Below are 72,089 nucleotides of genomic sequence, written 5' to 3' on the forward strand. Positions count from 1 at the left end.
TAAACGTTTATTTTTCCCATTAAACTGTGTGCGGCATATTATGTGTTGTTCTCTCTCTGAACAATTCTCTATACTGTATAGGGCCTGTATACATAATATATACACATGTATACAAGTGTATTTGTTTTTGTTTTTTTTTTTCAGTTGTCAGCGCTGCAGCAGGCTGTCAAACAACTCCCCCTCCCCCGAAAAGACTGCAAGAAACTGATCAAAAGATGGCGCACTTCCAAAACGATTCAAGTCATCATTAGGAGTAGGAGGGAGACTAATTTTTCATTGTGATTATGATCCCGGTTATTAAATATTAAAGCGCCGAAGTTGTATTTAGAATTTTTAGATATCTGGGATTATTTGAAAGGAAAAAATGTAATTGTTAAAGAAACGTATAATGAAAATCAAATAATTTTTAATAATTTTTTTTATTTCAGGTAGGAATTTTCCCTTTAATGAAAAACTATTTAAAGCTAATGTTTTTCAAGTTAAACATGTCATTGACGCTGGTGGAAAAATTAGACCAGGGGCTTATTTTATTAGAAAGGGCCTAAATGCAGACGATTTAATCTCTCTTTATGAATTGTATGATAAATTTCCAGCAGAATGGAAGGTGGCGAGAAAAGGTAACGTGAGGGATCATATTTTGAGTGATAACCCTGCTGATGTTTTTGAAATTAGTCTTAATATAAACAAAAAAGTGTACCCCTTATTGTCAGTATCTTCAAAAATGATATACAATATTTTTATTGGTACCATTGAAGATTCTTTTCTTTCAAAACACCCAGAAGTATTAGCATTAAACATGGATAGATCGGCTACTGCAGTTTGTTTTTCTATTCCTAGAATTTCGACACTAGACTGGAAGCTGAGAGAATTCCAATATAAGCTTCTGCACAATGTTATTTTTTGTAATGATAAACTTCACCAGTTTGGAATAACACAATCAAATCTGTGCTCCTTTTGTAGGGAAGAGGTTGAAACATATTATCATATATTTTATGACTGTCCTTTAGTTTATCGAATATGGAACGAGGTAGGAAATAAACTAAAATTTCCTCAGTTTGTTAATATAAATTGGCTTGACGTTTTACTTGGATTCAGGGAAAATATCAAACTCGATGCTTTGTTGAATCATGTGTTAATTTTGATTAAGCATATGATTTTTGCTAACCGTAAAAGTGGAAGAGTTCCAACCTGTAAAGAAATATCTAAGGCAATTGCTACCTCAAAACAGTCTGAATATGAAAAAGCAACTTTAAAGGATAAATTGATATTACTAGTACATTACGCGAAATGGGAAAATTATACTTCATGAAATACCGGGTTTAATTATTGCATCCCGTTTAAGACATATCTTTTGTATTTATCTCAGTCAATCTATTTAAAATGAATGGAATATCCTGTGTTTTGCTTTGCCCGCTCCATATACTGGTTCCTTTTCTCTGATCGTCATTATTAAAGCTTAATTATCTGGTTATCAATCTCCACTTGCCTATGACCCAGAGAGATATTAGTTCTCATGATGTTTATAACTGGTGAATAGATTACATTTTAAAGATTTTGTAATTCCATCACATCTCATGTTTCTTGTACAGTGTATTTGTTTTAGATAAAATCTTTATTCAGACTGGTGACTGAATCATGTCAAGTGTGTACAATTTATTAATGTTCAATCTATATTTTGCACAAACCTTTTTGTTGTCCGTCAAACAGTGTAATATAGATATTTTGTGTCACTACAATGTAACAATGTTGATTGGTCTGAATAAAGGCTATAAAAAGCGTCAAAAAAAAAATCATTATCACGACCGTCAAATATTCAGTATGCAGATTGCATAGAGGAATAAAAAGACACTCGTGGAACGTTGTGCGATGGTAGTTGATAGATGGACAAGTGTGTGTGTGTGTGTGTGTGCGTGTGTCTGAGCGTGTGTGTGTGTGTGTGTGTGTGTTTCTTTTCCTTATTTACATACAAAACTCTTCCTTTTTCATTCGTTATATTGACAAATGTGGAATTTATGTTGCTATAATGAAATCTGTGATTTCTTGTCATGAATTAATTTGTATATTGTTTGTATGAAAAAGAAAGAAATATAAAAGATCGTCAAAAACAAAAAGAGTGTGGGTGTGTTTGTATGTGTGTGTGTGTTGAAAAATGGATTTGTTTGTGTTTTGTATTGTTGTTGTTTTTTCATGTTACACCCAGAATGGGATGATTCATTAATGATTTGATTGAAATTAATAAATATCAAGGGGGAAAAAAATGCGTGTGAGGGGAAGGAAAGAGGGGAAGGGAGAGAAATGAGGTGTAAACTGGTTTCAAGATTCTAGGCAAAATTCACTTGCCATATAATATTATGTCAAGTACTAATACCTTCTACTACTGTTATCCAGCTACAAAATTATGGGATCTCGCAGGATCACCTTTGCGTATTCATGAGTTGTCAGTGAGAAAGTTTACTGAAACCAAATACAAAACAAACATTTTGTATATAGGCAATAAGAAAGTCGAGACTTCAGATCACCCTGATACTATGGATATTCATAATGCGAACCCAAATGCATGCTGTGATCCAAAAGGAAAAGTCTGACGCCGGTCTGATGATAGATGAGAGAGAGAGGGGGGGGGGGGGATATTTCCTCTAAGGTTAAAGGGATCGTATAGTTTTGGTTGAGACTTAACTTCAGGTTTTTATCATTTTTTTTTTTTTTGGTGAAATAGTGAGAAACCTCTTATGAAATATGAAAGAGCATGTAATTCCATGAGGATTTCAACGTTTATTTGATGAAAATTGATTTTGAAATGGCTGACATATCCAAAACAGAGCAATCCTATACTAGTAAGTGTGGGACCCATATTTTATTACGATCATTTTGTTTTACTTTGTTTGTGGATGTTTCAGCTATTCCAAACCCGATTTTCATCAAATAAACTTTGAATTCCTCTTAAAATGGTATGCTCTGTACTATTTTATAAGTGTTTTCTCGGTATCTTGCAAAAAAGTCCAATTTTCATCTCCACCAATACTGTACCATCCCTTTAAATTATTGCTTGTCCTCAAACTCAAAGAACACAAGAAAGAATACTATATTCTCATAATTCTTTTAATCCATGTCCCCATTATTTGAACTGTGAAACATGCGAGTATCATGTAAATCGTTGTAGTATACTAACAATACCGTATGTATATTCCAACACAAATTGCTAGAAAGTGTTGTGGTCGAGCAAAACCTCGTTTATCGGGCTATATTTTATCATCAAAATCATTAAATCTTTCTATTGCCTTTACTGACTGAATAGTATGAACGAAACGTTACAGGTGTTAACCAGTGTTGTCTTATGCTTACAATTCTGCCCTGTATTGACAATAAGTGTATACAATATACCAGGTACTATGCAATTTACATTATAATCATAAGATTCAGGGTAGTTGGTTGGTATTTCTGATTGCATCATTATTTATCATTGATTTTCCCATCTCCAGTCTGCGAAGAAAACTATTATTTTCTGTTACTGTTCATCCTGGCAGCACAACAACATATCTCATTGTTTCAAATGTGTGCAGGATAACGTAGCCTCTATAGCCTGGAGAAAAAGAAGAAAAAATGACATTTGAATTTCGTATAAGCTAATCCTCTCATTCAGCATAAATGCCTTCGGAATCCCACGTCGAAAAGGTCATGATTGATCTAATAATAAAGAGCATTGTCCTTCGCCGTTGCGTTCCTTCAGTGCACTGTGTTCATTGGTGAAAGAGCGCCATCTTTTGGTAATGGTTTGATTTGTTTTGTCACTGGATGAGTGTTGCGCGGCGTCTACAGTATATCACTATACTTCTATCATTGGGCCGAATACATAAACCAAGCAATATGTGCTTGTAAGCAATTGCTAGGCAGAACAAGCAAAAGGCATTTTTTATGCATACGTTTTTAAGTAAATGCTTGGTCTCTATATTGCTTGCAGGCAGCAAGCAAATTCTTGTGATTGCTAGCAAAAGCTTCTCTTGCAAGCAAGTTCCTTACTAATTTCTATGCATACGGATTCAAGTAAAAGGCTAGCACAAGCAATTGCTAGCGTTTATGCATCCGGCCCATTAAATGCCCATGTCACACTTTGTCGAATAAGGCAAACGTATGAGACACGAATGTCGATTTTTGGCAACTGTTGATATCCGTTTAAATGGGTTTCATGTGCTTTTTATAATTTCAATGGACGTTCATCTTCCGGTGATTTCCGTCAAAGCGGCTGGAAAACTTTATGCATACACAAAGATGCTTTTTTTTTTTCTCGCCAAAAACGGATAACGCGATCTTTTCATCCACTAGGCCTCCTGTAAAGTTCGTTGCTGCACCAAGATATGGAACTGATGGAACGGCTATGTATCACATCAAACGCATACGCACGGTTCTCTGACGTTCGATGTACGTCTCAAGCGTCGCCCCTTTGTTCCTCGACGTGAGTTTCGTCCTCTGGGCATGCGGTTCATATTCGTTTCTCATGCGTTTGCGCACGTTCCACTGTCCCCTGTTACACCATCTCCCAAGGTGCGTTTTCTTCGGGCCCTAGATCATATACGCTCCTCTAAAACGGAATAATCTACACTTTTTCCACGGGATTGACAATTTGAAAAACGAATGAGCGAAATATCGCTTACGGTGGGACTATCCAGCAAAGTGTGACAGGGGCTTTACTGGTAGATCGAGGGATATGCCACTGTTTGCCAACTCCAAAATGTCCATCACAATGGATATGCCACTACGCTCCCACTGCTGCTGCTGCTGCATTTACTATTGACACTGTGTGTTTTGTTTTGTTATGTTTTTTGTTTTTCTGAAAGGAAACTCCTGTCTACTCCACATAAAGATATTCTTAAATGAAACTGTGGAATCAAAATTTATGACTCGATGAAGGATATAGGATAAATTGCGAGAAAGAGAAGTAACACAATTTTTACGTTTTACATAACCGAAAAAACCGTGATATCGGTACAATCTTATACAGCAAACTGAATGACGGTGATGACGTCAGCACCTCACGTAGACCGAAGACCCCTTCCTCGTGTAGAAACGAATAGTTGAGCTTCCCATCCTCACTTTGTATCATGAATATATAGTCTTCACACTGCATATAGAACCACCGGAAAATGTTCGCGTGCATTTTAATTTCGTGAATTTCACGAGAGCCAAGATTAGCAAAATTAGAATGCACGCTCCCAGCGAAAGTTGTCTACACTTTAAAGGAAACCAAAACCCAAAGAGAAATGTGGATTGAGTGAAACAACATTAGTAGAACACATGAGTGAAAGTTTGAGGCAAATCGGACAATCGATGCAAAAGTTATGAATTAATTTTAAAGTTTTGGTGTTGGAACCGCTAGATGAGGAGACTATATCACATAATGATTGTGTGGACAAATTTTTTAAAGAAAATATAAAGAAAATTCAACATGCTTTTACTTTTCTAGCAAAATGAAAAAGCACTTGACTAACCGCTTTCAGAAAGCAGGAGATATAATTACTACCCTTAACATAATGTCAGTATCAAATTGATGGAATAATTTTCATGAAAATGAATTTTGTGGAATTCCCTTTATATTTTCTTTATATTGTTGTCCACAATGACTAACCTGTATACGCCATATATTTCGCGAGTCTAAATTTTCGCGAATCGGGAATTCCCGACGATTTCGCGAGTGGTTAAATTCGCGATCATGGATTCCTGTACTGAGCGGAGAAGAGTACACGCGTACGTCACATTCACATCGGGATCAGAGTCAATATTTTCGCGTGTGCTTAATTTCGCGAATAGCACCTGACTCGCGAAATTCGCGAAAATAAAAACCTCGCGAAATATTCGGCGTATACAGACCCTCTTTAGTCTCCTCATCTAGCGGTTTCAACACCAAAACTTTAAAAATTCATAACTTTTGCATCGATTGTCCGATTTTCCTCAAACTTTCACTAATGTGTTTTACTAATGCTGCTGCTTTCACTCAATCCACATTTCTCTTTGGGTTTGGTTTCCTTTAAGCATTGCGAAAATTTCATGCAGCGAAAAAGGCCGCTGGCTCCAATTCTCAAAAATTTCACGCCGCGAAAATATCTTGTTTTATAATTTCAGCACGCACATTTCGAGGGCTTATTGTTTCCGCAGTTCATCTCCTCACTCTTTGCTTCTTTTATGTTGCTGGAAAGGTAGGCTAACGCCCATCCTGTCGAGAACATGATTGCTAGAACGTCGTGGTTCGTCCCTCCAACAATAAGTTCTCCGACCCATGCACTAAGGCCTAAATACATTTCAGTCACAAATTCACCCGAGCTCATCTGGGACGTGACCGAAAAATCACGTTGTATCGTCGGCCACCATGCAGGTATGTTCCACGGAGACTACAAAGACTACACATGTTTCATCATGGAATCAATCTCCTATTATGTTTTGGAGGAGAACAGAAAGTTAAAAAAAAAAAAATCCGAAACTCATCAATTTAATTTTCTGTCTATAGTCTGGGAGTTTATACTGAGAATACGTTCTCCGATTGGTTGGCATAATTCCTCTGAGGCAAGATTTATTTTCTTGACCTAATGGGGTGCATCCTCACCCTATAGCAGCAGACTAAAATTGTCCCAATCATGTTGTATTCGATTAATATCACATCATGAGTAGATTGTCTTGCTATCAGAGTGCGTGCATGCAATCGCAAATATTCTCTCTCTCTCCCCTCCCCCCTCTCTCTCTCTCTTTCTTTAGGAGGGTCTGTACTACCAGCAGTAATATCTTTACAATTTCACATTTTCAAGTAACAAAATCAAATTGTAAGATAGAGTGATATGAGATGTCGGGCCCCATTCCATAAAAGATGTTAGGATAGCAACTCTTGCTGGAATGGCAACTTCCAATAGCAACAGCCAATCAGGAAGCTGGATTCTTGTTGTTACCATGACAATTGACATTCCAGCAAGAGTTGTTATCATATCAACTTTTTATGAAATGGGACCCAGAAGTGGTCTTTGTAAACTTATAGAATTTTTGAGATTCGCTTTTGCAAAAATCTTCAATTAATCTGTTTGTTTTGATTTTGGAATCAAAACGAATAACATGTGTATACAAATTGTGGTCTTGTTGTACAATAAATGTTATTCCAAAGGGATAGAGGGGGAAGTTGCTCAATCATCGACCCAAAATAACTTATAACTTTCAAAACACTGTGTTTAATACCGTTGTGAAAACTGATTGCCATGTCATTCTGCTCGTCTGATTTTATTCATTAAAGTCGTCTTGAACATTGTATGGGATAAGTTGCATCGTGATTGAAGTATAGGATATGCATATGCAGTGAGTATAGCCACAGGCGAAACTTTAATCAGGTATGTATAATGTCCATGTAATGCACACTATATGAATATATATATAATATATACATATATATATATATATATATATATATATATATATATATATATATATATATATATATATATATATTTATATATATATAAAAAGAAAGAGTCTCAAGTACGCCATGGATCCAACGATTACACAAAAATTTTATTACAAAATTTTCGGTCTGCCTCAGACCTTCGTCAGTGCAAAGACAATGAAAACTCAATGAAAATTTTGTAATAAAATTTTTGTGTAATCGTTGGATCCATGGCGTACTTGAGACTCTTTCTTCTAATAATTACAACATTCGAAGTCCAACACGTATATATATATATATATATATATATATATATATATATATATATATATATATATATATACATATATACATATATAATATACATATAGAAATACAATAATACCGGTACATCGGATGAGTTGAAAACAAAACATATATTACATGTTTTCAAACTATTAATTTATGTTTTAGATATTATGTTTCCTCTGTTTTTCCGATGCTTCCATCTAAAACATCTCAAATTGATAAAAATTGATATTTGTTTTCAAACATTTAAACTCTTCACACACACACACACACACATAATAGGATAATCTTTATATACATGTATTCGTGTGTGTGTGTGCGTGTGCGATGTGTGTTAGTGTTAATAATTCGTACGGGGAGGGAGAGAGGGGCGGGAGCTTGCACTGTTGCAGATTCATTGACACATTGTAGTAAGTGGTCTTTTGTAGGGCCTACTTTTTATCTCTGCGTTTTCTCATTTTCCAACACTCCACGCAGTTTTAAAGAACGAAAGTAGGGCCTATACGTATATTTGAATATCTTAGTCAAAGGTCCAGTTTACATTTGGGAGCAGTGATATCAAAATTGTTTGTCAAAATATCACATTTGATGCATAAGTGTAGGTCTGTTATATCACAAAACATCCTACCATATAAAAATTTCTCAATAAAGTCTAAAATATAAGGAAATATCAGTGTTTTTCTCAATAAATTGTAACTGTAGACGGGTTAGTCTGGAAACATTTTTGTTCACATTATTTTTGTGTATGATGTAACAACACTTCACATCGATTATACAGATTCAAATTTTTTACAGTGGTTGTTTCTATCCCTAACTCAAATTTTAGAACTATTTCAAAGCACTAATGCTGGGTTTTTGTTTTATCTGCAAGTGGCAAATTATGCCTTTAATCAATGATCTTATTAATGTGCGTTTCTATATGGATATAGCGCAGCTGCTTATGCATACACTACAAGTATATAGGCTACTCTGCTGCCGCACTGCAAGAGAAAACTCCCGTCTGTAGTTGCCTTAACTATATTCTAAGTATATATACACCTTATTCTAAGCACATGGTGTTTGCAGTTTCCAAGTTCTCACGCCTCAGGGTTCGACTTCTCACGCTCCATCACACGCCTGACAAAACCGTTGCCCCCAAAACACGAACCATGACTTTCCAACCATTTAAAGAATCACATCTTTAACTTTAACACAATAATAATCTATTTTCATTTGAAGTTTAGAATGTTATATTTGGTATGTCACACACCAGATAGATTGCACAATAAATTTTACAAGCTTGAAAGACATCCCTCCCATCATGGACCTATACATGCAAGGGACATTATGCTCCCATGCACTCGGGACCGTCTCCCCGCGTGGCCGCCTCGCTCCCGCTCTCAGTCTTACCCTGGCATCTATTTGTCAATAAAAAAAAAAATAAGAAAAAAACAAACAAACAACTGTTCAGGGAATCAAGTGCAATTTAACACCATGTTCAAGTCGGCCTCTATGAAAATAGTTGAATCAAACAAGTACACAATCTGATATAGGCCTATCCAAAGGAAAGTTGCCATAAAAAGTGTTGGTTGACCCGAGACAATGTATGCACTGATAAAAAACGGAATTACACAGCCAGCCAGAGAAATACATTCGATTCTTCCCTCTTCCCTACCCCTAGTTTTCCTTTTCCACCCCCTTTCTACCCTCCTATGTAACCAGTTATCGATACAAAAGCACAGAGCACAAAAGCACAAAAAAAAAGAGATTCATTCTAAATGCCAAATCCGGTAAAGCGGATCAATCAATAACCGACGCAGTCTGCTGAAAAATCTGAAGGCGTATCATTTAGTTCAATGGCTTACACACTCCCTAACCGATCAAGGGATACCCATACCGTATTCGATACAACATAAGGCAGGGCCCGTGACGTCACGGCACCAGGAGCCTAGCCTGATGAGAACTGTTTCTGAGCATGCGTCTCTATTCTTCCAACATGGCGCCCATAGGGGAGAAATCGGCGATGGCAGCGTCAGCGGAAAGGGAAAATGATGACGACGAATCCCAGAATTTATGGTGAGTACTATTCCATAAGACCGATTCCAAGCTTCTATGGTGTGAAATTTGGATCTAATTGCTATCGTTTCTTCTTTCAGGTCCACCATATTGAGCGAAGTCTCCTCACATTCGAGCTCGAAGTTACCGTCGTGTAAATCCATATTGGTGTTGGGTGAGTTGCCCTCCCATTTGTCCCCGTTTTATCATTCATTCACTTTGACACTGACAGGGTTTAACTCTTTAAAATGCTAGTATGGGACTCCACAGTTTCAAAAAGCTACATTTTTGCAGTGATTCGTTGATAATTGTAGAGCAATCAAACTCCCTAGATGTTGTAAATAAATATGAACAGCATGCAGCAGTCCTTCAAATTAGAATCAAAATTCCTGACACTTTTTGAGTGACAGTGAGTGTGTGACTGTGAATGTGTGATAGTGTGATCGTGAAACATTATGAATTTGTAGGGCCTAATATGTGATTAGAATGGTCAGTACATTAGGTAGGGGGTTAAGATCTAAACATTTACTATTCACTAAACGGGTCTGACAACGCTTAACAGTAACAGTAACAGTACGGAACAGTGACAGTACCCGGTATGGTAGGGGTCCAACCCACCGACCGGGTCCATAACGACCGGCCGCGCATTATAATGGCATTGCGCGTACAGAAAGAAAATGTACGCATGGGACTACGTGCAACGGTGTTCGATTCTTCACTGGGCTACGCTACCGAGTAAAATGTGGCGAAAACAACTAAGTATTCCCTCTAAATTACCGAAATTTAGCAAAATCGAATAAGGTTTATCGTGTAACTACATATAACTAGGCCTACCTTTGCTGACTCGTTGTTAGATGTAGAGGCGTATCCTTCCGTAATAAATTTGACGATTTTGACCGCAAAATTGTCACCGCCGCTTGTACGATCGTGCACAGTACGTTCAACATACACATGACATAAACATTTTGTCGCCCGCTTGCGCTACGACCGTACGAGTTGATGCAGAAACGAGAAATGAATACCGTGAAAAAACAAACCGACTCATCTAATTTATTTCAATTACGATGAAAAGTTTCCTAATGAAAATCAAGTCAAATTCATCAAACAGTCCTTCAAAAGTAATATCGAAGGATTCAAAATATATTCAAATATTATTTAGGAAAAAATTACGACTAGAAAAAAACAGCAGCTTGTCGAAAAAACGCGTTTAAGTACGCTTTATACGTATTGTCAATAGAGGGCGGGGTGGTCGGTCGATATGAGCCGGGCAACTGAGTGCGGAAAAAATGACACCCCACGCGTTCGAAGCCGCCATCTAGAGCGCGTACCTCAGATCGCATTTTCAGTGCGCGCTTGTGAATCCGGAGTATTTTCTCCACACGTGAGTAAAATTTCAGGCAAATTGTGAGATTTTTCACGTTTCTATTGATAGAAAAACGTTAGGTGTCCGATATTATGGACACCCAACCATACTACACACAGCCCAGTCGCTATGACAGGGCTGTACCAGGATAATGCACAACAACAGAGCGAACACGGATCACGTTGAGTTTTGATAGTGCTAGTTTTGATAGTCTAGAAGTAATGACTTGACATCGTTTTTGTCACCTAAACTAATTAAAGACAATCTTCCTTAATTAGACTTTATTTCTATGATATTGACATAAGGTCTAACGTTACACAATTCACAACTTACAGGTACCGAAAATGAAGGTTTGTTTTCTACATACAGCGGGTGCGAACGGTACATCGTCTTTCACTGACGGCCATTTTGAATAATTGGGAGTTCACGTTATCGGAGCTGCACTTTGTGGTGCAAGTGCAGCTCTGATCGCGTGAACTCCCGATTATTGTGATGAGTGTAATTAAGTATTTAAGTGCATGGCCTTACCCTTGGACCATTACTTGAATGATAATGGAGAGATAGGCCAAAGTTCATGAGTCGCGTGCTATTCACAAATGTAAAAACACGCGAAAACATTAACATGTACACATGCATACATTTCTTTCTTCAGTACTGCAAGGAATTGAATTAAGGGCGTTCCAACAAATTAAGGTTGCATTACAAAGCTGCACTGGCAAACTAATTTTTGTGTCAGGGCATTTCAAAGAAAAAAAAAATACTGTATTGCCCCTTTGCTCAATTTGATAATCTGTAAAATTGGTGTACATTGAACCAGCACAAGGATGGAATGTAAAAAACAAACCATGAGACAATACACAGACATCTAATTTCTCTTGCTTGTTGGATAGCATTATGACCACAACTGTGATGTTTTAGAGTTGCAGCAATATGATGAATGACCAACTGGCACCCCAGTATGCACTGAACTTGTTTCTATTTGGAATCCTACGTTTGCCTGCACTTAAAAACGTGACTGAAGAAAACCATTTTTATCTTATACTGTGAAGGTGAGGATGAGACTGGGAAGACAACACTGCTGTCAAGGTTACAAGGTATTGAAGACCCAAAGAAAGGCTATGGACTGGAGTATCTTTATCTTGATGTCAGGGATGAAGACAGAGATGGTGAGATTTATTTTTGAGGTTATTTCTTGTGAAGTAAGCTGTGTTGGACTAAAAGCAGAGAACGAAGACAGCAAATCAATTGTAGTTTGAGTGAGAAAACTCAAATGTAATGTTGGTCATAACCTATAGTGTTGTGTTGTATGTTGTTCTGCACGTTTACTCTAAAGGTCCATGATTTGAGCCCTGCAATTTTAGCACTTGTTCCCTTGAGCCAAACATCTCATTTACAATACTCCTTCTATCAAGCAAGATATATGTTCACTTTGTTGCAAGCACACATTATCATGCATTAGGAGATCAGGCTTCTTCCAACCTTTAGTGATTTGCTGGCTAGCTTCCATCCTGAATCTCCTATTGTATGATCTCCCCAACTGATGAAAGTTTTGTGCAGTATTATCATGATTTGATTTGGCATGCATGTGCTGTAAACTGAAATATCCCTGTAATGTTCCACAGGAATTTGAGTGTGTGCAGTGTATATGCAACAAGCTTGATTGTGACCGTGAGTAAACAGTCACCAATAGAAATTGTGAAGACATGAATTATTGTATGTACCCAAAATCATTTAATGTGAAGTGAGATAAAAATGTAAAATTATTTCCGTTTGTACAAAGGGCAGTAAATAATGTGTGATATTGTGTTTTTGTACATCCCTTCAGATACAACTCGCTGCGGTGTATGGATTCTCTCGGGGGAGAATGAGCATGAAGACCTATTACGGTATGCCTTGCGGGCAGACAATCTAGAACACACACTGGTCATTATCGCAGTGGACATGTCCAGGCCGTGGCAGGTGATGGACTCGCTACAGAAGTGGACACAGGTCATCAGGAGGCATGTGGACTCCCTCAGAATCCCACCAGAGCAGTTGAGAGAACTGGAACAAAGATGTGAGTACCCCACAATCTTGTTTTGTCATTGTTGTGGGTTGTGTTGTGGTGATGATGGTGATTGTGTTGTACATGCTCTTTCATTTGTATGCTGGTCATTGATTGAGGTCTGAAGTGGAGCTGAAATCAAGCAGGGTATGACACTCCACATCAAGTATAGTGTATCCCAAAGAGAATGCGAAGTAACTGATTGTAAACAGAAAATTGGAGAAAAAAAAATAAAAGTCTTGAGGAGAGTTTGAATACTGGTGATTGTTTCAACAAAGTGTTTTATGGAAACCTGTAACTGGCTTTGACGTCACATGACATTGTTGCTTAATAATGTAGCATTCTTTGACTCTTTTAGGGGATTTAAGGGTTCATAAGTGTTTGTTTGTTTGTTTGTTCATTTCCATTCGAGAAGATGGCTGGATAGCCCATATTCAGCTACGTTAAGCTGGTCTTGCATGGAGTCCAGTTGGATGCGAGGTGGGACCACTTCAACGGGTTTAACACCCTGCTTTTTGCGATGAATGAATGAAGCGGGATTTTTTTACGTGCATGAGTTGTTACTCTCTCATACATGGGACCTCCATTCTATGTCCTATTACGAGGGACAGAGTGTTTTGCCCCTTGTTAGAGGGGACGGTATGATTACACAAAACATTGCTCAGTCCAGACTCTTAGGCCCTTAGGATCGTGAGGCAGACACGCTACTGACTGAGCCAACTCACCGCATTTGTAAACAGTTGTAAACAGTTGCAATGTAGCATTCTTTGACTCTTTTAGGGGATTTAAGGGTTCATAAGTGTTTGTTTGTTTGTTCATTTCCATTCGAGAAGATGGCTGGATAGCCCATATTCAGCTACGTTAAGCTGGTCTTGCATGGGGTCCAGTTGGATGCGAGGTGGGACCACTTCACCGTGTTTAACACCCTGCTTTTTGCGATGAATGAATGAAGCGGGATTTTTTACGTGCATGAGTTGTTACTCTCTCATACATGGGACCTCCATTCTATGTCCTATTCCGAGGGACAGAGTGTTTTGCCCCTTGTTAGAGGGGACGGTATGATTACACAAAACATTGCTCAGTCCAGACTCTTAGGCCCTTAGGATCGTGAGGCAGACACGCTACTGACTGAGCCAACTCACCGCATTTGTAAACAGTTGCAATCATATTCGCCAACAGTTTTCATCGTCGCAAACAGACTAGTCTTGTCTTGTAAATTGTTTGCAACATTGAACAAGAAAAACTGCGATAATGAAAACTGTGCGAATATGATTGCAACTGTTTGCGAATTTGATTGGAACTATTTACCAACCCTGAGGAAACCTAAAATTTGTTTCATTTTCAAACATTCGCTGCTCAGTGAGATACCCCCTTTTATAATGATGTTGACCTGTTGTTCACCCCATGTGATTAGCAATAGTTAACAAATTGGGTACCAAACCAGCACATTGTGACACAATACTTCAGCACACATAACACTTGACCATGTACTATTTTTTTTTCACTTGGAAGACTGAAACATACAGATCATCAATCAGTAGGCACATTCCCATGAGCAGAAGTTTTGTACATTTTATGAATCAATCGTTCAAACTTTATTTTGATATAATAGGTGACATTGCTAGGCATTCCTCTAATTCAGCATCAATCTATTCTTGAAAATGAACTATCCCAATATCAAAATCACCTTATTTGAGATTCTATTGAATGTTGTTGTGAAATATTACTACTCATTGGGTGCAGAATAAGGACCAGCTGATTAAAAGAAATTTGTAAGTGCTTACTGTATGGATTGATTTATTCATTTGACATGTCTACAGTGTACTTACTAGGATTCACGCTAATAAGACAGCACTGTAACTGTAATTTGCATTGTACATGATTAAAGATATCACAGTGATTTCTGTTATATACAATGCAAATGAATATCTTCATGTATTTATGTATAATTTGTATTTTGTAAACGGGAATTATAAGTCTTCGGACTTTTCACCCGTCTGTGTGTTTTTAGATGGCAATAGACCTGATCAATTTCAATTTCAAATTCAATATTCTGTATTGTTATCAGTTCATAGCTTGAAATGTTTAGTTATTCAATGTTGGAATTATAAAAATGAAATTCTGATTCGGTCAAGATAAAAAGCTTACTACCCTGACATGCCCCAAATTGCCATCACATGGCTGTATAGGCATCAAATTGTACGATGGAAAGGAAGATTTTAATCTCCCAAAATGTACCCAGTTTGCTACCAGTTGAAAGACAAACAAAATGACATGTCCACAGGAAAAGAACAAAATAAATGTGAAGGGGGGGGGGGGGGGGTCAAATTGTATGTTATGTTGATGTTTCATTTACAAGAACTGAGGATGTGTAACTTGGCCTATACGGTCATTTACAGTTTTACAAATTTATCTGAACCCTTTTAAAACTAGACTTGGACTAGTGAATCAATGGAATGGTATCCCTTATAAACAATTAAAATTCAAATAAGTAATTGATCAGAGTATAATGTGTTCATGTAAAGTATGTATAAAGAATATCATTCAGAAATGTGTGCTGGTGTCGAATACATTTTATTTACTTCTGAAATGAATTCACCCTAGTGGAATTTATTCAAAAAGAAAGTTTTTTTTTTTTTGTATCAAACTGGAGCAACAAATGAGAAGTAAGATTTGAAAGACAGTGAAATTTTGTGTAGAGGTCTGGTCAGTGGAAGAGTTTGTAGGTAATGACAATATTACCTCATATGTGCATATATGCCGTACTGTGTGTGATTTTGAGCAATATCAATTTCATTAAAACATTTGACACTATGATTTCTGTAATTTTTATGGTTTATGTTCCAAATACAATGATCATTTATCACTCGTTGTGTTTCATTCCCTCTATTTATAAAAGATTAAAATATGGAATGGATTACACTTCAGCTTGTTCTGTATAGTGGATGTATTTAATAAAATGGCAATGCCAGTGCATTTTGAGCAGCCATAAAGAAAAATGAACTGTGGGCAAATATATCTGTCAAACAAATAAATGGTTAATTTAGTCACATGTAATGTGACTAAATTAACCATTGTGTTTTCTGATTATGCAGAAATCAAACGAGGTGTTCATCAGGGATGCATCATGTCACCTAGTTTGTTTAATCTATACACAGAATGCATTTTTAAAAGCATTGAAGGCATGCCTGGCATTAACGTTAGTGGAGTAATGATAAATAATCTGAGATATGCGGATGATACTCTGTTGCTAGCTGACAATGAACAAGACCTGCAAACAGTTGTTGATGTCATATACCGCCAAAGTAAGGCATTTTGCTTGGACATGAATGTGAAAAAGACCAAAACAATGGTAATATCTCGAAAGGTGGAAATACCAAGGGTAAACATCTCTATCAGCAACACTCTCCTGGAACAAGTCAGTGAATTCACATATTTAGGTCAAAATGTTTATGAAGATGGGAAGAATGGTGGAGAAATTAGGAGAAGAATTGGAATGGCTAAAACTAAGTTTACCCAAATGAGTGAAGTGTTGACATCAAGGAAGATATCTACTGCAACCAAGCTCAGACTGGTCAAATGTTACGTGCATTCAACTCTCCTTTACTGTTGTGAAACATGGACATTGTACTTGGATGATATGAAAAGGCTGGCTGCATTCGAGATGTGGATATTCAGATGCCTGGGCCGTATATCATGGTCAGACAGGAAAACAAATCAGTATGTTCTAGATCATCTGAATGTCACAAAAACCTTGATGAAAGACATCAAATCAAGAAAACTCAAATATTTTGGCCATGTTAAAAGACATCAGAACATCCAAAAAAAGTGTACTGGAAGGGATTATAGAAGGCAAGAGATGCAGAGGACGCCAGCGCAGTGTGTGGTGTAACAACATAAAGGAGCGGACAGGAAAGAGTGTGGCTGCATGTAGTAAGGCGGCCATGAACAGAACAGAGTGGAGTTCCATAGTTGCCAACCTTCGGACTGAAGACGGCACTTAAACGAACGAATGTGTTTCAAACAATAGAGGAATGATTTCATACCCTGCAATTATCCTATCGTATTTAACCATTTTCATTTAGAAAAACCTTTTACCTGTTATTTTCCTGAATTTCCTGTAGATACTGCTGAGAGCAATTTTATGTCAGAGGCAGATTCCTTCTCTACATATTAGGTTATATTACTTGGAGGAAGCTCATGATTAAAGTATGATTACTGGATTACAGTGCTTGAGTTGGGATTGCTAAGAACTGTGCATTCAAGTAGCATCCCGTCATGTAGTGGTCCCCAATCCACACAGTGCGTAAACTGATACTGTGTGATTGTATTGAAAGGTTGTTGAATTTTACATGTACCTAGCAATCGAGCATGTAATGTAGGTCCGTATTATTCATAATAAAATTGGCACCTTTAGAGTCAGCACTTGTCTCTAATGGCTTGGATATCCTAGATATTTTTGAAACACACATGATTTCCTACATTCAGCATATCCCCCCCCCCCAAAAAAAAAAACAAACAAACAAAACAAAACAAAACAAAACAAAACAAAACAAAACAAAAAACAAAAACAACAACAACGAAACAAAACAAAACAAAACAAGAATTGCTATCTACCACAACAACAACAATGTACATGTGTTGAGATGCTCATGAAGCACACTTCATCTGTTTGCTTTGGAAAGGAGTACATAATTCTTGTGCACATTTTGATATTCACCGCATAGTCTGACATCAGGTAGAAATTGTACATGACATGTGAAAGGCTTGCCCACACACCGTGAGTCCATGTCAATAATGCACAAAGGATTGCTGCTACAAGAGACCTACAGTACATGTATGGGTAGGTCAGCAAATGTTCTAATTGTAATTCCTCACTTGATTTGTTCCAAACAATATTGTTCCTTACATGTCCAAAGTAATGCAATCATATTAAGGTCAAGTATAGTCACAGGGAATTTACCCCAAATACATGTGGATTCAATGAATGTAGGAATATTAGTTGTACAAATCATTGAAAATAATATTACTCCCTCTGCCTTCTGAAAGAGACAAGTCAAGTGTTTTTGTTATGCTAGAAAAATGAGTACATTGTACATATGATCATTGAATTCTCTGTTGCCCTATTGTAACAACATGAATGTTATAGCCTTCTTATCTAACAATGACAGCTCATGGAGTTAACAGAAACTCTGTAAAGATTTTATGACTTTGGAATGGAACTTCAATTCTTTGCAAACTTCACTGAATTGATAACTTGAGGTGAAATTCCCCTAGGATTCTAGGAATAAAGACGTACAATGTATAAAGACCGATATTTTGTATGTTTTATTATATTGCTTACACTTATGCCTTGTGGAACTTGCAAATCACACAGCACAGTGTACAGTTTCTTCCCACACTCTTGTTATATTAATTAATGCAGGCAATTATGTTGATTTCTTATGTGCTTATCTGGTTGGCCTTCATACATGTAGCTGTCAGGTTTTACAAACTGCATAATTACAAATCATCTTTAAGGATAAACATGTATTGATGAGGATATAATATCAGTTTAGTTAATAAAACACTTTCATAGCTGTTAGAAAAAAGGGTGATAGTTGATACATGCTTGTAGTTGGTGATGGTTGCTTTTCCAGAATTCAGAAGATACATACATTGTATTTTAGGAATTGCATTGTGCTTCTTTGTAATCATGGACACTGCTCAATGTCTGCTTGTACATGACATTTAATCTGTGTGCTGCACCGTAATATAAGATACATAGGAAAACAGAATACTTATGGCCTAAAGCTAACTGACAATTACAATGTATGTTGCATGCATGCTGGTAAATATGCAATAAGTAGCTGCATCAGAATCCTTTATTAAAAAGTCAGTGGAGCAGGCATAATTGCATTGTATGCAGACACACAGCAAACACACGCACACACTATGCACACAGTGCACTGTTTTGACGCACTGTGAAAGTGTGTTCATAATGCAGCACTCCCTGAAACCCCAAAGCTATGAGTCATCAATACAGAAATTGTGTTTCCATTCTGTGTGAGCACAAAAGAATGGTGACAGGAATGAAATGCAAAGCCGAAGGAAATGTAGAATGATCACAATTCATTCTCTTTTCTTTTGTCAAATTTGTGACAAGTGACATTTGATATAACTGCAGTTGATATCCTGTTGTAGTATTCTTGAAAAAAAAAAATACTGTATACGCCGAATATTTCGCGAGGTTTTTATTTTTCGCGAATTTCGCGAGTTAGGTGCTATTCGCAAAATTATTGACTCAGATCCCGATGTGAATGTAACGTATGCATGTTCACTTCTCCATTCCAATGCAGGACTCCATGATCGCGAATTTAACCACTTGCGAAATTGTCGGGAGTTCCCGATTCGCGAAATTTTAGACTCGCAAAATATATGGCGTATACAATAGTGGAATGAGGGTATTATGCAGGCAGTGCTCATTATATTCATTTGGGAGTTCAACCCATGGGAGATGCATGGTATGCACCCTCATAAACAACATGGCTGGCTTTAATACATTTAAAATCTTTGCAGGTGTTTGATAGCAAGAAAGGGTAATTTTGTGACCAAACAAACCGACTGTACTACGTATATCCTTAGCAGTTACTGTACACGACTGTACAAACCATGTATTGCATTACCATGTACTTTTATGTGTTGATTTTGACAGTTTATTTAAGATGGACTTTGATCCTGAAGAGTTGCATTGAAGTATGCACACTCCAACATCATCTTCAAAGAAATACCAGTAATTGAGAGTCCATGATTAATCTGAATGTTGATTATTTGCTATTCATAAACTTTGAAAATTTACATCAAATGTTGCAAACTATAAGTGGGCGGGGAACTTAATGTTTGTTTGAATATAACTGAGTTGAAATATAAGAAATATAACTCTTCAGGATCAAAGTCCATCTTATATAAACTGTCGAAGTGCTGAATTTGCTCTACAACCTTATGTAGCAACACTAATGACGACAAAGATGAGTTGCTGTTTTATAACATGTGGATGACAGCAACATCAGAGGTTGCCTACAATGTACGTGTTTATGTTCATTTCTGTACAGCTGTTATACTCTTGATGTGTGATTGTAAGGTGACCAATGTGCCAAGTATTGAGTCACTATACTGTAGATCCGAACAGCTTTTATTGTACAAATACGTGTGTGTGTGTGTGTGTATGAGAGGGAGAGCAAGCAAACTTTCGGAGAACACCTCTAGCCTGCAGGCACAATTCCTTGAATTTAATGTACAGGTTGTATGCACAGTATTCATGGCATGATTGCATGATGTCTGTGCTCATTGATACCTGTATAGGTCATTTCTAGACCTGAAACTCCTTTTTTATCAGCCATTATCCTGCTTGTAGATGTTTGATAGTCTGTTCAGTTAGTCCTGTAATGGTTTGCTCATCACCACTACACTCTAGTCAAACCTACTGTACCTGTAAAAAAAAAAAAAACCCAAAGAATATCATAAGGTAAAAAAGGAAGGGGTGATCTTTGAAGACAGGGTACCCATACTCACACACACACACACACACATGAGGTATGAATAGCTGGTTTGAAAGGTGTCACGTCAGTTGGTTTGTAAGGACAGGTGGTTATTCATCACCCCGCATGTATTTTGTGAAACAGGTATGAATGTGACTTTAGTCTCTAGTTCTTTGGATCATATACATGTGGGTAATTCCATGAAGTTGGGGCACGAAGTGTTACATTTTAGCATAACTCAATACTAATTATGCTATACATATATTGTTTATAGGCTTTACATTTGTATTGAGACCATACATTTTCCTGGAAATTTTGTGCCATTCAGACTCAATTTTGATGAAGTTATTTTTAAAAAAATGTAACGGTGTCCTGTAGCATCGTGACGTGTCAATGTAGCATCGTGATAGTTAAAATCTGGTCCTAAAAGACAAATTAATGTAATTAGCTTGACCAAAATTTGATATAATATGCATAATTACTTGATTAGTCAGATAGCTAAATATCTTTACTCTCCTTTCCACAGTCTTACTTTTACAAGAAAATTACAAAATGTGTCACTATGCTACGCGGTGTCCACCAAATGTAACAAAAAAGGACACCGCGTAGCATCGTGATACATTTTGTAGTTTTCTTTTAAAATTAAAACTGTGTGCAGGAAATTTGAGATATTTAGCTATCTGACTAATCTAGTAAATATGCACATTGCATCAAATTTTGGTCAAGCTAATTGCCATAATTTGTCTCTTAAGACCAAATTTTAAAATATCACGATGCTACATGGACACGTCACGATGCTACAGGACACCGTTACATATTGTTTCATAACTTCATCAAAGTTAAGTCTGAATGGCACAAAGTTTCCAAGAAAATGTGTGGCCTCAATGCAAATGTAAAGCCTACAAACAATAAATGTATAGCATAATTAATATTGAGTTATGCTGAAATGTATTTTTCAAATATCACGATGCTACATGGACACTGCCCCAACTTCATGGAATTACCCATGTACAGAACAATTTATATGTTCAGATAATTGGAATGATACAGAGAGTAACTGTGGATGCAGTTTGTGATTTAGTCAGGAAGTTTATAAGGACCCTAAACCTTCAAACATGATACAATGCTGTACATTTTCATGAGTAGTTTAGTTATGCCATGCAGGCTTGTGTAGAGTAGGTGGATAAGGATGGTGTTGATGGTGGAAATGAAGCTTTTTTTTCTCTCTCTTTTTCACCATGTACATGTAGGAGAAATAGATTTTAGTTTGTTGTACTGGAGAGTGTACTAGCAACCTTTTGTCTTTACCCAGCACAGTAGATAACTTTATTCACCATGGCATTGAGGAGTGGAAACATGCCATGGCCTGGTGCAGATGGGTGTGTGATTGTGTGTGTTCACATTGCCATGAATACTGAATGGGTTGAATTGCAGGGTGAAACCTGAACAGCTGGCATGTTTATCAAGGGCCCCTGTGCGCCTGACCCGCAGACCTTGGATTTGTCCAAATGCTCCCCTTGCCTCCCTGGTGTGTCTGCAGGTTGCATAGAAGCAGATGTGTGGAAGTGCACCACAGGCAGAAGAACAACCCATTTCAGGCACAAGTGCACCGTGAGATCAATAATGTGTGTACTGTACTTGACGTCAACATGGTATGATGTGACGGGTGAATTCTCAATCTATGGTTGAACCTGCTGAATTGCTTATTTGTGTCAACTTGATGAAAGCAAATGTATAGTTTGTATGAATGATGGGTGTTTCTCATTGAGATCATATAGCCTGAAGCTTTATGAGTCAGACATAAAGTTTATACAATGTATTGTAGACCATGTTTCTTAAAAAATTGACAGACATGTCGAAATTCTTTGAGATTTGTTCATTTGGCTAGACTGGTAATAGGGTTACCAACTACAGTGTACAGTGTTAATGATATTTAATTTTTTTTCTGATGGCAAAATATGTTACAAATTAGTGTATAAGATAGTATTTCAAAGTACCTTGGTGTGGCTTTTTTTTTTTTCCAGTTGAAGCAAAAGGTTATTTGTTGCCTTCAAAATATGTATTTTATTATGCATAATTTTTTATTTTGGTTGCGGTTTTCTTTCTTTCTTTCTTCTTGTTGTTGTTGTTCTAGCAGATGTTGGCAGCCCTGTGTCGAGATGAGCATGTGGGGAAAGTAGACATGATCGTCACCTTTTTTTTTCCTTTTTTTTTTTTTCACAGCAGCATAGACCTGTATGTTCATTGCTCATTTAAATGTCTCTGCCTCATACTGATGTCATACAGTAGGCATAGAGTGATTTGTATCTAGTCGGTGGCGTTTGTTTATTTTAGTCATAAAGACTGCGGAATGATCTGAAATACTCTAAATAAATTTGACATGCCATTAACTGTCAATTGATAATTGAAAAATTGTATGTACTGCTGCCAATGGCGGTTCTGCTGACTTGTAATGATATAAACTCCCTTCTGTTTATTTTTGTTAAATCATGACATTTGAAATATTTGAGAAAATCTTGTGCGTACTAATACTCTCCTCATGTTTGCATCTCATTGCTGGTCTCTATGCTTGCTTGATGTGGTAGCTGTGAAGTACACATAGATGAGGCAACCACTTGCGATTTGGCAAACTAGTCAAAATGAAAACTAAATTGGCTGGCTGGCTGGTTACCAAAACAGGGGCACCTCACTGATTATCTGCTGTATTCCCCCTTGTATCTAAATGGTACATTGTGTCGAAAGAAAAACACTGTGTGAGGAAGTATCAATGACAAGAATTCACAAAGGTAGGCTAAATATAGTCTGTGGATGATACAAATTTGACAGCATAAATCATAACATCACATACATACAGCAACCAATGTCAAATAATGAATGCCCACAGGTATTACAAATGTAAGTACAGTTGTATGCATGGGCAAGAAATGCCTATTTTACACATGTTTAAGTTCATGGACTGAATTTATTAAACCAAGGATTTGATTTAAAATATGAGTGTACTAGTAATGCGGGCCATTAATTTTAGGACTACTCGAGAATATTTTATGTACAGAAATTTTCATGTGTAAAAATCAAATGAGCATTATAACAAACCCTGCATATATTCTTATCAATGGCCACGTTTATTTCTTCTGGTAGTCATGTTGAAAAAACAACAACAACCAAAAACCTCTCAATAATATAGCTGTATTTACAACAATTCAAACTTTTGTAGTCAGGCAACTCATGCAGGTCAGTTTTACCAATTCAGGGCAAAAAAGGAGAGTCATATAATAGTTGTAACAGAGCTGTTCTGACTAGTTTGTTGAATACTCATTTAGGCAGCTCGTAAAGGTGGGAAGTACAAAATTAGAATATGTAAGATGTGAAACATGTGCATTGTAACATGTTGTGTAGGAACGCAAGTAAAATATGTTGAATATCAGTATGCAGTATGCAGAGACATAATTCACAAACTGTGCTGAAGATGTACACATACAGTAGATAGGAGGTGACAGGATGTATCGTCGTCTGTGCTTTGTAAGCTGCATGGTCACGTTACAGCACAATTGAAAAACCACACTCCCAGAAGCATGTAATGAAATCTGCCCTATATATGGTTCTGTATGAAGGCTGACCCACCTTGTAAATCCTTCCGACGTGTAATGCCGCTCTCCGACCGCAGAAAAGAGATGAGTCTGGCGTATTATGTGAAGGCAGACTCTAAATATAGACTTGATTTTTGATATGGGAAAAACTTGTGGGGTGTGTTAACTGCATGAGCTGCAGCGCTTAAATGGAAACTTTATTGCAATGTAGCCTATACCATATGAATTAAATACTTTGAATGGATATAGTGTAGAATCAAAGAAACAAAACAGTGAAGACTTCTTAAAATCAGGTGAACTAATGAGGTAGTTCTGAAATTCTGAAATCTTATTTGTCTTCACAAAGCAATTGTAACAGACAAAAAAAAATATGTTTTTGCATATCAGATGACATCATGATGTTGTTGGCTCACAAGTCCTCCTCTTGTGCACGTACAATGCATCATCACTGGTTGTTTGTCAGATGTTTGTTTTTAAAGAGAGAATGAACGCAAAGCAAAATTAAGATTGTTTGCATTATTTCATTCCAGTTCAAAATAGTAAAGTCATGAGTTTCTTTCTTTCTTTTTTTTTTTTTTTTTTTTTTTTGGTGATGGTGGGGGGGGGGGGCTTGGTAAAGGTGTCTGATCAATCAGGAAAAAAGCACTGATATATGTATTTAAAAAAAAATATTAAATCAAAGGCATGAGGTATTGACATTATAGCTTATTTGCATGCTTATATTTTGTAAATGTGACCAATTTCATGGAGTGGATGGAGGTAACCCTTTGAATACACAAATAGTGGAAAGCAGTAAGTTCAGTATCAAGAGTAGAATTTCCAGGATTACGTGCAATTCGTGCCAAAAGTTGACTACAAGCTCTAGTCAGCTTTGTCTCCCATGAAGCATGAAATTAATTAGTCTACCAGTTGCCGCCTGACTTTTCTTAAACTTAAAGAAGCTGCTGTGTTCGGGTAATTGGGCTGCAGATGTTTGTGGTGTGACTGTTGTACACACATGTGTGAGCGTGTTGGCATGCAAACACATGTGCATGAATGGGTGCACAGAATATTTCATGGTATTGTCTGTGCATCACAGGGTGTGGAGTCGCTCTGTAGCTGTAAGTGTAGTGTACAGTAACTCCAAACAATATTTTCACAGAGCAATTTACAATGGATCTGCCGTCATTTTCTGAACTTTAATAGGGTTTATCAGACCTGTGTAGCTTAATCACATTTCTTCCAGGGGTCTCAGCTGGTCATGCTCTTTATGAAACAAAATTAGGAAGAAGCAAGAGCACACAAATGAATCAAAACATGTTGTTGTTCACTGCAAGCAACATTGTATTAAGAAGTGAAGGTTATACCTCTTGGATTCATAGTCCCCCCCCCCCCCCCCACACACACACACACGCTTTTAAAATCACATACTGTAGTTAGGAAGCAATATTCTGAGAATAGAAACTGAAGGTTCAGGCACAATTTGAGACTGCGTATGCTCATTGTCAATTATTGCTTTTGTTTTTTAAAAACACAGATATAAAAACTTTTAGTAGTGCAGGGCAGCACTCTAACCCATTTTTTTGTACCCGTTCAACCTATCTCTGTGTGACCAGTGTACCCAGTTTTTAGCTCACCTGAGCCGAAGGCTCAAGTGAGCTATTGCGATCGCTCTTCGTCCGGCGTCCGTCGTGCGTCGTGCGTCGTCCGTCGTGCGTCGTCCGTCGTGCGTCGTCCGTCGTGCGTAAACTTTTTACATTTTCATCTTCTTCTTGAGAACCCCGTGACCGATTTTCACCAAACTTGGCAGGTAGCATCGCTAGGGGGATAGGATCTCAATTTCTTCAAATGGGCACCATGGCCCACCTGGGGGGCCCCAGGGGGGCCCAAACACACTAAAATTAAGGAATCTTTAAAAATCTTCTTCTCTAGAACCAGAAGTGATAGGGCTTAATTGATACTATGAGTAAGTACATTGATGACTGTAGTTTCAAGTTTGTTCATGGGGGAATCAGGGGTGCCCCCCTTGGGACTCAGGGGAGGGGGGTGGGAAGGGGTCCAAATGGGGCCTAAATTGTGCATTTTCATCTTTACCTTGAGATCGCCATGTCTGATTTTCACCAAACTTGGTAGTTAGCATCCCTAGGGGGATAGTATCTCAATTTGTTCAAATGGGCACCATGGCCCACCTGGGGGGTCCCCAAGGGGCCCAAACCCCTAAAATCAAGGAACCTTTAAAAATCTTCTCTAGAACCAGAAGTGATAGGGCTTAGATGATACTATGAGTTAGTACATTGATGACTGTAGTCTCAAGTTTGTTCATGGGGTTGGCAAAATCAGGGGTGCCCCCCCCTTGGGACCCAGGAGAGGGATGGGGAGAAGTCGTACAGTTGTAATGGAGCCTGAATTGTACATGTTCATCTTCTTCTTGAAAACCTCATGATGAATTTGACCAAACTTAGCAGGTAGCATGATGCATCCCTATGGTTATAGAATCTCAATTCCTTCAAATGGGCGCCATGTCCCTCTTGAGGGGCCCCTAGGGGTCCCACCCCCCCCCCCCCACATTAAGGAATATTCAAAATCTGCTCTAGAACCAGAAATGATAAAGCAATGTTAATACCATGAGTTTGTACATTGATGACTTTAGTTCCAAGTTTGTTCATTGCAAATCCAGGGCTGCCCACCCCCCCCCCCCCCCCCCCCCCCCCGGGAGTTGAGGGGGATCCATATGCAGACCTAAGTTTCCAATGTTCTCAGGTAAGAGTGTGCAAGAATGCATGGAAGGTGAAATTGCGAAACTCAGGTGAGCGCGTGACCCGCGGGTCTCTTGTTGCATTTTTTTACTGGTCCATTCCTGAAAAAGTTACTGGTCCGACAGTGATTTTTACTGGCCGAAACCATCGGAACTGTGCGAGTGTGTAGCGTTGAGTAATGTCAAAATGTCTGTGACACTTTTTGGTAGATTGATTCGTCTAGTATGACCCTCTAATCTTAGAAAACTAGAGGAGGGCAAGTGAATATTCCATAAGGTCAATCGTGTAAACAGTATTAGCTAGGCAAGAAATGAAAATGGTTGTGTCTTAAATGTCTGAATGTACATGACACAAGAACATGTAATCAATGTACACTGTATGTGTGTTACTGTGCTTGGGGGAGGGCATTTCATCAAGCATTTGCATTTTTTTCAATGAACTGTTTTAAGCTACTGAAATCCTTGCATCTGACTGGCTGAGAGCAAATTTTGTCGGAAAGAAATATTTGAAGAAAGGCTTGATGAAATGCCCCCCCCCCCCATGATGAGCAAATGTAAGATTACTGATGTGTTCATGTTGTTTTTGCTGCATCATGCCTTACAATGTAGATGTTGTTAATACCAAGTTTGATTTTTCTCATTTCTAACTTGATCTTTCTCCCTACTTTTCTGTCTTTTGTTCCTGCAGTGGTCCAACAATTCCAAGCATACACAGAGCCAGAGTCCGGCCAGGACCAGGCAGCCACGAGAAGAACGTCCACGGCGGCGCAGAGCGCGGCGACAGGGGACGAGGAGACAGTCGTCCTACCGCTGGGCGAAACCACCCTCACGCATAACCTTGGTGTACCTATCGTAGTGGTTGTGACCAAGGTATGTGGCTTTAGAACAACTCTGATGTAATCATTTTTGTTGTAGTATCTCCTAATTGCTGCAAAGTATAATGTGAAACTAGTGTGAAACTTGTTGCCATGGAGCCTTTGAAGATGTACATCGCAGTTGCCAAGGAGTGTACATGTACAAATAAAATGAAAAAGAGACTTTGATGCATAATTTTTCAACTTCAGCATTTTTTAAGAACCCTTTTATATGAACTGGTTCGAATCTTGATTTTCATATACCAGTACTTGTGACTAGCTTTGTCTGATTTTGAGGTTGTTTCTACCATGCACAGAAAGATGAGAAATCTTACTACATGTATGCATACCTGCAATATATGTCCATAATTCTGGAAAATTTGGTTCCAATGCTTATAACAAAGATTATATGATATATTCTCCCTTTTAACTTATTTGTTACTTTCATTCATTCATTCATTCTTTCATTTCCATGTCGATGCATAATAAAAGCATGAACATAATTCAAAATACATTTATCATACTGTGCCTTAAATTTGTGGGATCATAAAAAGCACAGAAGAGGCTTGTTGAGAATGATCCCTTTTAATACAATCATTTTACAGTGATTTTCTGAAAGACCTGATGATAATGATGAACCTTCGTAATTTAGTGGGGTTGTGTTTTGTTTGTTTCATCCCGAGATTCAGCCGACCAAATATCAATCAGACCCATGTGTCTACATATGAACCTCATGATTTTAAAAAGAGAGGAACAAAAAGTGATCAGTGTAATGAAGCAATGAAACATGCATGCTGTCACATACAGACTGTGACTCATTTTGAAGCGAAAATTAATTGCATGTGTAGTCATATGTTATTGATTTTATTCTTGCACTGTGCTGTGACCACATTTGATTGATAGTCAATGAATTTAATTTTGTGTGAATGTCATTACTGATGGGAGAGCTAATATTTCATCTGAACAGATTTGCTTCACACATGCATGCACACGCACTCACACACATGTAGTATGTTGATAAATGCTGCCTTTCAGTATGCAGAGTTAATAGTGCATTTCGTCACATTGTGTAAGGTACCTATGCAATTCCCATTTGCCTTTTTTGCTATTATGAAGTTACCAAAGCTCATTTCCAAGGCTGAAGCATTTCATGAAGAGAAGGGTTATCTTGCCTTAAAGCAGAGAGGGTGGTTGGATGATACCTGAAAGTTTTAGCCATCATGCACTTTCCTTCAAAATATCATCACCAGATTTAGTCACAATATGATGAAGACAATGAAGATAATAATGATGATAAGGATGATGATGACATCTAATGACAATGATTGTTAAAAGATTAACTATCCATGTCCTGTTTACCAAGGATCTCATCTTATGTGCTAATGATTGTGTTTATTGCTGTTCTCCCAGAGAGTATCCTCTCAGATTTGGCAGATCAAGGAGTTGTTGCAAAGTTCTTTGTAAGTTCTATAATTTCATTGAAAGATGCATTGTTTTGAATGACACACACAAAAAAGATATGTGGTTGTATAATGAAATATGGTTATGCAATAGAACAAACCTGCATATTTAGTGTTTGCCAGTCACTAAGAAAAGTGTACATAGCTTATGATGATAAAAACTACGACGGTAGAGTGTTGCTACACTTTGTGAGACCTGTCGTCTTCTGTGTGCCATACAAATGTACATCATTGTCTCTTCTACCTTTGCCTTATTTTTACAGAGTGACGCTGTGAGCAGTCTGGAGAAGGAACAGGACTATAGGGATGAGCATTTAGACTTCCTGCAGCAACACATTCGCAAATTTTGTCTCAATTGTATCCTTTCTTTGTCTGGTCCCACTCTGCGTAACACGGTGCCTCTGAGAAATGAAAAGTTCTCGTAAAGTTTGATATGCAGTGTTGCACATCCATTTGCCATTATGTTATAATGATGGTAATGATGATATGGTCTTATTTATCCAGGGTAGTCTCTTCAGTGTTGCCACTGCTATACCAGAAGGCCCTGTCATAATTATAACCCGAGCATTGCCAGGTACCCATTGATACACCTGGGTTAAGAGGGACATGGTGGGTAAAAAGATCTCGTCTGAGGATGTAGGCACTTGAAGGGATTCAAACTCGGGACATCCTATCGATTGTCAAGAGTCTTATCCACTATGCTACAATCCCCCTCTTAGCAATGAGTTTACTGGATAGTGTTACAATTGTTAGGTGGAGGGGATTTGCTGAGAATTATCAATTTGATACTTCTGATTGTAAAACTGTATCAAACCCTCTGGTCAGTATTGGGTAGTAGACAGATCTTGGACAGGTGAGTGTGATTTCATCAGGAAGACAAAGATTTGCTGTAATTGAGAAACAACACACTAGTTTGTTTGTTTGTTTTTTGTTGAAGTTACAAATTTTATTATACCCCAACTAATCAGAAGGCAATATGTACAAATGTTTCACACATAGCAATTGTGTCGTGGATTTTTTTTAGCTTCTGTTAAAGTAGTCACCCTCATTTTTGCATGATCAAGTTTTCATGCACTTACACGTAAGATGATTTTTTGCAAGTTGTTTGTTTCACTGACTATTAACATTTTACCCAAGTTGATTTATATTTTTATGGACAAAATACAGCAAAAAATTGTGTTTACCCAATTTTAGATTCATGCTGGTACTTTACAGCCCAAGATAACAAAAATGGCCTCACTGTAATATATTCCATGTTTATGGTCTTGTAATTTCATCTGCGTGTTTGCACCTTATGTGCCTAATCAAATTTAACTACCTACAAGGTGTTTACACAGTAGTCTGAAATTTCACTTTGTTTTTCCCTTAACATTAATTGTATCTCCAGATGGTGCAGCTTTATTTTATGTTTCAGTAAAGGAGAACAAGAACTGTGATCTCTTGAACAAGTATCTACTGCATAGGTTATATGACTTCCCCTTCAGCACGTCGGCATTAGTTGTAGAAAAGGATGCCCTGTTTGTGTAAGTATGCCGAGAGTTGGAAGGGTTTCCTCCAAATTTTCTTTTTCCATGGAGACGACCTAATCTTCCTTTATGAGAGCCAGAAATATCATTAAAGACCTTAATCCCTCACACTCTGTATCACCTCAAGTTTTTTGCTCATTTCAGCAATACTTGGTGTTAATTAAACAAAGCTTATGGAGCGAAAGTTATCATTTCATTTTTCACCATCAGCCGAATCAAATTGAGGGGTGTTGCAGTATGTGATTTTATTGTGCATGTTCATACAATTAATGCAGACGAGCGCAGCTGAAAGGATTCATATCCAAATCACTGAAGTGAAGGGTGTTCATTGAAGGCTGCTGCTTAATGACACTGCGTTCTGTTTACCATCGGTATTCCTGATGGCTGCTCCCTTCACCAGTATACAAAAACATCTTGAATCTGACAGTCACTTTAAAGAGGAATTGCCTAATCCAATTAATCCACATCACATCACAGTCATTTCTATATTTATATGTTCACTTTGTTACACCTCAGTGGGTTTGTTTAAGGCCAAGTTTATTTTAGGGTAACTGACTACTGTATACGCCGTTATTTCGCGAGATGTTGTTTTCGCGAATCAACGCCGACGCTTACGTTAATGCTTTATTAACAAAGCGCATGGAGACAATTTCGCGTGTTAAATTCGCGATCCAACTGCAATTCGCGAAATTCATGAAAAATTAAACCCTCGTGAAAATAACGGCATATACAGTACCTTTAATGCCAGTGAAATAGGCCAGCAATATACAAGAAGGTGCATGTGCACAAGCAAGGATTAAAGAACATAGACCGGAATTGATTTTAAAGGGACTGTACAGTACTGGTTGAGGTGGGGATTCATGTTATGAACATTCCTAAGTGAGATAATGAGAAACCTCTTGTGAAATATGAAAGAGCATGTAATATTAAGAAGGATTCAACGTTTATTTGATGAAAATTGGTTTTCAAATGGCCAAGATATCAAAAAAAGTGATAATAATAAAAGACTACAGGCCACGTCTTTTATTAGGATCTCTTTGTTTCACCTTGTTTTGGGATATCTCTGCCATTTCAAAACCGATTTTCATGAAATAAACTTTTGATACCCCTTTGAATTGCATGCTCTTTGACATTTCATAGAGTGGTTTATGAATTTCTCGCAAAACGTTAAAAGCTAAATCCTCACCTCAAAATATTGGCTTGTGCCTGTTTTATGGTACATCTGCTTAGAAAAGAGAGCCTTATTGGGGAGTGGTGTTGATATTCATTAAACAACTTAACTCATGCCCCTTGCATTTTCTTCCATGAGGTAAAAACTTGGTACTATTTTTTTTAGTGTTTGATTGTCTGTTTGTTTGTGTGCTTTTCAAGGAGAAATATGTCTGCAATGTTGTTACTACTAATACCTGTAGGTTTGTTTAAATATTTGTCTTTGCAGGCCTTCAGGGTGGGACAACCTACAGAAGATCAGTATATTGTATGAAAACATGTCCAACATAGACCCAGAGAAGCCCTTTGATGAAGTCATCGTCAAACCGGTAGTCAGGCGGGTGAGTAGCCAAAACCTTCTCATTTTTTTTTCCTACCCCACCCGTTTACTCACTTTACCTTTCTTATTTGTGGCTTTCCACCTTGTTAACCGGGAGCTGTAAAGTGTGCCAATTTCCTGTTATTTGGCCAAATGCCCAGTTATTAAGTGCCTGCTGATTTGCGCTGGTTACTTGAGAGTGTCGCAGAGACACATACTGTGTTTGTCTTTTAACAGGTTGGGGCTGGCCATTACCGGTAGTTGGAGAGTAATGAAGACATTTAGGAGAGATAAGGCATGTGCTTTTGAAGCCTTTAGACTGTAAATAATCACAAAATACCAAATGAACTCTAATGTCATCTGAGTGGATTTCTGCTCATCTTTATATTTCATCTACAGTATTTATTTATTCATTCTTATATATGCATCTGTGTTTTCATTTGCTTGCTTTGTAGTTGCTCTTGTGTATCTGTTTAATTTCATAGTTTGATATACTGTATAATTACATGATTTTTACAAACCATCCTTACATTTTAGGTAGTCAGAGGTTAAAAAAAAAAGAAGTTAAAAAGCAGTTTCCACCTGTCCAGGAGGGCATTACAAATTACTTATGATCATTAAGTGGCATGATAGCAGTTCAACCGATAGAAACAAGTTGAAAAGGATGTCATTTGTTGAAATATTTTTAAGTGGCATGCTCCCTGTAAATTAATCTTTCTAAGCATTCTGTGTTAATGTTTTCATTGCTTTTGTTTTTAGTTGCTTCAAGACAACAAAGAAGTGGTGGCGGAGGATGAGCAAGTCTTCTTGATGAAACAGCAGGCAGCACTCAGAAACGTCGCTCAGGGGAAAGCTGGGGTAAGTAATTGTGGTACCGCCGATGTCACTTCCCCAATCACATTCCAGCTTTGCATTACAACGCTTTATGCCAAATATATGAGTCTTATTATTTTTTTTCTACATAAGTAAGTTTCTTGTTGTTTTGGATTGTTTGATATAGACAACTGGCTTTTTCTGTTGTCTTATTATGTTTAGTATTATATTTTACGCTGAAAACTATTGCAAGAAAATGTGGAATTAGTAGTGGTAGTGGTAGTTGTCAATGTCACAGTCGAACTTATGTATTTTGTGAAGGCCTGGGCCCATTTCACACAAAGCTGCTATTATAGCAACTCTTGCTGGAATGGTAGTTGTCATGGTAACGACAAGAATCCAGCTTCCTGATTGGCTGTGTCTACGGAAAGTTGCTATTCCAGCAAGAGAGGCCATCCTAACGTCTTGTATGAAACAGGGTCCTGGAGGACACCATGATTTAACACTGGAGAGATGTTAGTATGGCAACAAAGATTTCTTTGTACTGCTTGTCTGATTTTGCTCAAATATCCATTAGTATTTATCTCATTTATTTGAGCAGAATGGGACGGGTCATACTGAGTTCACTTGAATGGGTCCACAGACTAGCTCTCCTGGGCTGTACTACTGGTATGGTAGACTAACCATATTTGGCAAGAGTACATACAGTAGGCTCTGAGGTGTGTTACAAGCTGCCACAACTCTTTGTTACATTCACAGGAAGCTGGACAGAGACCAGCAGACAGGGGCATGAGGACTCCAGAGAAGAGAAACGTCCAAAATGTAGCTAACGTGTCGCCGATCACCCCACAGGGAAAGACGAAAGTGAGTTCTTCATTGCACTGCATTAGCATTCCATGTCTTGAACATCAACAAACAAGTTTCTGTTGTGCAGTTGCTGGAAAACTCTGCCTGTTTTTTGACAGGCAAGAAACTGGTTGGTTTAATTGCCCTGTCAAAGTTAGGTGTAACATACATCGTATACCATTTGTTTAGCTAATTCTCGTGGCCTGCTCAGAGCAGAGGTTGTACGGTATTTGTTTCAGTGAGGAATGCAATTGATTCGGTTCAGTTATAACACCTACCATGTGTAATGTGGCTCTGTGCACTCTTGAAGACCTGGGCCCTGTTTTATGAAGAGTTAAAATTGATTATAAAGTTGATTTCAACTGTAAGTGTATGGCAGGCTGTGTGGTAAGGAAATTTAAAATCGATTTTATCTTTAGATAAAACGGGGCCCTGGTCTATAGTGTGGGAATAACACAGAGTGGGAAGGCGGTCAGGTTCAGTTATATGTGAGAATTCCCGAAATGAAATGTGTACAGCTTTATCACTGATATCTCTGTAAGTACACACACACAGAGCAGAAGAATTTCAACTGGAGTCGGATGTTACTGCTTAGCATATGCTTTGATGCTCATAATTGCCGATGGGCTCTCTATTCATGGTTTTCAAAATGTACCTTGGTGGAACGCTAATAAAGATTGATTTATTCAGACCGCCCGTGAATCCCCATGTTAATGGGTCTTTAAACCATTAAGATGCTTTCACTCCTGCCATTATGAGCAGATATGATACAAGTAGTTGTTCATTTTCCATTGATGTTTCAAAAAACCCTCAGATTTTCTCTGCAGTGAGTTAAATTCCCTGACATTTGGCAGGAATGATGTAAACCTGTCAAATTCCTTTGCACTCATGTTCATGTCATTCATCTTGTGATTATTTCCTGAATGTGGCAGATCGATCCAGGAAAGCCAGGCTCCGCCAATGAAGGTGTGCTAGCAAACTTCTTCAACAGTCTACTCAGCAAGAAGAGCGTTGGCTCGCCCTCGCCTGGTGGCCCAAAGACAGGTGAGTGTTCATCTTTCTCGATTAAGCGTTGGATCAGGCTGCTTAAGGTAACTGAGGATGTTGGAAAGAAAGCTGCAGCTCCTTTCCAGTGTGTGGACCTAGCAAAAAGTTCACTGTGCCAGTGTGGGCAGGGAATCAGGAGGGACTTTATTGCAGTACATCAGTGATTAATACTATATGAATACATGTACTACTGATTGACAGCAAGGTGTGTGTGAAATAGCTGAGGTGTGAATGGAAGCGGAACCCAGAGATGCCAACTGTTCCTTTTTGGCAGTATTTTATTCATTTTCTTTGCCAAAATACTGCAGGTTTCATGGAAAACACTGGTTTTCCCAAATTATATTACTATGGTTCTATTGCAGGAAAGGTTAAAATCACTGTTTTTCCATCAAAAATACCCCTTTTCACTTCTCAGAATACTGCAGTGCTGTTTACAAGATTGCCATTCCTGCAAACCTGCTTTCCCTTTCCTAAAAAGAGCTCTCTTTGAACTTATTTTCTCACACTAGTGGAGCCCTCCTGGTGGAGCTTTCACTTGATGAATGTAGCAATTTGAGTATATCAAACTTGTTCTTACACTTGTAACGAGGAGAGAGAGAGAGAGAGAGACGCAATCTCAGAAATTCTCATGTAGATGATGAAGATCATTTCAATATCAGAGCTCTTCCACTGGAGAGGCAAGATTGACTTTTATTCTAAACATCAATTCAGGATGGCTTGAAATCCATCAGTTACTTGTAAAATTGCTGAAGACAATCATGCAAACTATAGGGGAAATATGAATGTTCTAGTCTTTTCAGGACTTTACTGCTGTGCTTATTGCCACCTCGGTGCAATGGGATGTTGAGTTTTTGTTTTGTTTTGTGTTGTTGTTTTTTTTTTTGGGGGGGGGGGGTGAGGGGAGGGGGGAGAAGGAGTGTAAAGGAATATGATAGACAATTTCCCCCTCCTCAGGTAAAAGGAAGGAAAATATACATAAGTGAAAGAGACCCAGAGATAGTCCTCTCAAGCCCAAAATAAACCAGTGCAGTAAGAATTGTGAGCAGGGAAGCATAACGGTCACTGTCAGAAGTGTTTTGATTTCTTGACATCTTCCTACTGTCACACCTGCAGGAGGGGACAAGGCAGTGAGAAACGACGCCGCAGCAGAACTGGACAGGATGACCCGAGTCAAGAAAGGTGTTGCAGGCACCGCCCCCAGTCCAGATGTCTCGTAAAAGAACACCTCACCACCACCACCACCACCATCCCTGTCACCGCCAACTCCCGAGAATATTAGCCTCTGTGACCGTTACTGTAAGCTCTCCTGGCCAAACTTTGAAATGTGCTGGTTCTCCGTGTATAGGAATGGAATATTGAAAGAGAAACCACTTTGTTCGCTCGTCAGTAAAGCATCGTCGTCAGCATTTGTAAATCGTCACACTTGTTGCCACCCTCGGGAGAGGCCATCTCAGATACTCATGTGACTGGAAAGAAAAAAAAAAGATGAAGTGTTAAAAGAGTGTTTGTATCTGTGATCTCATCGGATGAATTTGCAGGTGATATTCAATCATGCTTGTAAAGTGCATAATAAGGTCTTGGATCAACTTGTCGAGTTTTGTAATTTAAGGCCATGGCCGTGCCGTGTTAGCTGTATACTGTAACTGTAACAATCAAGAGTTAGGGCTGTCAGAGCAAGTATTACGTGCAGCATGGAATGTTGCCTTGCATTGTGTTCAAAGGTTAACATTCATCATGCATTTTTCTTATGCAAGCCTCTTAAAAATGCACCTACCATTGTGAGTTGGGAACAGGTTATACATGTTGATTATATTACAGGGAACCCAGCATAATGTTCCTCGATTAATGGTACCCGTAAACAGTATGTACGATGTTACTCCAACAAGGGCAAGTTATAGTGGTTTGAGAAATAAAGAAGGGGGCTAATATTTCTATTGCACTCGCTATACTCACAGCTTACTCACCCAAACCCAAACCGAAGCCAAGAATAGATGCTCCCAGGGGTGATATACAATTACGTGGTCTGCTAACGAGCATACCACAACTTCATTTGGAACTGTGCAATATCGTGCTGTAAACAAGAAGCCATTTTGTATAACCAGTCAAGACACGGAATGACACTTGAATGGGAAAGATGAAAATTGTTGGTACACGAATATGCTATGTATTTTATTGTAAGGCATCAATACTCTCATACAGAGATGATTTCTCTTGGGCTCGGTTTGCCATTCGTAATTGCTCAGTGAATGGCATGATGTTCTCACATATGCACATACAAGATAAGACAAAATTTGGGGGATTATTTTTCCCTCCAAATATCTTTAATAATCAATAATATCCTGCAAACAACTGGCAATCCCCCGATATTTAATTCCAAATGGTCCCTTCGAAGATCTTCTTGATGACCAGCTTGATCGCTTGCAAAGTTTGCTAGAAGATGGTGCAGATCTTGAGAAGGACCAAGCTTGACCCACATAGATTAAATTTCCAGATATCAATACCCATAGATAAACTTCTCAGCACAAAAGACAAATGTCTCTTTCAGTACAGCAGAGATGTTTCGCAACTTGCCTGGAAGAGTTACTTGTCTTTGCCTAAATTTTTGCATCCCATGGTTACAATGGAACCAAAAGACTACTTACACAGAGCTGCCAAATCTCCCTGATTCTGCAGGAGTCTCCCTGAAAATGTCAAACTTTGTTCATGTCTGAATAAGAGAGTATAAAAATCTCCCTGATTTGGGAATTATTTTCACCACTGAAATGCATGTAACACACGGATATCTCCCTGATTTGGATGTGGGAATGTTGGCAGACCTGCTTACAGCAAAAGTTTTTCGAAGTGTTTCTGACACGGCAAAGTTGGAGGAAATTGTTGCAGCATTCTCTGAAAAATATCGGAGCACAGCAAGCGGATGTGTCCAAGAGAAGTGGAAGGCTACACAAACAACGGGGCAGACGTGGAGTGCATTCCAGATTGCGCCAGGATTAGGTTCACTTGAAGTAAAAGAGGAGAAAAAACTTTGGAAATCATTCTTTGAGGCCCTTCTTTTGTGAGAAAACAGGAGAAGCTAATTATATTCTGCATACTATGATGTGAAAAATGTACTTAATGTATTACAGGCCGTAGGGTTCATGATGTTTCGTATTCCATTGGAGATACATGTAGATTGGATATTTTGTGGAAACTAGAAACTACAAGGATTGGCACTTTTTACTTGGCAAGTTGTATTTCCCATCCAGAAATTTATTTCTCTGGGTAATGCCACACTGATTTGTTTTTGTGCACAGAATTCTGGCTTAGCCATCTAAAAGAAATTCTCGTAGACATGTTTGGATATCTTTTTCTTCATAAATTTGACAGCAGGTTGTCTTTCAGGAAGATAGTAGGAGAGGGCTTTGTAAAGCATTCACATTTTGGGGATTATATATTTTTCTTTCTGCACATCTGTGTTTAAGACTGTCATTCTTGCCATTTTGAGAAATTTGATTAGACCAAATGTTTTGATACAGGTATGCTTCTTCAATGATTCTGAATCCAGTTAACACCAAAATATACCAAGACAGAGGACAGTATGACATAAAAGTTTATTATGTTTTGAAATTAATGCCCTGCTGGGTCTGTTCAGTTTTGCCCCAGAGTTGACCCACGTCTGGCGTACCTTTGCAAGACCAAGTTTGACTTTGCTGCTTACACACTAAAACTGATATGAATGCAGATTGTTGATAGTGAAACATGTCGGGGGAATTCATAAAAAAGCACAGACAAAAATGTGAGCTGGATGGGAACCATTTGGCAAGCATTGCATGCAACAGTACAAGTCTATGGCTATTGACATTTTAAATCACTTTCAAAATCACTCCATGCATGTTGTGAGTAGGGCCAGTCTACAGACTCTCCACAGAGATATGATTTACTTACATTTTAGTTTTTGTTTCCATTTGTTTCTTGTTTGTTTACTTGATTATGTGGAGGCTTGAGACATGATTTGATTTAAAATTATGAATTCTTCTATGTATGAGACATGATATTCCTGAAATATTGTCTCGCTTCTTTCTTTGTAGATAATAAGAGAAAAGTATGAATTCAAATTTTCTATATTAGGTATTTTGCATTAATTTTAGCTATCTGTATTTATATCAAGCCAGGCATGTTTGAAGAGAATTTATGCTTGCATGAATGCATTTATGATCATTCATAGATAACCTCCCACCCCCCCCCCCCCCCACCGCGTCTTTTCTTCGAGTTATATGACATCGTTTCATCTTGATTTCGTTCCTCCTCTGATGATTTCCACAGATGCACGCACTCGGTAAATAATCGCATTAATCTCAAATAATCCTCCAAGCAAACAGTTTTGTTTTCTTTAAAGAAAATGTAGCGTGAGCTTTTGAATTGGTCAAAGCAGAAGACATACAGAGTGTCTGTAATGACACTACTGTCATTCACTGAATCGGCAAAACTGATGGGAAGAAAAAGAAGATAAGAATTCAATTTTCAATTGTCATTTTCATTTAGATTGACATGTAGATGTAGATATGAATCTAAATGATAAAAGAGCAAATTTCAACAGGAAATCTTTCCAGTGTAGACCTGCCATGCAGTGATGTTTTCCTTGATTTTGACATCACTATTCCCAGCCTGAGTAATGCTGGAGCAATGCCGGGAAGAGGTACTTCACAAGTGAACACCCGCCAGCTAGGAATCTCTTTTTCTCTTCGTGTAGTGACTCAATTCCGAGTCAAAATGACGTGTTCTTTTTGTCAGCAAGTGGTCTGTGTACACGCATACCCTTCCAGATACATATATACAAACTCACCTGCTACACCCTGTTTGCACATCATTTCCAGTCGGTCTTATTGGTGTACTTCATGTATGGGGGAGGGGGTGGGGGAAGGAAGTGGGAATGCTAGAGTTCTCTTAATCACAGGATGACTTCATTCACTCATCTCTTATTCTTAAAACTTTATGAATTATCCCTGGCATGGCATGTTTTGTATGCATGCCTAGCAATCCTATGAGATGGAAGAGGAGAGCTCTTACAAGACACTTACCATCTTATCGTGTCAAACTGTATGTTTACAAATAGAATGAGATTTATACTTAGATGATTTTAATTTACCAGTATGATGCTCTTGAAAATGATTCCTTTTGATTTGGGTTTTTTTTCTCCTGTTTATATCATCCTTTTTCCACCTGATTACTCCTTTGTTTTCCTGTGATGGGGCATGTCTAGCACCGGCAAATATTTGTTACTTGTAAGATACTTATTTATTTTGTACATGATGTAGAATCATATGATGAAGATAAGAATATATTGTGTAAGGTATAGCTTTTGTAGTCTTTAGTTTTAAAAGAGCCAGTGATGTCATATGTGGACTCTGTCTAACAAGGGGCTGCAGTTGGAATGCCAAGGTTGTGTTCATAATGTGTATAGCCAGTGAGCATGATGACTACTTGTCGATCTTAACAATCCAGGATGCCAGAAACTCACTTGCCTGCTTGCCACAGACAGCCAAATCTCACTGCAGGGCAAGTGAAATGAATGGGCACTTTGATTTTCAAACTGTCCGGCCTTTGACCCGCGCGCCCTCATCCTGGCAAGAAGGAAAAAATCTTGTGTAGTGTCCTGTAATCCATTGTTCCTCTTTCTGAGGATAGCTACCAGAGTTTGTCTGGTAGCTATCCTCCAGTGACTTAAGGGGAAAAAATAGAATGAAAAGAAAGACTGAAAAGATAAGTGAGGTATTGTATGTAGTGCTTCACTGAAACATGGATCAGGTGGTTAATCATGTGACACCTACCAAAAAAAAAAAGAGAAAAAAGCAAACAATCTGTAACAGTCATATTAATGTTTACTCTGCCACTATCAAAGCTCTTTTCCAAAACATTTCAGCCACTACTTTTCAGAGTACGGTATATTATTCTTTTCATCTAAAATTGAAGAACATCAAGTCATTGAACTGAAACCTAATAGTCTGATGCATCTTGTAGTTGTTGTTGTTTTTTTTTTTTTGTATATTTCTCTCCTTTCTTTTTCCCCTAATGGAATGGAATTATTTCTTGCATTGGCCACTCTTGAGTAATCCTAGCTGGAATAGTAGTCCTATTCAATGTCCAAAAGATTTTAGTGAAACAAGAATGCAGTGACGTGATTTGAAGAAAGCAAGTAATTCATGTTTCTTCTCTGTTACTAAGAAACAGTAGCAATGCAGATGTATGTTAAAAATGCCAGATGCGTGAAAGTCACTCTTTCTTTCTGGTCGCATTTATTTCCATGCAACAGGACCGTCTCACTTTCCATCTCTGCCGTGATGTCGCCTTCACTTTGCGAAGCCAATTTTAACCTTCCATTCTTTCTGTGGAACCTTGTGACACCCCATAGGCATGGTATAACCTATTTGCAGAGATAACCTGTGGTATGCGGGTAGGAAAATGCAGAGCGTTGCCATAGTACAGAGTCAGTACTTGACATATCAAAATATATTTATATACTGTATGCTTGTTTTGTGTAGTCCTATCACATTTTTTTTTTTTTCAGAGATAGTATGAAGCTACTCCTACTCCCTATGCTTGTGCTTATCATGTCAAGGAGTGTATTACATTACAACTAAATTGTAGAAGACCATTCTTTTATATGACTAGTGACCCATGTTTGCACTCACAAGTCAGTGCATGTCTCACTCTTGAACAACACAAGTGCTTTTGAGGTATGAATGCCAGAGTGCGCCGCTGAAGACTGGTGATGTATGAATCGCATCCCACCTCTTCTTCCATGCATGCCAAATAGTAGAATACTGAGTGATGTATGTGATGTCATGAGACAAATGACATCTATTGAAATCTTATGACCTACTTCTTTGTGGTGGATATTTTGTTAGGTGTAAAACTTGTTTGCTGCAATCCATACCAGCACCTTCCTAGCAAGCAGTAGTGCCTGCCAGACTTTGTTGCTATCACCAGCACACATTGCTTGATTGTATTCGTGCACCGACATCATTGCACATGAAACAAAATAGGCTTGCAGGAATAGACCGAAATCACTCGTACTTTCTCTCTTTTTTTCTCCCCCAGGCAACCACAAGGGGTTAATTGTGAAGGTCTCACTCTTTCTCTCTGCATATATGTCAGCAACATGATATTAGCACTGCTGCGTAGCTGGCACAGAACATTGGATATTAGCGCCGTAGTTCCCCTTTGTTCATGCTTAGACTTGCGTAGAAATCCTCATTCTGTTCTAACCTGCTCTAAGCTTCGCTTCCTTCTGTACTCCCTCTCATCAGTTTTATTACAATCCAGCCTCACTTGAACCAGGTCGAAATGCATAATTGCATTTTGGTTTATTTTTGCCCTGGGAGCTGTTCTTCTGGATGTAGATGTTTTACACATAACAAACCAAATGAGTCAGAAAATTTAAAGGCATAATAATCTTTCATTATGCCATCAATTTTTTAATCATTGATTGATACTTGGGTTATATTCTAATTGCACGGAGGGTTTGATTGAAGACGTGGGGGGGGGGGGGGGGATAGGGTAGAATGACATTCAAACTGATCTCCTGGTAGGTCATTTCTTAGAAATACCACGCATGCTTTGAGATGGTTTACCTCACCTTCAGCATGCACAGGAGTGTCCAACTTCTCTGTGCCCTGGCACAGCCCTTGTGTATCCAGAGAGGTGTTACCTCCCTGGTCACACTAAGTATGGCAGGAGCTGACAGCATCAACATGTGTCTATTGTCTGTCTCATCCAGATGTTTCAAACTGTTTGTTTGTTTGTTTGTTTGTAAGATGCTGTTCTGTTTGGATGCTCTCACCAAGAGGGGATTTTTGCTTTCCAATCGTATCTGTAAGATGTGAGGGTTTATGTGAGTGTTCGTAGTTTTTCGCACAGTTGCATTTCTCTAGTTTACACACCAGTGCTAGGCAGCCATGCAATGTGTTGAAACAGTCTAGACAAACCACTGTGGATGCATGGACCATCAAAACTTGCTACCGAATATATTTTCAAAATAGCCTGTAAAACTAGTCAGTGCAAACCAACAAAATGAATGATAAGAAAAGAGATTGCCATATGTAAATCACCTGTACGTATTGTAGGTCATACTTCACTTTTAAATGTGATTTGAAAAAAATGAGAGAAAAAAGTGAAGAAACTTGTAAATCTTGTAAGCCTAGAAATGTAAATACATATATCTGTACTTGTAAACTCCCATTATTTCATTTTCCAGCTCAATACGTGTGAACTTTGTACATTAAGACTGGGCTGAATGTTGCAAATATCTCCTTTTTTTTAGCTACTCAATACCAAAAATTTGAACAAACTGGTTTGTTTGTGTGTCTTGTTTATTTTGTGGGAAGGGGGTAAAAACACATGAGATTTCTGGGATAATGAGTGAGTTTCATCATTCGACAATTCAATTTATGAGCCGTGTGTCTGTTAGTAACAGCCTTGTACCCATTCCTAGTTGAACTAACGTGAAGATATCCTTCAGGGAAGATGCAGATAGGAATGCTGCAGCTAGACATGTGGATGTCGATTTCACTACTGGTGTGGACAAGTATTGCCTTTAAACATAAGATAAAAAATTCTGATCATTGATCTGCATCAATTTCATCACTGTTGTGGACAAGTATTGCCTTTAAAAACAAACAAACAAAAATTGTGATCATTGATCTGCACTGATTTCATCACAGGTGTGGACGAGTATTACCTTTAAAGACAAACAAATACAAATTATGACAATCCTTCTGCTTTGAAGATCATGTTTAATTCTTCAAGCAAAGATCCCACTGCTGCAAAAGGCACTTGGAGATGTAGATGCTATGTGCTAGGATGGTTGTATATGATGACATCAATATTAGCAGTGAGCTGTTCTTTCGTTCTAAAAAAACAAACAAAACAAAAACAAAAACAAAAACAAAACAAATGGCCATGATCTTGGCAACTGTTCAGTGTGCCAAACATCATCAAGACATGCTGGAAAATATCACAAGCTTGACTGGCTGTGAGATGCTGTGTGCCACACTGTAGGTAATGATAATCGCAGACGGCTTGCCTCACTTTGCAGCACTCACCCAGTCCCCTTTATTTGTGTATGACTACGGTGGGTCTCAAGTGCATTATGTTAAATGTGCATCAGACCTTTCACTTAAGCATTACCAGTAGTATATTAAAGTACTCGTAATGGTCAGATTTCTGTAGTATGCAATTCAGAATGAAAAAAAACAAACAAACAAAACAGCGAGAAAAGAAAAAAAAAATGACTTGCAACATACAAACAGGATATTGCATCTTCGGCATTGCATGCTGGTAAATAAAGAGAAGGCAATATTTGTCGGAGGTGATTGTACTGTCTTTGCTTATGAAAGCACTAACATTTTATGCTCTCATTAAATGGTAACTTTGCAGTGCATTTTATCATCCAAGCTGTCAAGAGACGGCTATTCTAGGAGGCACAGTCAAGATGCACTTCCCACATCGTGGCTTAGTTCTCTTTTGCTTGATTACCTGAAATGTCTTGGCAGTATGAATTATGAAGTCATAATTATGTTCACAGTTGGTCGTCCTATAGCTTGGCTAGGTCAAGTTGTCATTCCACATTGTCGTTGTGGCAAACCTTTGAATCATTATTTTTTTTTTCTCTTTTTTTTTAACAAAAATCTTTAAAGTGCAACTTTGGTATCTCAGAATGCATGCTTTATTTGTAAATTAAACTTGTGTGTAGATTTCATATTAGATAAAGTATTGTGCTTGTGTAGAAACTGTATAACAACAAAAAATGGCTAATATGGTATGGAATAATCTTATGAAAGGTAAAACAAAATAAAAATTTCCAGCAATGATAACAAGCATTATCGTGATGAAGAATGTGAATCATGATGTCTGTGTTTTTGTTTTGTTTTGTTTTTTCTTTTAGGCTGGAACATTTGTGTGAGGCATAAATGGCTTTGTGGTGTGTGGCAATGAGCAAATGTTCAGTTAATCACAATGCTAATGTAAATGTTTGTGTGTGTGTGTGTGTTGGTCATGGGATGTGTCTTTGCGTGCGTGTATGTGACTTTGTGTTTATGTGTGTGTGTGTGCACGTGTATTTGAATTGGATTGGCTTATGGAAAGTCCTTGGAACATTCAATGCCAATGCAGATGTGATGAACGGAAGAGAGAAAAGAGCGATGGAAAAAGGGATATTTGAAGGTTGGGCAGGTGAACTCACAGACAACACAAAAAAAGATGTATTATGAAACTTACACGGCATAAAACAAAAAACAAAACAAAACAAAAACAAAACCTATGACCAATGTGGTTGTGTGACACTGGTATTATTATTTTCCCATTTACGTCTGTGTCTGTGTGTGTGTGTGTTCAATTTTTTTTTTTTAATTCTTAATGACATCCGGAATTAATTAAAGAGAAAGGGGATTGATGGGAAGGTAAAGTGAGTGGTGATGAATTTTTCAAACATGTAATAAGGCTCCGAGGAATGATGGCTCCACGGTAGATTATATCACCTTTTGGCTGGTTCAGGGGGGGGGGGGGAGATTGTCGTAGATGCATTTACTTGGATGAAGCATAATCATTGAAATGGGAATGGTCAACTTTACAAAGGCAAGGTTTTAATTAAGTCACGTGTTCACGTTACACGTTTACACGTGTATGTTCGTTACCACGGACTGAATGTGGATATAAAGAGATTACCTACGGTTATATCAAATGGAAAAGAAAGAAAGAAAGAAGTATTAGGTGAAACCATGCTCGACCATGATCAAGTAGGATACTCTACGAACAGGACTATAGGAGAAGCGGTTGTAGGATTAGAAGATGATGCGTTATTCCGTTAGTGACATCATGCAAATAATAGCTGTTTGATCCCGTTGGCCCATTAAAAAGCTTGATTTTGACTCGTTGTTCACTCATGTTTGAGATTCGGGATATGTTTGGGTATCGTAATTAAAGGTACAGTTTACCTTTGGGAGCAGTGATTTGAAAAATGTTCGAGATATCACACTTGGTGCATATGTGTAGGTACGTTGCATCACAAAACATCCTACCATGTAAAATTTTGAAGTAAAGCTTGAAATATAAGGAGATATCACTATTTTTCTCAACAAACCACAATTGTAGACGGTTTAGTGTAGAAATATTTTGTTACAACTATTGTTCACATTTTGTATATTCAACAATACCTAACATAAATTATACTGATTCAAATTTTCACATTGGTTGTTGCTATCCCTAACTCACATTTTAGAACTATTTTGAAGCACTAAAGCTGGGTTTTTGTTTCATCTGCAAATGGTAAAATAATGCCTTTAGCCCCCGCCAATCGAAAGTTTGAAGGGGATCGGTCCATTTTCCAGGCGATTCAAGCGGAATTTGCCACATGAGTTGAGCTCAATGTAAAGTTGGGCAAGACACATTTTCAACGGTAGCGGAAAGTGCTTTGCCATGGTAACAACACATCTCAAAATCAGGTAAAAATTCTACTACAGTTTTTACACAACTAAGAAGAAATTTGGCACACGTAATAGTGACTGTGATATATAGAGTTGTGCGAGACAAATTCTTAGAGTAGCAGAAGTGCGTCGCCATGGTAACAGTGCCCTCAACTCTTTGTGTGCTTTGTTAACCGTCGGTTGACGCAGAAAACCCAATAGCGTTTTCCCACACCGTCAAAAGTCCCTGGCATAGAAAGGGTTAATGTATAGTTTTGCAAATGATAATCTTTGTTCATTTTGTCAGCAGAAAACATAGTGTCAGAGTCAAGCCGATGTGGCAACTTGTTATATTGAGCATGAACTAAAGGATATGGACTTGAAGGATATCTTTTAGGGATTACAGGGTAGGCCTACATATAGTTGAAATTGATACAAAGTGTGCGTGCATGTTTTGATAGGAATAAATCTTCAAGTCTAGAACAAGAAAAAGATTGGCAAGGGAAAAGAAACAGAAAGTTGTTTTTGACTTTGTATAGAGGAGGAAAATAATTCAGCAAAATGAGCAGGCGAACGCTCGTCACACAAGAATGCAAACAGACGAAAATGCAGTGCATAGTATATGTTTAACTTGAACATATACTTTTTTTTATAAGTTTTTACTCAAAGAAAAAGACTTTGATAGCCTATGATAGGTCTCTTATTTGTTATCTTTTACCTTTCCATGTCTGATGTCCTGCCTTACTTTTTAATTTGACAAAAGTCAACAAGAACAATAATGATTATATCAATCATATTGATATCAACTATAAAGTATAATAATAATAATAATAATAATAATAATAATAATAATAATAATATTATTATTATTATTATTATTATTATTATTATTATTATTATTATTATTATTACTATTATTATTATTATCATAAAAATAATAATAATGTAATCATAATAACAATAACAATAGTAATGATAATGAAAATGTGTGATACTGGATGTACAGTATGTGTGTGTGATGTTAAAGAGCTGAATATGAAATTGTGGATGAATGACGAGGGTGGCTGTAGAAGAGAGAGGCGTATTATAGTTGAGGTTACGGGCAAGTCCTCTTTTTTTTTTGAGGGGGGGGGGGAGGGGAAGAAAGGGGATATAGAAAGTTCAGTCGATTTAACGCAGCAAATTACATACACATGCACACATGTTTTTTGTACAAATAGGAAAATATCTTTGCATGGTTTATGCTCTTTGCGTGATCAAGTATCTTTATTATTTTACACGTGGCACAGCAGCCTGGTGGTGTGATCAAGTTAAATCAAGAGTTATATTGTTGTAGGTCTTTGTAAAGTACACTCTTTGCATGACTGTGTAATTTCTTTCGTTGCATGTATGGATTTATGCGATCAAGCAGTATGTGAGTGACTGGAATGCAAGCTATACTATGAATTCTTTTTTTTTTTGTATGTATGTTTGTGTGTGTGTGTGGGGGGGGGTTTTGTGTGTAAGCCTATATTTGTTTCTTTGTGAATATGATATTATTCATATACCATTGTAGGAATTAAAGTGGCGGATCCAGGCGGGGCGCGTCCCCTCCCCCTTTATTTTCTTGTTCAAACAAAAGAAATAAAAAGAAAACATGGAGGAGGGGCGTGTGCACCCCTTTAATTTTGTAAAGGCGACCCCTCTTTACGGAATTCCTGGATCCGCTCCTGTATGGTGTGTTTTGATGAAATGGCCTTGAGAGGATAGATACAGGAAACAATCATTATCAGCGGAGTCAATCTATCACTGCGTGATTATTCTCTGGGACTGTATGAGCAACGTTGAGAAATGTATTTGCTTGATTCGATATTTTATCAGACTATCTGTTTGTGAGGACGTATACTTAGCAACTGAAAACCACGGAAGCTTGGCGGTACTCCACAATTTTGTTTTTCGTACTATTATATACAGACTCAGATGTAGCGTAATCAACTCATTAGTTTCACTAGGACAGTTGATTTGATATATCATGGCGAAATGAATGTAGTCAACCAGTTATGTGTTTCCATGGTAGGCCTAGGTTCCTCTATACGTACCTTATTTTATCAACCTTGTCGATATCTGGAAAAGCATAATGCATCATTTACATCAGTCATTGAAGACAATGTGAGCTGATATTTGCACTCCTCCATACCTTACCAACTGATTATGACTCCGATTCGCAATACCATCGAATGTATCGGTGGAGTTGAGTTTAAAGGTACTAGCCCACATTTGCAAACCCACGAAAATCAAAACTGCATAAAACAGGTCCAATATGACTTCAAGTACAAGTTATAACAGTAACATACCTCACCTGTTGCTCTTTGTCTATACCATTCGATAAAAGAGAGAAAATCATCGTTTTAAAATCAATTTTCAAACCGGGTCAACCCGACCCAAAATCAAATTACGAGCGCGGGCTAGCTACGCACATTAACTTACACATGTAACGCATGCATGTAGTACGTGCGTGGACCGGAGCTAGCGAGCGTTTTTATACGCATGCATACGGTGCATTTTCATTTATTTTTATGAAAGTAATGGACTAATTGGAACGAAATTTTGCACAGGTGTTACTGCAATCATACCCAAACTCCATGCTAACTATGAGACCAATTGCTGCAGGTTTACAAATGTGGGCTAATACCTTTAAGGTATTCTGTTGCAGTCGTTGTCACTATGCATCCCCCGTTAAATGTAATGGATCATCAGGACTTAGTTGTGCGCAACACGTTCCGTCAAACACAACCAGCCTGAGTTATTAAAGTTTGTTCAGCAAAGCATAAGACGATATACGTTGCATGATGAAATCAAAAGCAGATGTCACGTAAATCCGCAGATTCGACGTGGCTTTTTAGAGGAGTTTTGCAAGTACATTATTATGTCACATCGTTCTCTTTATCAGTATTATTGTCGGGTCTCATTAAATGGTCGTGAATGGTATAATGTGTGTTCATTCCCATTGCATGATGGGAATGCTTCTCATTGTGTAAGGTACCATAAGTGAAAGAATGACTCAGATGTTATGTGTATGTGTGTGTGGTGGGGGGGGGGGGGTGGGGAGATGGGTGGGTATAATTTGCATGTGGATGAGTGCGTGCGTGTGTGGGTGTGTGTCAGCGTGTGCCATCGTGTGTGTGTGTGTGTGTGTGTGAAAAAAAGCAAAAAATACAATAGCAGCAATGATAGGCCAAGCTCAGTTTGAAAACGGAAGAGTACAGCAAATTGAGAAGCACAGAGTAAATTTGACTTGTTAATGACTGCTCACTTACAGTCTCCATTTATTCTTGATCTGGGGATGGGGGAGACAAATGTAACTGCTCCAGCGTTCAACAAATATTTTCCACCTCTAGTGTCGGGATGACAGACACAAACACAATAGGGTGAAATAATACTTCACAACATGTTCAGGTTGGCCCCAGCAAACAGTAACATCAGTCGAGCAGAATGGCATATTGGTTTAATGAAAATCGGATCTTAATATTTAAAAAAAAAATGAACCCTTTGCATGCTATAGCGGCTAGAGCCAGCATTGGCTGTCTTGCACAAACTCGGTGGTCTTGTGGATAAGATGCATGTCACGTGATCAAGTGTTGGTTCGAATCCAGCCTGAGTATGTATGTCCATGATTAAAAAAAAAAAAAGAAAAGAAAAATCATGGCTACTACTATAACACTGATTAATGCAGTGCTTATTTACTTCAATGTAGGAAAATTAGTCAATCAGTTGCAAGAAAGTTGAAGGTTGAATGTTAAAAACTAACGTGCTTTTATGACACATCTGTATTATATTATGAGGAGCAATCACTTACATGAATAGGTGATGATGCTATCATCTCACGAGTCTCTCATTGACCCGCACATAATTCCTCACTTTATTTCCTGTTTTGATATGAAATTCGACACACACACACACACACACACACACACACACATATATAATATATCAGACGTGTTTTCATGTTTGTTTCAGAAACGGGTTTGATTAAGATCTTTTGTCACACCATGGGCACTGATGAAGAGTGTGGCCTTGCCTTTCAGTATTTGAGAGCTATGCTCCGTTTTTAAGATCTTCAAAATCTATGATTTATTTTTTGACGGCGTTCTTCTTCAACTAATTGTTTTACTTATATATATATATATATATATATATATATATATATATATGAAGAGTTTGTTTGCAAAAACCGATAAGTCCATATTTGTCAAATGGAGATATTTGCGATAAAAGGTCAAGAAAAATAAAGAGAACAATAAGAAAATTTTGGCTTCTTTTGACCATAACTTCAAAAATATACCTTTATAATTATGTAGTGACCAGTATATCGTTTAAAAGGTATTATTTTGTACTTTATGACAGAGACCGTACTTCAAAATCTTCAAAAATGGACTTATCGGTTTTTGCAAACAAACTCTTCATATATATATATATATATGTATGTTTGTATATATAATATACATTATAATATACGTATATACGTAAAAGGCCTTTGTATGTGTGTGTGTGTGTGTGCGCGCGCGCGTGTATGTGAATGTGTGTGTTTTGTATAGTCTTATAACTAACCTCTGAACTCTTATTTTCAGAGGAAGGGGTTGTAGCTGCTAAATATTATCGTGCCACATTTTTGCACAAACCAAAACAAGTTATGAGGTCACAATAACCTCTTTTGCTTCAGGTGTGTGGTTGCCACCAACAATTTTATTTTTATTTTTTGAAAATAAGTGAAATTCTTAGAATTCAATAGCATTCTTATTTTTATCAGATTGTGATTAAAATCTGACCATTCTGCTGGTCTGATTTTTTCATGTCTACTATGAAGTCAACTCGAACAGGGTGTACAGGATTTCACTATGACATTGTGACATTTCATCAGCAGTAGATGTGTACTTGTTATACAGGACAGTAAATTCAATCGGTTCTACTCTATAGGTATGGTGCAGCTAGTTTGCTGTAAGCTGCAAAATTTATAATGAGGTACATGACGTATAATAGCAGAAAGAGATATGTTACACAATCATTGATATGAACCAGTAATTTGATTTTACGAAATACAATCCAATTGCTCCAATCAGTGTAAGCTCGTATATATAATCCATCATGAGTTTGTTATGAGTGGTCTTTTGTAGGTAGGTCCTACTCGCGAACATGACGAAAATGGATTAATATTCATGACATTTTGAAGCTGCAACAAGTTTGATGAAATGAACATGTTTCATTCCCATTCATCAACACGAAATTAGATGTGTACTTTCACCGTGGCCCACATGCATACAAATTGTTTGTTTGTTTGGTTTATTTTTGCATTTTCTTTCTCCAAATACAATTGCAAATGAAAACAGAATGATACAGATAACATACAAATCAATACACAAAAAAAAAATATCATTTGTGTAACAACATTAGTCTGAAGTGACATATGAATCAAAATGGCTTTCAAAGTATAGCGGGTGTGTGTCGGAGAAGTGAAGGGATTATAGAGACATAACTGGGCGATCACACATCGCCGGTTTAGATGGCGGTTCATGGCGGTTCTCAAACCGCCGTGAACCGTGCCCCAACGATGGCGGAAAGTTAAACGCGATGTCACTACGTTCTCAACACGTTTTGAATACGTCTCTAACGCGGATTGGCGCAGTAGTAACACGGATCTCCCCGAAAGGTGGAATAGTCCCATGGCCGGTAGAACCGTGGGGGCCGTGGGGGCTCGGGCCCCCACACTTTTTGTGCACCATACAAAGGAATACATAAGGTGACATCACTTTGGGCCCCCACACTTTTTTTAACCCGGAAGTACGTAAGTGGCACTAATAGAAATAGATAGAGATCTTGAGGTGTGAGTGCGGTAAGGTTATGTTTTTCCACGGAAGAGTTCTTTTTTCTTTTTTTTTTCTTTTTTTTTTTTTTTTTTGCTTGTCAGCTGAAGAAACCCGGAAATGGAAGGGGAGAGAGGAGCTGAAGACGGAGGACCTTTTCTTTTTTTTGCTTGTTGGCTCATGAAACCCGGAAGTGGGCCCCCACACTTTTGAAAACGCTCCGCCGGCCCTGAGTCCATACCAAGCCCCTAAAGTTGGATGCAATCAGAGCCCTTTCACTCGTCTTCAGTGGGTTACAAAAAGGAGCGTAGTGCTTTGTTAGGTAATCACAATTAAAAAGAAATTACGAAACGTTGTAACTCCTGTGTATTTACAGATTGACATAAGTGATGCAATAAGCAACTAGACCCGGAATTTGTCAAGACTGACAAATTAGGTGATCCGATTTTTTTAAAATCAATGATTCGAGTTTTCACCTGAGATTAGGGACATTGATCGTGTGATGTTTGGATTCTCATTTTGAAAAGGGAGTCAGACCTGCCATCTTGGGTACCGAATTCCGTATATACTATCAAAGATGCAGAATGAAGTATATTTGACCTTTGACCCCACTTTGCATCCCCAAGATGGCATCTGAGCAAAAGTGGTTATTTTGTGAAATGATTCTTGTAACATGGTCTTTGCGTGTGCAAAATATGGGAAAGATAAGACATGTATTCACCAAGATACAGGATGAAACATTTATGACCTTTGATCCTAGTTTACATACCCAAGATGGTGTCTGATCAAGTAGTTGTTATTTTATGAAATAATGTACGTAACATTAACTAAACATGTGCAAAATATGAGGTTGATAGGGGCTATTTTCCTTGAGGTATTGCAAAGAAAATTGGAAAAAGAAAGAAATATGAAAATACATCGAAGATAACCTTTAATTTTAACCACGTTTTTGGACGTGATCACGACACCATATGAAAAACAAAGGGAACACGTACGATAGCACAAAGTCTCAGCTACAACATATTAAAATCTGGGAGAAATTCACCGAAGGGTAAGTGAGCTAGTGCTCGATAAAGACAATCATGTCAATTTTCACATCTAGAAAAATTCCCTCCCATAGAGATAACACGTCATAACGAAGATAAAGAAAGAAGTACATATGACCTTTGACCCCGATCTGCACAGACAAGATGGCATCTGAGCAAAAAGTGGTTATTTTGTGAAATGATCCTTGTAACATGGTCTTTACGTGTGCAAAATATGGGGAAGATAGAACATGTATTCACCAAGATACAGGATAAAACATTTATGACCTTTGACCCTAATTTACATACCCAAGATGGCGTCTGATGAAGTAGTTGTTATTTTATGAAATAATGTACGTGACATGAACTAAACATGTGCAAAATATGGTGGTGATAGAGTATGTTTTTCTTGAGTTATTGCAAAGAAAGTTGGAAAAAGAAAGAAATATGAAAATACATCGAAGATAGGCTTTGATTTCAACCAAGTTTTTGGACGTGATCCAGATACCGTATGAAAAAATGAAGGGCACATTACGATAGCCCAAAGTCTCAGCTGCAACATATTAAAATCTTAGAGAAATTCACCGAAGCATAGGTGAGCTAGTGCTCGAAAAAGATAGTCATGTCAATTTTCATTTCCAGAAAAACTGCACTCCCATTAAGATAACACGTAAACTGGTCAAATTTGACAAGATTACTTTCAATCCAATATTACGAGGTGATGCCGTCATCTAATCAAAATGTTGTTTGATATTAATGAAAGAGCATTTAGTAAGCTACAACATACTGAAATCTGCGTGAAAATGGGCAAAGGATAAATGAGATACGCTCGAGTGAACTTGTAATTTGATGACGTCATTTTGAAAATTTACTCTTTTTATTTTATTAAGAAATTTGATATCTTTTAATCATTTTTCCAGCATCCCCAACCCATGAAATGACATGTACAACTCATCAGCTTTCAGAATATGTAAAGAAAATGGGGGGTCACCGTCCATCCTGACGAGTAAAATCGGATTTAAAATTGGCGGTTTTTTGGCATTGTTGCACTGTATATCGCCATTGACACGCGCGCGGAATTTCAACTTTGACGGGCCCGTATGACGTCATATTGAGTCGGATTGACTTGAAACTTGGTAGACATATTCCCTGACATTTCAGGCAGGCGATAAATGTGAAAAAACGGGAAATTTGTATTGCATATGAGCTGTGCGTGCGTATATGCGCGCGCGCGTACGCGTCCGTAAATTTTTTTCAATTTTTCAAAAAATGCTCTAAATGGTCTGAAACGTGTGCAAAAAAAATTTGAGCTGGATTTGAGCATACAAATATTTCAACGCGCGCGTACGCGCACATTTTAAGGAATAGATGAATTTTGAGAATATGCGTAGAATGCACTTGACTTGAAATATATGTGACGTAAATTTCATTGAAAAATTCCATTCCATTAATGAGATATGATTGAGAATGTGTTTTCATATAATGACGTCATAGTGACGTCACGGTCGACTGATCACTTTGATTTTAGTTCGATTGCCGTCTTTGGGAGACGATACATATATGGTATAAGTTTGAAATTGATAGGAAGAGGACTTTCTTAGCTAATCGATGCACAACTTTTGGGGAGAAATAAGAAAAAGAAGAAGAAAGAATCCGTACAAAAACAGAAGGTGATCCGAGAGGATACTCGGATCACCTAATTATCTCCAAGTTTCAATATGCTTTTTTCTCTCTCTCTCTTTTAACCTTTTAAAATATCTGTATTAACTGTCATTGAAAAGACATACATGGCAAAGCAGAATCCAACATACTTTACAAAGTTTCCTGTTCACTTGCAGGTTGATATTATCAAGTGATGTACAAGTACTTGCTTGTTTCAACACCTCTTTTTTTTTTTCTTTCTTTATTAAGTTTTCACATATTAGAGTCCAACAACAGTCAATAAAAAGACATACATATCAAAGAAGAATACAGTATATCTACATAGTTTCCTGTTTATTTACACATTTCGCGTAATATAAGAATGGTGGTTTCTTTTTCAAGTTTCAACATCGCTTTTCCCTCTACTCTCTTAAGTTTCAACATATCTGTATCAACATTCAGTCTTACAAAAAGGCACACGTGGTAATCACGAAAGCAGAACCCAACATACAGTATATTTACATAAGTCTTCTGTGTATAACTTACAGGTTCACGTAGCTGGCCATCTTTTAAGCTGGTAAGCTTTAACAAAATTATGAACACACCTTTTAATGTAACTGATGTACTATTCAACATACCTACCATCTTTTTGAGCATTAAACTTTCTTTGTTATTCTATGTGTTAAAATTTAAAAAAAAAAATTAATGGAGCTTTAGCATTCAATATATTTACCCGATCTTGTATTATGGGTTCATCTTCGCCTTTTTTCCATTCTTTTTATTGCTCCTCCACGAAGTGTCGCTAGAGGCATTATTTTCTTTTAAGTTCTACATTTGTTTTTGCATGAAAAGTTATGGCGGTGTTAACACGGTATATTCACGGATCTTGCGGTGCAAACACGGAGGATGCGTTCTTTACACGGTCCGTTTCAAACCGCCAAGACCGCCACGAAAAATCAAACATGTTTAATTTTTCTGGCGGTTACCCGCGGTTCTCAGGGTTTATGGCGGATGAGTGACGGATGACCAGGGTTTGTGTACGGTGTGAACACGGTCTTTGGCGGAGCACGGCGAATTGCCGAACCGCCATGAACCGCCATCTAAACCGGCGATGTGTGATCGCCCCTTTACACCAAAAAGTGTAGAGCACAAAGTCGCCGTAGTCGCGTATCCGAAAATTAAGCTATCGGCGCTCAAGGAGAGTTATCTTCAATTACTGTGAGGGGCGATTCTTTACTCCCATATTATGTACCACCTGAACGTTAATTTATGCATTTTGTAGTGACTATGTTTCGTCACTTTCGAGTAACTAAAGACATAATCAACGTGTTGTTTTGTTTGTTTTTAAGTTGTTTGTTTGTTTTTGTAATGCATTGCGTAGCCCCAAGTAAAATTCAGAGTAGATGTAGGGCCTACATCAATTTGAGAGTGGCCAAAAAGGGCAGTAATCGTTACTTTTTATATAAACGGTTATTCTTCCATGACAAGACAGTGTTTCAAGTGGCAAAGGATATGTAGATGGATTTGGGAACATAGATACATGGACAGATGACTACAGAGACAAAAAGATGTAAGGCTATAATACAAAATCATTGCGGAAGTATAGTCAACAAAAAGGGGTGAATTAAACGAGGGAAATACCTCACTAAAATGATAACAACAAACGTCTTTGCTCCACATAAAATATTGATGAATCAGCGCTCATCATCGTGAATCATTATGAATAGCAGTCATCAAGGGGAAATCATCATGAATTATCATTCATCAACGCATCAAATGAAATACATTGATAATCAAAACACGTCACAATTTAGCATTGAATGCCTATTCAGTGTTATATTCCGAAGTATAGTAAAGTCTTTATTTGTAAATTTCCCGTAGTATAAGGCCTAGACCTACTATGTGTCAGAAGACACTCATCATTACGGAAACAGACTCCTAGTTTGTTTTGGTTGCCACATGGTTCCTAACTACAAAGACTTCGGAATTCTGCCCCACACTGGAAGGCAGTATACATTCTGCGGCTCAAAAATTCCTTGGTAGAAGTATCGCCGCATTACCATCTATTATGTAATCATGTAACCAACCATGAACTGTAACTGTTCACCTGTACCTCTGTGAGAAATATTTTGTCACGCCTTACTGATCAGTGATCCAGGTGAACTAACTTTGTGTAAGCCTGTAATAGTGAAAGCAGACATAGTATCTCTCATTCCCCTTTCTCCTTTCTACTATCCTACCTCTACGCAAGTCATCCCTCCCTCCTATTTTTATGCCTCCGCCACGAAGTGGTGCCGGAGGCATTATGTTTTCGGGTTGTCCGTCCGTCCGTACGTACGTCCGTACGTACGTCCGTACGTCCGTCCGCTTTCGTTTACGCGATAACTTGAGTAATATTTACTGGAATTTTACCAAACTTGGTCCAAGTATGAAGTATGATGGGGCAATTATTTGATTAGATTTTGGGTGAAATCGGCTAAAGGTCAAAGGTCAAGGTCAAATCATGAAATTGTATCCGTTTACGCGATAACTCAAGACTGGATGGAGCAAATTTCACCAAACTTTGTTGGAGGATGATGTATGATGGGACAATTACTTGATTAGTTTTTCAGTGAAATCGGACAGAGGTCAAAGGTCAAAGATCAAGGTCAAATCCTAAACTTTATCTGTTTACGTGATAACTCAAAACTGGATGAAGCAGCTTTCACCAAACTTGGTCCAAGGATGATGTATGATGGGACAATTAGTTGAGTAGATTTTAGTGACATTGGCAAGAGGTCAAAGGTCAAGGTCAAATGCTACAAATGTTGCAATTTCCCCCATATCTATGCAATGCCCAAAGGTATTTTCTTGAAACTTGGTGTGGACATGTACTACTGCGTAAAGATTCTCCAGAGAGAGTTTCATGTCATAAGGTCAAAGGTCAAAAGGTCAAAGGTTAGGTGAAAATGTTGCATTATCACTTTTCTTGCAAATGGTTCAATGTATCTTCGTGGAATTTGGTACATATGCATGTACTGTCTGGCAGGGATTATCTAGGGAATTTAGGGGTCAGGGGTCAAAGGTCAAGGTCAACTCCTCAAAATTTTACTATTTCCCTCATATACTAGTATATGCAATGCTTGTATTATTAGTTTCAAAACTTAATACATGCATTACCTAATGGAGATTCTCCGGGGAAATTTCCTGCCAGAAGGTCAAAGGTTAAGGGTCAAAGGCCAGGTTTCAATGCCCCCCCCCCCCAAAAAAAAAAACAAACAAACAAACAAACAAACAAACAAACAAACAAACAAACACACAAAAAAAAACACACACACACAAAAAATCTATTTTGTACCATCATCACACTCTTTCTTCATACCTTGGAAATTACTCAATGCATAAACTTCCCCAAAATCCCCCAAATATGTGTACCTGCACTCTTAGAAAATTATAGCAAACCCAGTCCAAGACATTTCTGACAAACATGTCATTTCAATATTTGGCAGTTATGTGAAACTGTCATGGATCACACATTGTGAAGACATTGTACTATACGCCTATTGGGAGAATCATGCATTATGGCGGAGGCATCAGTCGCCATAGCGACATTTCTAGTTTTTCTATGTGTTATGTAGGAGGGCTGCACGCAAATCAAGCCACGTTCAAGCTGTATAGCCCTACTATATTATTCATTGTACGCTTGTATTGCTGATACGTTTCTGCTGTACATTGTGTAAAGGTAATGAAGAAAAAATATTTTGTTTAACAACAGATGATTATGTATATGTACGGCTCCAACAATGTATGTATATATACATGTACATGTATGTTCATGTACAATGATGATACAGGAATCGATAAATCAATCAAATCAATCAATCAATAAAATCAAAATATTTGCAAAACCAGGTCTTATTAGAATATTACGTTCGTAGCAGAAGTATCCGCTCTTGCAATAGTAAACAATTAATTGTCGACAGAACAATCTGAACTCTTGGAGAAAGGTCTTTTATTTCTGCAGCCACATCTCTCTGGAATGCTCTTCTACTGACATGACTGAGGATCCGATCAACAGAATCCATGTAAACATCTAAAAAAGAATCGTAAGTCATATATGCTTGCATCTTGTTTTGGTTTAATATTTGCTAGGTTTGTATGAACAATCTATATTTCAAGTGTGAGTTTCTTCAGTTTGTCTCCCTCTACAAATTAGATTTGTTAAGATCGCAACTGCTGATCTGTAAATTAACAAACATGTCTGAAAAAAAAAGGAACCAGTGGGACTCGAACCTGTCATCTACCGCTTTCCGGGCAGCGACACTACCACCAGGCTGTCCCTGGTTGCCGGCAGTGACACGATGAACATAGAACATATACCCAAGCTCCGAGATTCCGACATTGTTATGTTAAGTAGTCCAAGGCGGACAAGGCATAGGATAACTGAAAGAAAGAATATTATTCAGAGGGGTGAAGGTTCAGGTGTGAGTTTCTTCAGTTTGTCTCCCTCTACAAATTAAATTTGTTAGGATCGCAACTGCTGATCTGTAAATTAACAAACATGTCGGAAAAAAGGAACCATTGGGACTCGAACCTGTCATCTACTGCTTTCCGGGCAGCGACACTACCACCAGGTAGTGAATAATATTCTTTCTTTCATCAATCTATATTTCTACCTCTCGCTTCTCCTTTCCACTTTAATAATTACGTACAACCATCCAATCCGTGAATCATGACGGAAGAAGCTCCCGATGCTTACAGCAACTGTGGCTGTTCTTTACCCTTTAGGTGGGTCGAGTGCCAATTCGCACAGAAAACCCAATAATGTTATACACACTATCCAAGGTCGCTAGCTTGGAAAAGGTTAATGTTCTCGAGTATAACCGCTTTCAATTGGACAAAGATGCGTAGATACAGAAACTGCAAGAAATACGAAAGTATATAGGCATCTATTAATTTAATTCATCTTTTAGAATATGCAGAATCACTAAATTACACGTACGCTATTGAGATTTATTGTACAACCGGTGCTATTCTCCATAATGAATAAGCATATACCATTCAATCCTAATACAGCTACCTCAATCAGCTATGAAAAACAGATAAAAATGCAACATCCGATTGTGTTTCAAAATGAAAACGGCTTTGCACGAAAAGCTACCAATAAGCGGTAAAAATATCCATCCACTTAATTCCACTTGACAAAGACCACCTATACGATTCATTATCAAGGTGCGAACAAGTATCTTGGCTCTGCCTATCATTTGAATTTATCGTCACTGTTACGTTAAATGAACACTCAATCTATAAAACAATTATCATCTCATACATTACCAAAGCCTTTGATTCGTATGCCAGAGAGCTTAAACTCTGGCATGCGAATCGAAGGTTTTAAGGTATGTGATCGTCACTTCTATCTCTTAGTGAGTTTACGCGCCAGTCTTGAAGGTTGCTGTATATCGACCAGACGACAAAGTAGTATGGACTTGAAGACTGGCCGGAAGTGCGGGTGTTTGAAGCCGTATATGATGGGATTTACGCAGCTACCCATGGTAAGTATGACCAGGGTATATACGAACGGCTCTTGGCACGACGGCAAGGCAAAACAGATGGTGAATGGGACGATGCTGATGACGAACGCACAGACAACGAGAAACAAATTCTTCGTGATGTCGGCTTCGAGTGCTTTATTGTGCTTTGCTTGAGGATAGTCTGTGACTGCACTACTGGCCCTCGTGCTGATGACTTCAGCATTTTCATTTTGTTGACATCTTGCCGGGATTTGCGGCGAGAGAGAAGTGAGCTGATTATATTTCCCCGACTTTATAAATGGTATCGGGTTGTTGTCTGCTGCAGGAAATCCATGATCAGTATTCCACGCAACAGGTACATGTATGTCACTACCTATGGACAACCTCCTGGGTGAGTGTCGTGTATAAAGAGAGCGACTGTGTGATCGTGACTGCAGGTTTATAGCGTCAGTTCGAAGGTCGTTCGTTACTGCTCTTGCATGCCGTCTGACAAAGAAATAGGTCTTGAGGTAACAGCACAGCGTTATGAACAGCGTCAGGGCGCATGTACCGCCGATCAGAAATTTCGAAATTGGGTAGTCTTCGTGCCAAGCGCAAACACGAAAGCGACGATAGTAACCAAGGATAATGTGGCCAGTGAGAACTGCCACCCCAAATTCTGTGAGTGGAATCAACCACACGATCACGATCATGGCAACGAGTAATGGGCGCGGGAACACTCGCCCGTATGCCGACTTCGAGCGTGTGACGACGATGAGGCGGTTGACGGCGATCATCGTCATCGTCAATATGCTGCACCCAAGACAAACGATTTCCAGCATCGTGATCACCGCGCAGAATCCATTCGAGGAGAGGAAGGACCGAGGGGAAGACGAGTCGTCGACCACGGCCGCTGCAGCCTGGAATGGCAGCGAAATGCTGGTCAGGAAGTCGGCAACGCAGAGGTTGACGACGAGGACGTTGGTCTGCGTCTGAAGCTTGCGACTGAGGAGCACGGCGAAAAATACCAACAGGTTACCGATGATGCCGAGGAACGAGATAACGGAGAACATCAACGCAATGATGCTCTGTTGAACACGGTCGTCCAGAAAGAATGGCATAATAGACGTCATCTTCGATGTTTTATTTGACGAACTGCTGTAATCCATGACAAACGGAGAGTGAAATGATAACGATGAATGATTGGGGAATCTGGTAATGCTAGATATGAACAGGATTTACACTTACTTGATTTAGACCAACTGCTGCTCAATGAAGAAGTAAGGTGTGTTTGTCCAGATACTGTCCGCTAACTTTCGGCAGTCCGCCCTTGAAACAAAGCAGTCAAAAGAGGGAACAACAACGGCCGATTTCCTTGTAGACGCGAGAAACACAACATCTCCAGCGACGGTATAACACTCTAATTTTAATGTTAAAATTGGTTAATAGACAATATTTTCATTTTGTCTAATATTAACTGGGCAGAAATGTCGCGAAGGATTCGTTCATTTTGACTCACAAATTTCTTTAAAAGTTTGGTTTGTTGGTTGGCTCTCTTTTTTCCCCAGCAAAGTCAATGATCTTCTGAATGCTTGTAAGCTTCGTATAAATTCCACGGTAAATGTTCAATAATGTTCCACGGTTCAAAAACAGCATAATGGTTCCACCAGGAAAAAGGTTATAGCCATCTTCAATTGGTACATTGGCACAGCTTCCCGTGATGTTCAGCATCTGCCATATTTCATAATGTAGGCGCCCGAGAAGCATGAGATTGGTGAAAATTGCCTACACCATGCTTGTAGAACTCTACTTATCATTTCCCGAAATCCTGGATCTTTATTTTGATATTATGCCGACTTTTCCCGGAAAATGATTTTCACGATGACGGGGTGCGTGATTCAATCACTCTTCTTTCGATTTGTCTGTATGGCACGACCTTATACCCGTCGGGATGCGGGGAACCATCAATGTTGCGCATGTCAATTGCCATGATGCATCACCCTCATGCAATAAGTGTTGGGTATACCCTGGTCTTCTGACTTTTACGTTGTTATGCTTCTCTCTTCGAAGCACATTTTCGTGCGCGCGCGCAGTTGGGGAAGGGAGTCAGTCATGCAGTAGAATATCATTAGCAAATCACTTTAATTCACAGTCTCAATGCAGCCGAACCGAACAGGCTCTTTTGCCTAAAATAACCTATCACGGATAACATTGTCCACAAAATTCCAGTCGATTTTAATCTGCGCGAGGGAAAGCGTGATTGTAATAACCGCACTCAGGCACTTAAGGGCTTTTTACACTTGTAAATTTTTGCTTAGCCCCGGACTATCGGTGGGGCTAAGGGGGGGCCTTAGCCCCACCGATAGTACGGGACTATCCTTAGCCCACTTTCTGTTTACACTCGTTTTTGCCAAAGTGGGCTAGCCCCACCGATAGTACGGTACTATCTGGCCCTGCAAAATAGCAGGGGTTAGCACCGCAATTGCGGTGCTAGCACCGCAATTGCGGTGCCAAGCAAGTGAGTGTAAACAGAACGAAAAAATAATCCTGGGCTAAGCGACGGAGACGAAGTGCGACCCTCACTGACCAATCAGAAACGAGGTAATCAAGTGCTGCCGGTGCGTGCGTGTACGTGTACAGTACACAGCGTAATTATGAATATTCATGTGGTTTGGAAAGTCCGGGGCTAAGAAAGACGAGTGTAAAAAGGTCAGTTTTCTCCTTAGCCCCGGACAAGAGATAGTACGGGACTAATTGGCGAGTGTAAAAAGCTGAAAAAATTGGTACGGGACTAACGATAGTCCTGGGTCAGAGAAAGTCCGGGGTTAAGAAACACAAGTGTAAAAAGCCCTTTAGTTGTCGTCTGTCCACCACGATAGGTCCTACAGTTGATCTGGTGGAAACTTGACAAACATAGAAGAGGAATGTAATGCCAGCAACAACGACAAGCATATCGTCTAGGAATCAATATCAAGGCTCTTTCCATCGCGCGCTTAATGATTATTGATTCAGTTTGTTGATTAAGTAATTTTCTTTCATTACAGCTGTAGTTATATCTCACACATGCTTCGTGGCTTCCTTAGGACCCCTTTGACTGTGGGTCAGACAATGAGAACTTGTAGGGGAGGCGGGGTTCCATTTCGTGAAGAGAGTGCAAAGACCTTGTTTTATCGACAACGTTCTCAACAAGACATATCAATCCCGAATATTTAATTTCATCTTAATAGTATTCAACTTTGGTTTGTTTGTTTTCTATCATTAAAAAAAAAAGGTGATGATAAGAAGGCGGATAAACTGAAATTTCGTCAAGAGACGATCACGAGTAAAAAGATAAATAAATATGAACTCCTGTGATGTATCGCTTTAAAGGAAAAAGAAAAAACACGGGAGCATTTCATTATCGTGGAACAACTAAATGATGAACCTATCGTTGTTAGTGTCTTTACTGTAATGATCATTACCTATATAATCACTGTAAATAATGAGATGTTGCCAGCCACACACTATTCTCATTATGTGACGTATTCATAATGACCCACTGGTCCACACTGAATGTAATCAATTAATGCTGATCGACGCGCGTGGTGCGAGAGATACACACACAAAGATGGGGAAGTGAAAAAAAAAAAAAAAAGACAATGGGAGAAGGGACCACAGTAATCAGTCGTTGATATGGTAACATCTTGTAGTAAGCAGGGCCGGCGGAGCGTTTTCAAAAGTGTGGAGCCCACTTCCGGGTTTCATGAGCTAACAAGCAAAAAAAAAAAAAAAAAAAAAAAGGTCCTCGGTCCTTAGCTCCTCTCTTCCCTTCAGTGGAAAAACAACCTTACCGCACTCACTCTATCTATTTCTATTAGTGCCACTTACGTACTTCCGAGTTAAAAAAAGTGTGAGGGCCCAAAGTGATGACACCTTATGTATTACTTTGTATGGTGCACAAAAAGTGCGGGGGCCCGAGCCCCCACGGCCCCCACGGTTCCGCTGACCATGGTAAGAAGCTCAACGTCATCGAATAACCCCTTTCGTACTGATGAAGGGCGAGGTTTTCTTGTACAATAACAAAAGGACTTTGAGGCAGCGATTCTAAGAGGGTTTGAAGAAAAAGTTCTGGAAAAAAAAGTACGGAATTTTGATTGCCATCCAATCAAAATATGACTGCTGGTGATCTGACGACTTTGCGTGTGGGAGAGTTAAAGGCCCTGTTTACCTTTGGGAGCAGTGACTTAAAAGATGCTCAAGATATCACTTTTGATGCATTATTATGTGTAGGTCAGTTGTATCACAAAACATACTACCATGTATTTTTTTTTTTTTTTTGCAATAAAGCCTAAAATATAAGGAGATATATCACTATTTTTCTCATTAAAGCATGACTGCATGTAGATGGTTTAGTCTGGAAACATTTTTATCATAACCATTGTTCACATTTTATATATTTAACAATACTTGACATCGATTATACTTGTTCAAATTTTTACACTGGTTGTTTCTATCCCTAACTCACATTTTAGAACTATTTTGAAGCACTAAGGCTGGGTTTTTGTTTCATCTGCAAATGGTAACTTATGCATTTAATGGATAAAGCATCGTCTTAGGAACTACTTTCTCTTCATTATGCCTAACTTCACAAGCAATCAATTTAAGGGGGCTCTAATAACCATCTTATTTTTTAAGGTGTCTGGCAATTATACTGTGAAGCACTCATTCAAAACAAAATGCTTGCCTGAAACTTGAGAGTAACATGATAATGATCATGCCGTGCTTAAAGAAATTCTCTTCATTTCTACATTTCGTCGCCTATCAACAGCATAATCTGAGGTAACTCAAAGTGAAAAAATAATGGGGGATGTTAACATTGCTTCATTCATATCCCGGAAATTATCATAAAGATTATCATGATAATAATCGCTTATCTCTTTATCTTGCATGTATAAGCGCATTATAGAATAAGAGGAAACGACAGATCTTGGGGCATTTCATGAAGCGTTTTGTCAGATATTTTGTCTGACAAACTGTTAAAAGCTACTGAAATCCTTGCATCTGATTGACTGAGAGCAAATTTGTCTGACAAAGTTGTCAGACAAAATGCTTCATGAAATGCCCCTCTGGTCTATATAGCACTGTAAACGGACGTGTTACAGTTTTAATCTACCTGGGCCCCGTTTTATCCAAAGATAAAATCGATTTTAAAATCCTAACCACACAGGCTGCCATAGACTTACAGTTGAAATCAACTATAATTATAATCAATTTTATTATAACCCTTCATAAAACAGTGCCCAGAAGAGAATGCGTGTAAATGGTGTTTGTGTTCCTGTGCAGGTGTGTGTGTGTGTGTCAGCAGTGTGTGTGCGTGATTGTGTGTATGTGTGTGTGTGTGTGCCGGTGTGTGTGTGTGTGTGTGTGTGTGTGTGGGGGTGTGCGTGTGTGTGTTTTTTTTTTTCACCGATTATATCAAAGTAGGACTGGTAACGGGATAGAATCATCGCGAATATAAAATTACTAATCATGAGGAAAACGTCCATTAATTTGGCACACCGTGCACTATTAGTAAGTTAATGATTCGTTTTAACAAGGACGATACGCTTCGTTCTATGATGCGGAATGGTCGCGTACTAGTACTGAATAATATATGCATCATTCAGGAGGTAATTTTTGCCTTGAGACTACCCCCATTATAGATGCTGTCAACAAAACTAACGATATAGGGACTTAGTGCGTGAAAGCCCAATACATCGTAGATTGCGCGTGGGCGTTTGCAAATTATAAGCAATAACATTATTGTCGTCTTGATCGCATTGTGAAAGAAGAGTGTTTTTTCACAAAATCAAACCGTCAACACGGGGATATACTTCCGTTATCGTCATTGTTCATGTGATAGTTTGCATGGATTTTCAATGGTACACAAGATGTTACATGAGATGTTATAATCTTGTAACGCAACCATATACAATGTGACCTTTTTATCAAAGCAAAACGAATTGGATGAGTCCAATCTACCAGTCATCTTCTTGAAAGACAGAATAAAACAAAAACTCAAAATTTAAAGAAGTATACAATGTGAAAAGTGATGATGTGAATTAATACTTGTCATTTTGTCCAGGTTGGGTCTGGCACATAAAAGCGCTTTTTCTTGTTCATTTTCCGTCATTATGATATGATGCATTATAATCATATCATTATTATGAGCCATGGTTATGATACACACACACATTAAAATGAAATGTGTGTATAAGAGTAATTACATTATCTTGATGGTAGCTCTTATAGTATGCTTTACTGTTGTTTTGTTCTTTTTCATTTTTAAGCATCGCATATAGAATTCATTTAACAATTTATTGTTCTATCGATTCTGCTTAAAAATATATCCCGCTGACAGCCAGTACAATGTTATTGTATATACATTGTAATGTGTATTGGAACTATTTTTCCCTCTAACATTATACTTGACCATAATCCACCACTCGTAAACGAGCATCCCAATGGTTAAGTTTATATCTGAGCTATATATACCACACTTGTCTGAAATAAGATAGAAAAGACAATTTTCTCGGTGTATTTGCACTGACATACTTACTAACATTAGCCATGTTAGATAGACAGGTTTGGAGGTGCAACTTCGCTTATGGTACTAGTATCCGAGATGGCATAGGCTGAAGCTGATACATGCCCTCGAATTAGTAGTACTGTAGTGCAAGGGAAGTAACCATTATAATATTTCATGTTTAAAATGATGGCAAAGTACGATTATCATATTTCGAAAGTATGATACAGGAATAAAAAATTGAACCTATTATGTTTCTATATATTTTTTTTTTTTGTATGGTACACAATACGTGTCTGTTGAAGAGATGATGTTAGATTGCATTATTGTGTGTGTGTGTGTGTGTGTGTGTGAGTGTGTGTGTGGGTGCGTGTGTGTGTGTGTGTGTATGTGTGTGTGTGTGTGTGTGTGTGTGTGTGTGTGTGTGTGTGTGTTGAAGTAAATGATTGATTTGTGCAAAGGTAATATTATACAATATTGGACTAATTACGTCACGGTACATTATGCAATCTATACAATTATATAAAAAATAGATTTATAATATTCTAAGATTATAGAAGTTTCTATCTCAGTCTCTGATTGGTCAGAAATGCAGGACCTTCACTCGCTTTCGTTATCCAGCCCGGCAGTGAGCTGGTAAGTAAGATGCACGTATAGTGATCACCTAAGTATAGGCCCCTATGTTGCACGGGTATCTATATTTTGTGAAATTATCATTAGGTCCTGTTGTCATGTAATTTCTCTCACCGCTAGCACGACAACTTAATTTCAGCTTGCCTCAATTTAGCATAGATATCTTAAATCAAGCAGGATGCGATATATAAATGCAAACATCGACTGCTCGATCTTTTTTCGGGTCAACGTTAAAACTATTTGCCCTCGGTGATATGCTCCTCGATTTCGTCTGTTGAGAAATTCCCTCTGGGCAAATAGTTTTAATCGTGCCTCTTGAAGTTGTACACTACCTTAGGACCTATAGAACAATAAAAGTGGAATAAAATAAAAGTAAAAACCAATGATTTATATGTAAGACTCGACATGTACCATAGAAAATTGTTTTTAATGGGATACAATTTGCGTGTAGGAATTATTGTCATGTCGGGCACGCAAATAAACTTTACTCTGGTGGAAGCAAATTCCTATTGGTAAATGTAGGCCTGAAATTTGTATACAGAATCACATCAGTTTATAGATAGTTAGGTTGACTTTCATTATTGATCATACGAAAACCGCCTGTTCGAACATTTTTCTGCAGTAAGATAATTTAGAAGTGAAATCGTGCTAGTACTACATTGTACATGTACATTACAAATTTAAAAAAAAAAAAAACACAAAAGTTCAACTTAGTCTGTATGTTTAGGCGCTTAGTAACCAGGAAGGTGGCAGTCTCTTTCCACCTCCCTGCTTATACCGAACAGTTTGGGCTAAGCAAGCAGAAAGAAGATGCAATAGTCCCATCCAAAAGTGATGCATTTCAGGGTCCTGTCCTATAAAACTTGTGATAGAAATCAATCAATCACAAATCTCTTGAAAGCTGCAATCAATCGCAACCTGTGATTGATTAACTTTTTTTTTCAAAGATGGATTTGCATTCAATCGTAAAGTTGTGATTGATTTGAATCAATCACAAGTCTTTATAAAACGGGGCCCAGGCCGCGTAGCAAAATAAGTAGGCCTACTGAATAAGGACCAAGAAATTCTTCGACGTGGTGGCCAAGCATGAACAGCTGAGGTCTTTCTCAAAACACTGATAGTGCAAATAATATCGAGACTAGCTCGAATTTGCAAACATTTTGCGGAACTCAGCGGAAGTATGTGCTGGAGATTCATGGCCATCCGTGCCAGATTTAGATTCGTGCGTGTGTGATGCGAGATATCTGTCACATCTGTGCCACGCCAGAGTCGAGACGCCTGCCTCCAGGCAAGCACCACCGAGAGAGCAGGAAAAAGGTACCTCATTTTATTCTTCTTGATTACCAAGTCGAATTATCTAGAATTCATGAGGATATGTCTACTGTGAAATCCTTGCTGATGTCTTTTTTTATATTAATTTGCTGTATCGAATGCAAGATATGCGCACTGCTTTGATCGAAAAATGGTCAGTTTTACGTAGCCTAGTCCCATCTATTTAAATATTTGTTGCAGATTAACATCTCGGGTAGTTAACCTTTGTTTACAACAAGTAGAATGCTCTAACGTTCTGAACGTTAGGCCCTACTACAGCAGGCTACAGGGACTGACGGGCAGCAAGAATGATGGCGAAATGCCAGATCCATGTTAGATGAGTAAAACGGATATACCTTTACAATATGCAATCGCCAATCGGTTATTAACATTAACACTAACGTTTATTTGGAGGTTCGTACTTTGGTGAGGTGGGGTTATTGGTTGGGGGGGGGGGGTCAAGGCCAAGGGTCTAACGTTAGGTTCTTAACTTCTAGATCTAGATTCTGGCTTTGAAAAAAAAAATGTGGATTAGACACTGGTCTGACAGAGATCTATCATCTAGACTTGAATATAATATTAATATGTGTCATGTAGGCCTAGGCCTACCGCCAGTACCGGTATTTATGAAAATATAAGTTAGGGGGTACGGTACTACTAGAGTCTAATAGTCTATAGATTCTACTAGTAGTATAGTGTGGACTTTTTTTTTGTTTTTCAATATCAAATTGGTGCATGCTTTTTAACCTTTTTAAAGGGTTCTTGGTATTGATAAAAAACATATAATCCATGTAAATCTATGAACTATTTTGTAGACTATGCATATAAAAATAAAATCAGACATATTGGTAAATAATTTTTGTAGGCTAAGCATATGTGAAAAAGTAATCAAACATATTGGCAAATAATTTATCCCCTTATAGTGTACTTTCTATTTTGGAGCTAGTTTGATGAATAAGATATAATGTTGCCCTCACCAAATCTAAATTAATTAGCAGATGACCTGGCTGTGAGATTCCTGTACGTGGCAGATTTTGCTCTCTTCTGCAGTGTTTGGGAGGGTTTCCATTCGTAGCATTCACTCTTGCAGAACGTGAGCTACTAAAACAGTCATTACTATTTCGCGTGGTTCTAGCTACACGTACACGTGTACAGTAAGTCTTGCACGCACGTAGATATGATAGAGACTAGTGCGCCACTGCAGTGTGCATACTGTACATGTGTCCATATTAGAAGGCTGAATACGGCGTTTTTGACGAATGAGTTCCTTGAAATTATTATTAGTATTCTAATTACTACGAATACTAGTTTATTTTTAGGAAATCAACGCACAATGAAGGGAAACTACATGTATGACTTCCATTTCATTTTATGGTAGGTTTGCTATAAAATCGGTAGATCAGAAGAGAAAATCGGTATCCGGTCAAAACCTCTAAAAAGCGGTAGTCTACCGCCCAAAGCGGTAGAGTTGGCAAGTATGTAATTTACTATTTGTAGAGTCTAGTGTACTCAACCCCGGGGTGCTCCTTATGTACGCAGTTATACTGTGGAACGCTGTGCATTGGGGCTGGTCGCAGTTGTACTGTACTGTGCTTTAGTAGGCCTAGAGTCTAATTGTGAACAGTTGATTTCTTTAAAGTACCATGGTCTTGGAAATGTCTCAAAGTTTCAGCAATGCAATGCCAAATGGGTCTTATATAATTACAACCAAGGAAAAGAGAATCAACTCAAATCAATGCCAGAACATTCCCTTCTATTTTATAAGATTTTTATTCTTGTCATGGAGCAACAACTTGGCTTGGTTTGAAGTGGCATTGCCCGGCCCAAACGCGACAGGAACTCTATTTTAACTTAAGATATAGATGCAGTCTAGATATAATCATCACCAGACTACTAGCTGGTGACGACTTAGGGTGCGTTTATAAGATTTTGCGGGCCTAGAATCACTGTTTTGACACACTGTTTTGAAACACTGTTTCAAATCACACTTTCGTCAGGAGAGCGTTTATAAGATTTTTTCTCCGAGAGTGTTGGGGCTCTCGCTCAGACTGTGCCATTGCGCAACTCACTCTGCGCAGTTTTTCCTCGGCAAAAGGTCAAACAGGGTGCGCGCAAGGCATTGTGACGTTACATAAACAGTGTTTGCGATCGCGGTTGCGTTTATAAGATTTTTGAAACACTGATTCTACAGAAACACTGTTTGTAAACGCACTATTTTGTGCGTTTACAAACAGTGTTTCAAAACACTCGTTTCAAATCACGGCGAGCGTTTATAAGAATTTTTTCGAGCTAGAATCACTGTTTGGCCAGAAACAGTGTTTCAAAACACTGTTTCTGGCCAAAAGAAAAATCTTATAAACGCACCCTTAGTTAACCATGCCCTTGACTCCACGTTGGAATGTGAGTGGAAGTGGACAGCAAAGCAGTCCACTGTTACTGTCTGTCATAGTGTCCATGAGAAAGTCGTAAGTAAGCTTCAAGTCCACACCAATACTGTACGAGCTGAAATTTTCGCGGTGGTTTTATTTTTGCAAATTTTGCGAATCGCCTTTGAACTGCGAAAAAAACACGCGAAAATAACAACGCACGAATAAGTAAGTTCAGTTAGACCCTCACAACCCCAAAATTAACACGCGAAAATGTCATCCGAGTAGCAATTTGCGAAAATATCTGTATGCGAAAATTTCAGCTTGTACAGTAGCTCATCTGCTCATGGACTACAGTGAAGAAGACAATACACAAAATATTAGAAGATGATGTTGCAAAATATTGGAAGGAAAAGTTAGAGCCACTCCTTTGCCATAGAAAATTTTCAGAGTTATTACTGTTTGAAAAAGAAAATCTCACATGGAGATCCATAATGTTTAATCTCCCTTGAAATGTTCCAAAGTCTTCATGTTTGTATGAATATATTTTTTGGTTTATGGAATTGAGAGAATTGTTATAATGATTGTTAGTAGTGGAAAAGTGAGCAAAGAAAATGGGATTCCATCGGGAGTCGAACCTGAGACCTCCGGATTGCTAGACCGGTGCTCTACTGACTGAGCTATAGAAAGCCCTAGTACAGTGTTTGTCCCAGAAACCCTTAATTCTCAATGCTCGGGTGGTCAGAAGCTATAGCA

General features: G+C 38.3%; 2 protein-coding genes across 2 annotated transcripts; one reads left to right on the forward strand and one right to left on the reverse strand.

Moving 5' to 3' along the window:
- The first annotated feature begins 9,640 nt into the window (after positions 1–9,640).
- LOC140233538 (cytoplasmic dynein 1 light intermediate chain 2-like) lies at positions 9,641–36,920 on the forward strand. Its single transcript, XM_072313658.1, has 12 exons — positions 9,641–9,754; positions 9,835–9,908; positions 12,146–12,262; positions 12,922–13,152; positions 27,667–27,848; positions 29,556–29,649; positions 30,680–30,815; positions 32,257–32,368; positions 33,106–33,204; positions 33,919–34,023; positions 34,938–35,049; positions 36,166–36,920. Exons 1-12 carry the CDS (start codon positions 9,654–9,656, stop codon positions 36,267–36,269), a joined length of 1,467 nt encoding a protein of 488 aa, XP_072169759.1. The 5' UTR covers positions 9,641–9,653; the 3' UTR covers positions 36,270–36,920.
- Positions 36,921–60,382: 23,462 nt separating this feature from the next.
- LOC140232824 (G-protein coupled receptor moody-like) lies at positions 60,383–61,612 on the reverse strand. Its single transcript, XM_072312939.1, has one exon. It carries the CDS (start codon positions 61,610–61,612, stop codon positions 60,383–60,385), a length of 1,230 nt encoding a protein of 409 aa, XP_072169040.1.
- Between the last annotated feature and the right edge of the window lie 10,477 nt (positions 61,613–72,089).

The sequence above is a fragment of the Diadema setosum genome, chromosome 9 (assembly GCF_964275005.1).
Source record: "Diadema setosum chromosome 9, eeDiaSeto1, whole genome shotgun sequence".
NCBI classification, from domain to species: Eukaryota; Metazoa; Echinodermata; class Echinoidea; order Diadematoida; family Diadematidae; genus Diadema; species Diadema setosum.

Bases quoted from the DNA above. Each gene is read 5' to 3' on its own strand.
- LOC140233538 (XM_072313658.1), top strand. From the start codon at position 9,654: ATGCGTCTCTATTCTTCCAACATGGCGCCCATAGGGGAGAAATCGGCG. The intron at 12,263-12,921 runs GTGAGATTTATT...ACATCCCTTCAG, and splicing joins CAGGGATGAAGACAGAGATG to ATACAACTCGCTGCGGTGTA. The intron at 32,369-33,105 runs GTGAGTAGCCAA...TTTTGTTTTTAG, and splicing joins TCAAACCGGTAGTCAGGCGG to TTGCTTCAAGACAACAAAGA.
- LOC140232824 (XM_072312939.1), bottom strand. From the start codon at position 61,612: ATGACGTCTATTATGCCATTCTTTCTGGACGACCGTGTTCAACAGAGC.